This window comes from Malaclemys terrapin, chromosome 2 (assembly GCF_027887155.1).
Source record: "Malaclemys terrapin pileata isolate rMalTer1 chromosome 2, rMalTer1.hap1, whole genome shotgun sequence".
Lineage (NCBI taxonomy): Eukaryota > Metazoa > Chordata > Testudines > Emydidae > Malaclemys > Malaclemys terrapin.
In genome coordinates, this window is record NC_071506.1 from 5408805 (window position 1) to 5479111 (window position 70307).

Below are 70307 nucleotides of genomic sequence, written 5' to 3' on the forward strand. Positions count from 1 at the left end.
TGAGCCCCTCCCACACCCCAAACCCCTCATCCCCAGCCCCACCCCACAGCCCTGACCCCTCACCCCAACCCTCTGCCTGAGCCCCTCCCACACTCCAAACCCCTCTTCCGCAGCCCCACCCCACAGCCCTGACCCCTCACCCCAACCCTCTGCCTGAGCCCCTCCCACACTCCAAACCCCTCTTCCGCAGCCCCACCCCACAGCCCTGACCCCTCACCCCAACCCTCTGCCTGAGCCCCTCCCACACTGCAAACCCCTCATCCCCAGCCCCCAGCCCTCACCCCAACCCTCTGCCTGAGCCCCTCCCACACTCCAAACCCCTCTTCCGCAGCCCCACCCCACAGCCCTGACCCCTCACCCCAACCCTCTGCCTGAGCCCCTCCCACACTCCAAACCCCTCTTCCGCAGCCCCACCCCAGAGCTCTGACCCCTCACCCCAACCCTCTGCCTGAGCCCCTCCCACACTCCAAACCCCTCTTCCGCAGCCCCACCCCACAGCCCTGACCCCTCACCCCAACCCTCTGACTGAGCCCCTCCCACACCCCAAACCCCTCATCCCCAGCCCCACCCCAGAGCTCTGACCCCTCACCCCAACCCTCTGCCTGAGCCCCTCCCACACTCCAAACCCCTCTTCCGCAGCCCCACCCCACAGCCCTGACCCCTCACCCCAACCCTCTGCCTGAGCCCCTCCCACACCCCAAACCCCTCATCCCCAGCCCCACCCCAGAGCTCTGACCCCTCACCCCAACCCTCTGTCTGAGCCCCTCCCACACTCCAAACCCCTCTTCCGCAGCCCCACCCCACAGCCCTCACCCCTCACCCCAACCCTCTGCCTGAGCCCCTCCCACACCCCAAACCCCTCATCCCCAGCCCCACCCCAGAGCCCTCACATTTTTTAATTCTTTTTAAAAATATATATCGGCTTACAAGGCAGGTGTGGGGAGGTGGGACTTGGACCTGTTCTGGAAACCACCAAAAATGATACAAACCTGCCACCTCTGCTCACCAGTGCCAAAAAGAACAGGACAATTTCCTCCTCTGTCTTACATTCAATACATCCTGTTACTACACTCGAGAATGATATTAGCCGTTTTTTAAACCGCATCACATTGTTGACTCATATTCAATGTGTGATCAACTATAACCCTCAGCTCCTTTTCAGCAGTGCTTCCACCTAGCTAGTTGTTCCCTATTTTGTAGCTGTGCATTTGATTTTTCCTTCCGAACTGTAGTACTTTGCACTTAACGTCCTTGAATTTCACTTGGTGGATTTCAGACCAATTCTCGAATTTGTCTAGGTCATTTTGAATTCTAATCCTGCCCTCCAAAGTGCTTGCAACAACTCCCAGCTTGGCATCATTTGCAAATGTAATAAGCATACTCTCCACTCCATCACTCAAATTATTAATTAAAATATTGGACACTACCGGACCCAGTACTGGCCTCTGCAGGACCCCACAGGAATCACCTTCCCAGTTTGATACTGAACCACTGATAACAGTCTTGCAATCATTTGTGCACCCGCTTATAGGAATTTAATTTAGAACACCTGTCTTTACTTTGCTTATGGGAATGTCATATAGGACTGTGTCAAAACCAAACTATATCACACCTGCTCCCTTCCCCCTATCCACTAGGCTAGTTGTCAAAGAAGGAAATGAGGTGGGTTTGGCATGATGTTTCCTTGAGAAGTCCATGCTTATTTTCTCTTATAACCCTATTACTCTGTCGGTAACATTATTGCTTTGGAAAGGAACATGCTGAGAAATTATTTACAAATTGGTGTCACAGAAGCCATTGGGGGAACTTTTCAGAGGCATAAATAGCAGTTGGGTGCCCAGCAGCCATTTCTGCCTTTGAAAAATTCCTCCTCTGTGTTTTGGGTCCAATCCTGAAGTCCTTACTCAGTCGATGCACAGGGAAACCTATCACTGGCTTCAATGAGAATTTAGCCTGAAATAGCGGCAGAGAACATCAGGATATGGTGCACTTTGATGCTCATTAGCAGCAGGTGACAGGGTGGGGATTAGACTAATAGAATCATAGAAGATTAGGGTTGGAAGAGACCTCAGGAGGTCATCTAGGTTCTAGTCCAACCCCCTGCTCAAAGCAGGACCAATCCCCAACTAAATCATCCCAGCCAGGGCTTTGTCAAGCCGGGCCTTAAAAACCTCTAAGGAAGGAGATTCCACCACCTCCCTAGGGAACCCATTCCAGTGCTTCACCACCCTCCTAGTGAAATAATGTTTCCTAATATCCAACCTAGACCTCCCCCACTGCAACTTGAGACCATTGCTCCTTGTTCTGTCATCTGCCACCACTGAGAACAGTCTAGATCCATCCTCTTTGGAACCCCCCTTCAGGTAGTTGAAGGCTGCTATCAAATCCTCCTTCACTCTTCTCTTCTGCAGACTAAATAAGCCCAGTTCCCTCAACCGCTCCTTGTAAATCATGTGCCCCAGCCCCATAATCATTTTTGTTGCTCTCCACTGGACTCTCTCCTATTTGTCCACATCCCTTCTGTAGTGGAGGGACCAAAACTGGACGCAATACTTCAGGTGTGGCCTCACCAGTGCCGAATAGAGGGGAATAATCACTTCCCTTGATCTACTGGCAATGCTCCTACCTATACAGCTCATTATGACGTTAGCTTTCTTGGCAACAAAAGCACACTGTAAACCAGGAACAAATAACATATTCCTGCAAGCCTCTAACACGGGGTGTGTTTTCCTTTTGCAGCTCACTCACTGATGTGCTTCACCTGTAAGGATGCATCCTCCAACTGGGAGTGTCTGGGATCAACTATATGTCAAAGTGATGAAAACTACTGTGTGACCACGTATCTTGGTGCAGGAATTGGTAAGTTTGGGCATGTTCTGCTTATTGTCTTTGCCTAGCGCTTTCCCAGACGACGTGCTGCTCCTGTTCCAGATCACTGGGTTTTCCTTCCTCCTTCTACTGGGGTGGGACATTGCTGATGTGGAATTGGGGAATCACTCCTTGAAACCGAATGGCAGGAGAACTTTTCTGGGACGCGTTAAGCGGGCGGGAGCCCCTGTGCTCAGTAGTGAGGTTTGCACATGAGTGAATGAATGATAGGAGGGCGGTGCAGGCAATGTCAGGCTTCTAGTACACCAATGCAAGGGCTGTATATCTACCCCTTCAGTGTTAGCTGAAGTCCTGAAATGAGGCTCTTTATAGCCCAGTCCTGCAGCCGCTCCCCAGCCATACGATGGTTTAAGCACCAAACATCTCACGTGCTGGTGCAAGGTTCCACTATTGGCATGTGCAAGTGAGAGAATTTGCCCGTTCCAATCCCAGTGCCTGGCTGGTTGTGCATGCACAAAAGGAGGCCGGGTTGAAGCCTTTTGGGGTATATTGGTGTCTGCTGCTTAATGAGCTGTGCTGTGACCTAATTACTACCAGCTCGTTAAAGCTCTGAGGCTCAACAGCAGGAGACAGAACTCAGTCCCCTCTGTGCTGCATCCCTGCAGCCCCCCCTGAACTCCAAAAGCCCTGTCCCAGCATGCAGTGGGCAGAGTGTGACAATCTGGAATAGATTCTCAGGGTTCTCTTTGGCTGTTCCCACGTCCTGGCCAGGAATCTGAAGAGGATGTTCCCAAATGGTTACATACGGGTCTGTAGCTGCTAGGAAGAGACTAGTGCTGTTTTCATGGTATATAATAGCAGTAGTGACTTCTAAAGGCTGGGCATTCACTGGCAGAGCTAAGGCTGTGAGGCTCTTAACTGCTGAGAAATGGCCTCCTCTTCTCAGGATTGCTTAGCTACATCGGTACAATTATCTCCTTTGCAGAGCTCAGGAGCTCCTGTCCGAACTCTGGGCAACATTTTAATCTTGAGTCTCTTTCTCTTGTTTGTTTTTCTGGTTCAGGTGGACATTCCGGGCAGAGCATCAACAAGGGGTGTGCTTCAGTTTGTCCCAACAGTGGGATAAACATAGGGATAGCAGCCGCCTCTGTTTCCTGCTGCAGTTCTTCCTTGTGCAACACCAGTGGGGCCACCAGCGTGAAAGTCAGCTACTCGGTGCTGGCCATGGCGATCTTGGCCAGCTTTGTCTATCTCAGGGCTGGACTGTGATCGGGCCAGGAAAAAAACCTTGATGCCCTGAAGAACCTGCTCAGGCTTCTCCAACGAGACACCAAACCTCCCTCTGTGCAAAGCTATACTGGGGTTACCAATGGTGCCCTTTCTTCCAAACTCTCTCTCAGATCCCATTAGACAATACCTGCCCTCTTCCCATTCACAAGGAAATCCCGCTGGTGTCACTGGGTGCCCCTCTGTGCCTCTCAGCAGATCTGGATTGCTGCTCCCATGGTTTGGGTGCAGGAGGCCTGGGAAACTCAACTGAAGAGTGCAGCCCCACTGGGGAGATGCCCGCTTGCACTCTTGACCCATCAGGAAATGGTGGATAATGTTGGCAGGGTTTCTGCTTTTATACCCGTAGTCCCAGTTGATGGGGCTGATTAAAAAAAGGTCAGGGCTCACCAGAAAATGTTTATCCCAAACCACCTTCAAAGCGGAATACTTAAACACCCCTGCCTCTTGTTACCGCAGAGACATTTCCCATCCACGTCACGCTAGGGATCAGTGCCAGACTGACTGCTGGGAAGGCATGATCCAAAACCAAACCTCAGATACATTCACCCCCGGTTGGATTCTGATTTTTACATTGTTTTCTTTATTCTTTTCCTTGGCTGACTTTTCTTATGTAAAATGAATGCAGTGCTCACACGTGAGCATCACAGCTGAATAAATATGTTCCTGTTCTTGCCTGAGCCCAGATGTATTGTGTGTCTCTTTGCTTGCTGGAAAACAGGGTGTGTGAGGTGCCCTTAGCCGAAAGATCAACTCATGGGTGCAGCATAACTGCTCCTTGGGACAGCTGCTCTGTGGTTTTCAGCAGCGCCGTCTCTCTTGTCACTTTTCATCCTAACACAGACCTTTACCTCCCATGCCTGCCCCCATCCCCCTCCAGGATTGGCCCTGAGGAACGAACACTTGAGTTGATTATTCACCTGTTCTCCCAGCTGTGGTACCTGTAACATGTCCCACAGACCAGATTCTGCCTTATATTGTTTTACTCCCTAAAAGCCCTTTCGGATTCAGTCCATATGTCTGAGGTTGGACAGGATGAAGCGTGAGTCTGGTCTACCATAGACGTGTCATATGGGACTGGAGCAAACACTATGGGAGCAAAACCACTGCGGGGTCAGTCTGTACGTTAGATATTAGCGTCTCTCCGATTCCTGCCTTCCATCGTCAGTGAGTGGTGACGGAAAACCCTGCGGCTATATTTAAAAACAGCCATAATGAGCAATATCCTTTAACCCTTTGTTGTCATCCCAGAGTGCCCCCATGCGGGCAGGTGTGGTGTTGCAGGCGAGCCCTTACTTTGTTTTCCCCTCACCCAGGGTAGTGGCAAGTCCAAACAGCCTGTTAAATGCTAAAGAGCACCCCCCTAGTGGAGGGTCATTTATTAACAGAAAAGCCCATCAAAAAAACATTCACCCCAACATCCTGGCGGGTGACGTGTTCATCTTAGTCCATGTCCCCCAGCTGAGTCCCATGTTCCCATCTACCCAGGCTCTTCCCCTGGGGTTCCCTTGGTGCCAGTCTCTGCCCTGAGGTTGTGCCTCTTGCCCCTGCTGGAGTAACATCCTTCTCTGGAGCCTGTGGGGTCGGGGAAGTCCCTCCACTGTGACCCTTCTCCAGGGAAAGCAGGTAATCCATGTGAGGCCGGGCTTCCAGCCTGTGTCTGGGTGACCACTGGCTGAGACCGGGTCCTTTTGGGTGCCTGCAGACTGCAGTCCTCTATCTAGGAGTTGCCCATCTCCATGAGCTCCTCTTAGAGCAGTGGTTCCCAAACTGGCGTTCGTGAACCCCTGGGGGTTCGCAAAGTGTTATAGGGGGTTCTTGGGAAAAAATTCACTAATGGTGGACAGAGCTGTCCCTAGGGACCCCGGGTAGCATGGGGCCAGCAGCCTGGAGCCCCTGGATTTCCAAGAGCTAAGCAGATCAAAGCAAGCATATCTATCACACTGAGGAGATTTAAACTTCAAGACTCCTTAGAAAAAATGTAAAGGGAGGTGGATATTTTTTTGCTGTTTTTAAAATTAAATAGGCAGCTAGTATTGTTTTTAAAATTATTATGAAGAATAAGTTTAAGGTTTGTTGTAACGTAACGTGCATTGTTTGCCTGGACTGCTCAAGACCTGAATGCTTGTGTAGGAGGAACTCTTTGAGTTGGCTTCTTACATACCTTCATGCTGTTTCCCATCTGACACTCCTTGATGAAACATAGGAGCCTTGTCTTCTAACTGGCTTATTCAAAGTGATACAAGCTACGAAAGCGAGATCTTGGAAGAGTGTCGCCATTTTCATAATGTAATAAAAATACTTTAATGATAAATAATAATGAATAATAAATAGTGTGAAATAAGCATGTCATAAAAACAAATTTTATATCTCCAAGATCACTGCTTTTATAATTTATACTCAGGTAAAGGAGAAAATCCCTGGAAATATTCATTTTTAGAAGGGGGTTGGCGAGACCCAATGTCTGAGAGGTTCGCTGTCCCGATGGGTTCCCCAGAAAGCCCTGCTCAGCCTTCTGGCTCAGGTTTCTCCTGCGAGCTGCCTTCCGCTCCACAGGAGCCTCCCATCTCCCTTTGGTGCTACCGTCTAACTGCACATGGGTAACCTTTATTAATCAGCCACCCGGGACAGCCAATTACCTCCACTAGGGCTAGAAACTTACTTTTTCTTTAAGGATGTAGGCTGAAATCATCACATATCCACCTGACTCCAGGAGCTGGGGCTTTAAGGAAAACAATAATTATCATGAGACTCATGAGAGTTGGCAACGCTGAGTTCCTCAGGGAACTGATGGGCAGCATCCCCTGGGAGAATAACATGAGGGGGAAAGGAGTCCAGGAGAGCTGGCTGTATTTTAAAGAATCCTTATTGAGGTTGCAGGAAAAAAACATCCCAATGTGTAGAAAGAACAGTAAATATGGCAGGCGACCAGCTTGGCTTAACAGTGAAATCCTTGCTGACCTTAAACGCAAAAAAGAAGCTTACAAGAAGTGGAAGATTGGACAAATGACCAGGGAGGAGTATAAAAATATTGCTCATGCATGCAGGAGTGAAATCAGGAAGGCCAAATCACACTTGGAGTTGCAGCTAGCAAGCGATGTTAAGAATAACAAGAAGAGTTTCTTCAGGTGCGTTAGCAACAAGAAGAAAATCAAGGAAAGTGTGGGCCCCTTACTGAATGAGGGAGGCAACCTAGTGACAGAGGCTGTGGAAAAAGCTAATGGACTCCAGTGCCGTAACAAGGGCGAGGCCAGTGAGGCACTGGCCTGGGGCACACAAAGCCGGAGAGGGAGGGGGCGCAGAAAGCAGTGGAGGAAAAAAAACAAAAAAGGAGCAGAGAGTCCCTGTCTCTCCCCTGCAGCAACTGCTGCCGCAGGGTCCTAGCTCCCCCCATCTCAGCTGCCAGGGCAGACTGACTCTGAGCCTGCCCTTCCCCCTCAGACCCTTTCATTTTCCAAAGGGACCCTCCAGCAGCACAGGCCTCCCCCCGTCCGCAGTCACCGCTCCTGCCCATGCGGGGCAAGGAGGCAGCCTCATCCCTCACCCCCAGTGAGGCTACAGTCAGGGGCAAGAGCAGGGGAGGAGGTGCACGCAGCACCCCGCCGGCACCCACCACGGGGGAGACAAGGGAGATTCCTGGACGTGAGAGGGGCCCTAGGAGCACATGCAGTGACAGTGGTGGGGGTGAGTGTGCTGCTGGGGGTGGGGGTGGGAAAGGGGGGCTCCTCCCCCACAGCTCGCTGCTGCCGGCAGGGAAAGGGCTGGGGGGAGTCCTCCTCTCTGGCCCCTGTCCCGGAGCAGCCTGCCTGTACCCCAAACTCATCCCCAGCCCTGCCCCACCCCAGAGCCCACACCCCAGTCAGAGCTTTCACCCCCAACTGAACCCCACACCTCTGCCCCAGCCCTGAGCCCCTCCAGCACCCCAAACCTACCATTCCCTGCCCCACCCCAGAGCCCTCACCCCCACACCCCAACCCTCTGCCCCAGCCCTGAGCCCCTCCCACACCCCAAACCTACCATTCCCTGCCCCACCCCAGAGCTCTCATCCCCCACACTCCTACTCTCACCCTGAGCCCCTCCCACACTTCAAACCCCTCATCTGCAGCCACAACACACAGCCCTCACCTCTGCACCCCTCCTATCCCCAAACTCCCTCCAGAACCTGCACCCCCTCCCTCCACACCCCCTCCCTTTCCCAAACTCCCTCCCAGAGCCTGCACCCCAATCCCCTGCCCCAGCCTAGGATCTGCACCTCAGACCTCCTCCCTCACCCAAACTCCCTCCCAGAGCCTTGGGCGGGTGGAGGACGGAGTTTGGGCGGGGGCATGTTCTGGGCACCACCAAAATTTCTACAAACTTGCCACCCCTGATCCTGCCCTGCAAACCTGAACTCCCAGCATTCTCAGGACACATACTGATCCCTAGTGGCCACTCCTGATATCCAGCACCTCCCTCCTCTCTTAACCTGTGAGTCCCTCTCTGGATTGGAACTGGACTGGAACCAAAGACCATCTTGGAAGCAACATTACCATCCCAAGCAGTCAAAAATTATGAGTTAGACCCCCCAAAAGCACAGGCTCTATCGCTGCCGCTTCATTGGAGAGTCCCAAGGGTCGGTCCTGGGGCCGGTTTTGTTCAATATCTTCATTAATGATCTGGAGGATGGCGTGGACTGCACTCTCAGCAAGTTTGCAGATGACACAAAACTGGGAGGAGTGGTAGATACGCTGGAGGGTAGGGATAGGATACAGAGGGACCTAGACAAAATAGAGGGTTGGACCAAAAGAAACCTGATGAGGTTCAACAAGGACAAGTGCGGAGTCCTGCACTTAGGACGGAAGAATCCCATGCACAGTTACAGACTAGGGACTGAGTGGCTAGGCAGCAGTTCTGCAGAAAAGGACCTGGGGTTACAGTGGACAAGAAGCTGGATATGAGTCGACAGTGTGCCCTTGTTGTCAAGAAGGCTAACGGTACTTTGGGCTGTATAAGTAGGGGCATTGCCAGCAGATAGAGGGACGTGATCATTCCCCTCTATTCGACATTGGTGAGGCCTCATCTGGAGTACTGTGTCCAGTTTTGGGCCCCACACTACAATAAGGATGTGGAAAAATTGGAAAGAGTCCAGCGGAGAGCAACAAAAATGATTAGGGGGCTTGAGCACATGACTTATGAGGAGAGGCTGAGGGAACTAGGATTGTTTAGTCTGCAGAAGAGAAGAATGAGGGGGGATTTGATAGCTGCTTTCAACTACCTGAAAGTGGGTTCCAAAGAGGATGGATCTAGACTGTTCTCAGTGGTACCAGATGATAGAAGAAGGAGTAATGGTCTCAAGTTGCAATGGGGGAGGTTTAGGTTGGATATTAGGACACATTATTTCACCAGGAGGGTGGTGAAGCACTGGAATGGGTTTTTAAGGTCAGGCTTGACAAAGCCCTGGCTGGGATGATTTAGTTGGGGATTGGTCCTGCTTTGAGCAGGGGGTTGGACTAGATAACCTCCTGAGGTCCCGCCCAACCCTGATATTCTATGATTCATAGAATCCATGGCCCAAAAGGGACAGTCTGACCCCCCTCTATAACACAGGCCAGAGAACTCCCTGGAAAAAATTCCTAAGGATTATCTTTTAGAAAAACATCGAACCTTGATTTAAAAATGGCCAGTGATGGAGAATCCACTACGACCCTTGGTACGTTGTCCAAATGGTTAATTCCCTTCACTGTTAAATATTTACACCTTATCTCCAGTACAATGAAAGCCTTTAAATGTAACACTTTATATCTCAAATGCTTTAACTGTCCCTCCCCTCCACCTCTGTTTTTTCTGAGTTTAATAAAAGATTAAATAGCTGTGAATGATGGTTGTTACAATTGCAGTCAGCAGTGGTAGCTTGATGTGGACATTACAACGGTGCCTTGTGGAGGCACCTTAAAAACTGTCTGTAAGTAACTTGCCAAGAGTCACCCAGGAAATCTGTGGTGGAGAAGACAATCAAACGATGGTCTCCCAAGTTCCAGACCAGATTTCTAGCCACTGGCTCCCACCAAAGACTTTATTTGCCTAGCTGAAGAGGAAGGACTGAGGAGACAGCATGTACAAATAATGCATAATCCAAAGGGATAACCCTAGAGACTGACACGAAGATCAGTTATCTCTATACTTTCTTGCCCTCCAGAGGACTTTGGCTCGTAGTCACATTGCTTATTACCTTTCTTATTTACAGGACAGGGAGGCTAGTTGCAACTTTCCGTTCTAACTGCTCTAGTAAATGACAGCTTGTCTATTAATGGTGTGTGTGCGCCCATAGGGGTTGTTGTTTTTTCTTAAAGCCCCAGCTCCTGGAGTCATGAGATCATGTGAGAACTTCAGATTTCATTTATTTATTTTTAAAAATATTTTTAATCCCTCCTGGTTGCGGAAACAAGCTCATGATTTTTAAGCCAGACTCATGATTTTGAGGGGCTTGACGCATGGTTTTTGGATGCGTGGGGTTGGCCATACAGACTATTTAGACTCTATGGAATTATAGGTGCAAATTCCAGCAGGGACAACTCAGACCTTCCCCTTTCGCAGACAGATAAATGGTGTCCCAGGCACTTTACTGAGTGGGAGTAGTTTGGATGACACCTTAAAAAGGAGGTCGGGTCGGCTCTGTATGGACATTAGAGACTTTATCACACTTTTTATAAGAGAGGAATGATATCTTGAGCCAGAATTTCCCCTCTTCGGAGACGACTTTGAACTGGTTGCTGCCAGGGTGGTTGCCTGCTGGAAGGTCATTTTTTTGCAAAGTTTGGACAAAATCCCATCAGCAGTTGTTGAAATATTTTTTGGGAAAAAAACACTTTTCTGCGTGTAAAAAAAACCCTCTAATATTACCTTTATAGAACAGGACGGCAGCCAAAACAATTGTGGCTTGATAGTGCCATGGATGCCGTCTAGAAAGGATGAATGCTTTTGCTCCATTTTGATTTACCAAAGTTATGGAGAGCCTGGAGATGTTTTCCATTTCAAGGCTTTCTTTGCAACGAAAGGGGCTAGAAACATGCTAAATGAAACCTGAAGTTAACCTTGGTATTTCTAGCATCCCGTCCCCCCAAACCAGTGGCTGGAGCACAGCTATGGGCTTCAGCACAGATGATCAGCTGTGAGCTTAACTATAAATATGGCCCTACCAAATTCACGGACATGGAAATCACGTCACGGACCATGAAATCTGGTCTCACCCGCATGAAATCTGATCTTTTGTGTGCTTTTACCCTATGCTATACAGATTTCACAGGGGAGACCAGCATTTCTCAAAAAGGGGGTCCTGACCCAAAAGGGAGTTGCAGGGGGTTACAAGATTATTTTAGGGGGTTTGCAGTGTTCCCACCCTTGCTTCTGTGCTGCCTTCATAGCTGGGTGGCTGGAGAGTGGCGGCTGTTGGCCAGGGACCCAGTTCTGAGGGCAGCACCCCGCCAGCAGCAGTGCAGAAGTAAGGGTGGAAATACCATACCATGCCATCCTTACTTCTCCGCTGGTGCTGGTGGTGGCTCTAGAGCAGGGCTCCCAGCCAGCAGATACCACTCTCCAGCTGTCCAGCTCTGAAGGCAGCGTTGCCGCCAGCAGCAGTGCAGAATTAAGGGTTACAGCACCACAACTCCCCCTACAACAACCTTGCGACCTCCTCCCCACCCCACAAGTCCTTTGGGGGTCAGGACCCCTAGAATTACAACAATGTGAAATTTCCGATTTAAATAGCTGAAATCATCACATTTATTACTTTTAAAATCCTATGACCCAATTGACCAAAATGGACCATGAATATGGTAGGGCCCTAGCTATAAACTCTCACCAGACGTGAGCAAGCACACAGGGTCTCCTATCCAAGCCCTATGCAGCCCCACCCCTACTTAGCTTCTGAAAGCAGGCATGTTCAGGGTGGCACGGCCAGAGATAGAAAACAAGGTGGAAAATTATAAATCTTTATGTAGTTACAAGAATCCCTGAGAGAGGCCATCACGATGGGCTTTATTCACCATGGCCCTGCACAGTGTGCAATTATTCCTCCCTGTGCAAAGTGGGTGTCAAACGGTACCAAATAACAATGGTAGCATTTTACACTCACTTTGCACTTTAGCAAACAACTTCATAAGGTGCAAAGTCTGGAGCACAGGATCTGGTCCAAAACGTGACTATAGCTGGCCGCGTGGTAACAGTGATCATAATATAATTAAATTTAAGATCCCTGTGGCGGGGAAAACACCAGAGCAGCCCAACACTGTAGCATTTAAACCCCTATGAGGTTTTAACTTTTCATCCGGATTTGGGACAGAAAGATTTATCGCCAACTGGAACTTTTTCACAGGCTGGAGCTTCTCTGTCCTGGCCAGCTCCACTGGTGACCCCCCTCCCTCTCTCTGCACCTAGAAGGCAGGGAGCAGGGTCCCCACCCTCTTTGCTGCTGGAACCCGGTATGGAAAAGGTTAAGAATCACCGGATTAGACACTAAAGTAGGGATTTTCCACCATGGTGTCTGGCTTATGCAGTGTATTAACCATCTCCTTGTGCAAAAGCGTTTGGCACAGGAATGCTTTAGTCCTGCTTCTCCTCCTCCCTCCAGACTGCAGTGGGGAAATGAAACCAAACACAAAGACATTTCTTGGGGCACTGGATTCCGTTAAGACTCTGAGTCTTGTTGCCTCTGGCTGCTCTGGAACTAAGAAAAAACCCATGTGAGCAAACTCCCCTGCCTATTCCACACCCAGCCCAGCCATCAATCTTGTGTCTCCTCCCCACTAACACGCAGTCTTTGCATGCGCTGCCTTCACAGGCAACCACCAAGATCCTCATTTATAACCAGCCCCCCAAGAAGCAGCTGCCTTTCTGCCCAGGCTGTGACGGCAGGCCGAAGATGAAGGCTTTTCTTCTCACCCTGCTGGCGGCGGTTCTGTGTGCGGAGCAAGGTGAGATGCTGCTAATGATTCCTCTGTGCCTGAGAGAGAGCCAGGGAAGCAGCTAGAAATGGGGGGGCAGAGGGGGATTTTTGCACCACCGTTGGCAAAGATTCTACCTTGAAGTGGGAGCTGGCACTTCTGCAAACCTCCCTTTGCAGCCAGCCGCTTGGTAGTGCGAACAACGGCTGGTGCGGTGGCTGTCTTTTCAGCATTAGCTTGTGTGGATGTAATAAAAATAGGTCAATGCAGGCATAGCAAGTTATCTCCGTTTCATGATGTTTAGGGGGATGCAGTGCTCTGGGTGCAAGAGGGAGCACACTTCTGTGGAGCTGAGCTCCTTCCAACAGCAGCATGTCTTGAGAGGCCTAGAGGGAGATATGGGGGGGGGGGGGGTGACTAGCCCTAGAGACCTGTCTAGTCATCTCTTAAAGAAATCTTTTAGACGGTTATCCTCTGAGCCAGGCTCTTTTACTCAGGGCGATCAGGGCTCCTCAGCATTGCTTTCTTGCAACCATAATTTTGCAAGTCCTTCTCGTGTAATCAGCTAAAAACATAAGGGTCTGATTGATCCCAGATACAGTGGAGTAAATCAGGAGTCACTGCACTGAATTCAGTTAAGCTGGCGCAGTGGAGCATCGGCACAAGTGAGATCAGACTCAGGCCCTGCGTTCTTACAATGCTGCAGTGGAATCCCAGTAATACTGGACGGGGGTCACAGCCGTAGGTTCTGGTGGGAAGAGCCACTGGTTGATTCTTAATGGAGGATAATTTTACTCCTCCAACTCTTCCTGATTCATCTGGTTTTACAAATAAGGAGGTCTGGGGCAGTTTGATACTTGGATGGGAGACCTCCAGGGATAAAAGGTGTTTGTGGAATGGGCTTTTATTTGTTTTGTTTTTTTGTCACAAAACCTAGGAAGAACCGGCTCAGTTATTAACCAATGAATGTTCACTTGTTCAAAGATTTCCCCATTTATAGTCTCCCAGATGCTGTTGTTTTTTGATCGTCTGTACAAACATATTAACCCCCTCTCTTATTGTTTACTCACATTAACATACATAAATAAGTCACCCTAAGACCCAAGATGCCAGGATAAACTGCAGCCACAGCCCAAGGACTGTCTCCAGCCACCTGGGTTTCTGGTTCTGTGGGGTCCATAGTGAGAAACAACTAGTTGGTTTCTCGCTGCTCTTAAGAGGGCAACTACAGTGATCTTAGCTGCCCCCTCTAGATACTCACTCCAGATCCCACACTGCAGTAGCTAAGCCCATCGTGATGTCAACAAAGTGGGTACAAAGAGTGTGTTATTTTCCCAGATCAAATTAAGCCCAGAGCATGAGAGAAATCTGCTGGCCCCTGTGCCTGGACAGTAGACACCCTTCACCAGGCAAATGTTGTTGAAGGAGAGCAGTGGCTGCGCGGATAACGCAGACAGCCGGTGTGGGCGGTAATGGCTTGATTCAAAGCCCAGTGATGTCAGCGGGAGTCTTTCCACTGACTGCACTGGGCTTTGGGTCGGGGTTTGAAAGCCTTGGCCGAGCTCTGCTCTTTGCAAGGTCAGATTGCACAGGTCTTATCTGAGGCATTTCATTAGGGCTGTGTTGTAACTCACGAGTTCTTCTCTAGTCGCTGAGCACCGAAAGCTTAAAATACTGGCACTAGAAAAGGTTCAGAAAAGGGCAACTAAAATGATTAGGGGTTTGGAATGGGTCCCATATGAGGAGAGATTAAAGAGGCTAGGACTCTTCAGCTTGGAAAAGAGGAGACTAAGGGGGGATATGATAGAGGTATATAAAATCATGAGTGATGTGGAGAAAGTGGATAAGGAAAAGTTATTTACTTATTCCCATAATACAAGAACTAGGGGTCACCAAATGAAATTAATAGGCAGCAGGTTTAAAACAAATAAAAGGAAGTTGTTCTTCACGTAGCACACAGTCAACCTGTGGAACTCCTTGCCTGAGGAGGTTGTGAAGGCTAGGACCATAACAGCGTTTAAAAGAGAACTGGATAAATTCATGGTGGTTAAGTCCATTAATGGCTATTAGCCAGGATGGGTAAGGAATGGTGTCCCTAGCCTCTGTTTGTCAGAGGGTGGAGATGGATGGCAGGAGAGAGATCACTTGATTATTGCCTGTTAGATTCACTCGCTCTGGGGCACCTGGCATTGGCCACTGGTACTGGGCTAGATGGACCTTTGGTCTGACCGGTACGGCCGTTCTTATGTTCTTATGTTTATGTTCTAAGATTCTTCCCCTGGCAAACTCTTCCGTTATCTGATTGGTGGCAAGTGGTTTTTCCTCTTGCATTGCTTAGTCACAGCCGCTTAAATAATTCCTCCCTCTTCATTACGTTTTCTATTTTTAGACATTTTTCATGAGCCCGTTGGTTCTGATTTTCCTCTGTAATGTACTTATTAGTACTGGCATTTGACTTGGTGCCGTGTGACATTTTGATGTAAAACTAGAATGACAGAACGTGAGCCTGGCACACATTGACTACGGCCACGTCTACCCTAGCGTGCTTACAGCATCACAGCTCTACCGATGCCGCTGCCCCTCTGTAAGATCTCTCCTGTAGCTGCTGTCTGCCGACCGGATAGAGCTCTCCCCTTGACAGAATTAAACCACCCACAATGAGTGGTTGTAGCTGTGTGGGCGGGTGAGCGACATAGCGCTGTCCACACTAGCGGTTAGGTCAGTGTAACGTATGTCTGTCGGGGGAGGGGGGGCGGTGTTTTTTCACAGCCGTGAGCAGCGTAAATTTTGCTGACATAAGTGGTAGTGTAGACCTGGCCTAAAAGCTGGCTCACTGATAGGTATCACAATGTAATTATGAATGGGGAATGGTCAATGAGTGGGTGTGTCTCTAGTGGGGTCCTGCAGGGATCAGTTCTTGGTCCTACGCTATTGAACATTTTTATCAATGACCTGGAAGAAAACAACATCATCACTGATAAACTTAGAGGTGACAGAAAAACTAGGGGAGTGGTAAATAATGAAGAGCTCAGGTCACTGATAGAGAGCAATCTGGATCGCTTGGTAAGCTGGGCGCAAGCAAACAAGATGCACTTTAATACGGCTAAATGTAAAGGTCTACATCTAGGGACAAAGAATGTCGGCCATATTTACTAGAGGGGGGGACTCTACCCTGGGAAGCAGTGACTCTGAAAAAACTTTGGGGGGCCATGGGGGATAATCTGCTGAACATGAGCTCCCAGTGTGACCCTGTAGCCAAAAGGGCTAATGTGATTCTTGGATGTATAAGGGAATTTTGAGTAGGAGTACAGAGGTTATTTTACCTCTATATTTGGCACTGGTGCGAGCGCTGCTGGAATCCTGTGTCCAGTTCCAATGTCCACAGTTCAAGAAGAATGTTGGTAAATTGCAGAGGGTTCAAAGAACAGCCATGAGAATGTTTAGGATTAGAAAAGGGGCTCTATCTATTTAGCGTAACAAAGAGAAGGTTAAGGGGTGGTTTGATCACAGTCTGTAAATGCCTGCACAGAGAACGAATACTCAGGGGCGGCTCTAGCTTTTTTGCCGCCCCAAGCACGGCAGGCAGGCAGTCTTCAGCGGCATGCCTACGGGAGGTCCCCAGTCCCGCAGATTCAGCGGCATGCCTACGGGAGGTCCCCAGTCCCGCGGATTCAGCGGCTTGCCTGCGGGAGGTCCCCGGTTCTGTGGATTCGGCGGCATGCCAGCGGGAGGTCCGCCGGTCCCACGGCTTCGGCATACCTGCCACCAAATTGCTGCCGAATCCGCGGGACCGGCGGACCTCCCGCAGGCATGCCGCCGAAGGCTGCCTGACTGCCGCCCTCACAGGGATCGGCAGGGCGCCACCCACGGCTTGCTGCCACAGGCATGCGCTTGGAGCGCTGGTGCCTGGAGCCGCCACTGCAAATACTTAATAATGGGCTCTTCACTCTAGCAGAGAAAGCAATATCAATATCCAATAACTGGAAGTTGAAGCTGGGCAAATTCAGACTGGAAATAAGACATAAATTTGTAACAGCGAGAGTAATTAACCATTGGAACAATTTACCAAGTGTCATGGTGGATTCTCCATCACTGGCAAATTTTAAATCAAAATTGGCTGTATTTTTAAAAGTTCTGCTCTAGGAATTGTTCTGGGGGCAGTTCTCTGGCCTGTGTTTTATAGGAGATCAGCCGAGATGTTGACAATGATCTTATGAATCTGTGACTCTAGTACAGACATTGTTTATTGTACATGTTACAGGAGTAGGCAGAAGCACAGTTATGATTCAGGGCCCATTTTGCCGGCTTACAAGCACATGAAAAAGCAGTCTCTGCCCTGGACAGTTTACAGTCTAAAGTAAGACACAGTGTAATAAGTGGGTTGAACACACGATTGGATGGGGGCTGGGTTAGGGTTTCTGTGTTAGGAACGCAGATTAGCCACAGAGCAATTGGACAGTTTCAAATCAAGGACATTTTAAAAATGCACCTATAAATATATCAGAAATATTGAGATCAGTAATTGCTATGGGCAGGAATACAACAATGTTGTAAATTGCACCTAGCTACTCAATATGAGTATTTGGAATTATGATAAAGAATTCATTTTCACTCCTCTTTAACCATGTTTGCCAGCGTAGCTCTGGGAGAGAGAGTGGAGCTGGATTTTATCCTGGCTCACACATCCTCAGAATTGTTTAAATGTGATCATAAAATGGTTATTAGTGAGAGGAAGGATGATCCGGTAGATCGGGCCCTAGAGTAGGACTTGGGAGACCTAGGTTTAAATTCCTGTTCTGCTACAAACTTCCTGCATGTCCTTGGGCAAGTTACTTAGCCTCGCTGTGTTTCAATTTCCCTATATGTAAATACGGAGGTGTTGTGAGGGTAAATACATTAAAGATTCTGAGGTGCTCAGATGGTATGGTGGGGGGGGGGGCTGTATAAGAATCCCTGTTAAGAGCTAAGTTACTGGTGATGAGTAAACTGGAGTGATCCAGGTTAAATTTGTGGCACTGATGGTTAAAAATGCAAACTGAACAAAGACCATCTGCCTTAGAGTCACCGAGGGACAATCAATGTGGAATCTCTGTGATGCCATTTGTACTGACTCAGAATTGAACCATCAAATTAATTCACTGATTCATGGGCTCCTTGGAGGACCGTGCCGTCTGAGGCTGTGTCAATGGGAGGCTTTTCTCTGGCTTCCATGGGATTTGAATCAGACCTGTGGCTCTGAAATCCTGCCAGGTAGCTGCAGTTTAAACTGCTCCGCAGACTTGCTAGGAAACCAGCCCCTTCCTTCAGGATCAGGCAGTGACATTTTGACCTGACGATGCAATGCATGTAACTATATATTCTTGTGAGGAAGTGATGGGGGTGGAGCTGTTTGAAAACTGGTCTCGGCTTGTTCTAGCTGCATTCTCCAGACCTCCCACTCATGCCGTTCAATTAGTCTCTCTTAATAAAGCATCTGTTGATTTTTCTGGTTTGACCCTGGACTCCTAGTAGCCTTAGTCATGAACCAGGACTGCATTACGCCAGGTGCTGTATAAACACAGCACAAAGAGCTTACACTCTGGGTGCTCAGTAATAATAAACAGTGACCCCCAAAGTGCACGTAGCCGTTCGAGTGCACCAGGCCAATAAGCCAATCATCACAGTGTCTGTATTAAAAAAATGACGGAACCATCAAGAAGCACCCATGCCTGTGTTCAGCCGCTGATCAGAGCCCAGCTCTCCTGCCTTCGCTCACTTTACTGAGGAGCATTTCAAAATCTTGCCCTTCTTTTCATCAGACAGACAAGAAGCAGAATAGAAGGTGCTGGCTTCATGGAGGGTCCGGGAGCCGTCGTGCTGCTGGAGGGGGTGACAGGTTCCCCCTCAGGTGCCACCTGGGACTGGGGTACCATTTGTGACAGTGTACCCCATAAGGCTTTATGCGGGGGTGCTCATAAATGTATGTAAGATATAATTGGAATAGGGTTTTGCTACATATGCCATGTAACATATCTATGTAAAGGTTATGATCTACTGGTTATGTTCATCCTAGTTGTATGCAGGCACCATCTGGGTGTTCAAAGTTATGAACATTGGCTGTATAATTGCTTGATTTCTAAGTAGCCTTGGTTAGAACATTTGGTCACTTCTTGGGAAAGGAATATGCAAATTAAGTGCTCAGTCAGGAAGCGCTTAACAGACAAAAGAGCTTGGAAGACTCCAATCCACATAAGAAGTCTACCTGAGGATGTTCAAAGTAGTATGTGGGTAATGGCTGCTACCTGCAAGGCTGAGTCATGCATGGGCATGTGACTTGCCCATGTGATTCCGAATCTCCATTTTGTGACTGGATTCTACACAGGGTGAGGAGGGGGTCTCCACCCACAAGAGAAAGTCTATTTAAACCCTTGGGAGACCCCTCCATTTTGTCTTCAGCTGGCTAAAGAAGGAGCCTCTCAACCCCCCAGGATACTTGAAGGAAACTGGAACAAAGGACAGTAACTAGAGGGGGTGTGAGTGATTGCTGGACCCAGGCTAAAAGGAGATTAGTCTGTAAAAGGGAGCATGCTGGAACTGGTGAGGATCTTATCTGTATTCAGTTTGATTAGACATAGATTTGCACATTTTATTTTATTTTGCTTGGTGACTTACTTTGTTTTGTCTGTTAATACTTGGAACCACTTAAATCCTACTTTCTGTATTTAATAAAATCACTTTTTAAATTAATTATCCCATCTCCTAGAACTGGAAGGGATCCTGAAAGGTCATTGAGTCCAGCCCCCTGCCTTCACTAGCAGGACCAAGTACTAATTTTGCCCTAGATCCCTAAGTGGCCCCCACAAGGATTGAACTCATAACCCTGGGTTTAATAGGCCAAGGCGCAAACCACTGAGCTATCTCTTCCCCCACTTTTGACTTATTAATTAACCCAGAATATGTATTAATACCCAGGGGAGCAAACAACTGTGCATATCGCTCTGTCAGTGTTATAGAGGGTGAACAATTTATGAGTTTACCCTGCATAAGCTTTATACAGGGTAAAACGGATTTATCTGGGTTTAGACCCCATTGGGAATTGGGCATCTGAGTGCTAAAGACAAGCAGACTACTGTGAGCTGTTTTCAGGTAATCCTGCAGCTTTGGGGCAAGTAATTCAGACCCTGGGTCTGTGTTGGAGCAGACGGGAGTGTCTGGCTCAGCAAGACAGGGTGCTGGAGTCCTGAGCTGGCAGGGAAAATAGGGATAGAAGTAATCTTGGCACATCGGGTGGCAGCTCCCAAGGGGGTTTCTGTGATCCAGCCTGTCACACCATTGACCACTGACCTGCCAGCCTGGGCTCCCTTTACACTGTACTGCTGTGACCAGCCTGCCAAGCCCTCTCCTAGGCTCCAGTCTGCACATTCTCCAGCACAGACACAGGTGGGGACACACCCAGCTGCAGTTACATGCAGACACTGTGATCAACTCTGCATGGGAAGGCTCCAAGTAAGGAACTGCCCAGATACTCAGGCAGGCAACCACCTCTGGAGTGTAAACTGAAAATTATTCCGTCTTGTGCTGCACAGGGAACTGTACAGCATTATCTCATGAAATTCACCCCCTCCCTCAATGCGGAGAGGAGTATACAACAACTTTCTGTCGCAAGTTATGACTCCTTCACACTGTTTTTAGACAAAGCAAAAACAAGTTTATTAACTACAAAGGATAGATTTTAAGTGATTATAAGGTATAGCAAATGGATCAAAGTAGATTACCTAGCAAATAAACAAAAATGCAATCTAAGCTTAATATACTAAATATGAACAGCAGATCCTCACCCTAAGAGATGATACAAGCAGGCTGAAGATTCTTAAGGGACAAGCTGCACTTGCTTACAGCTTAGAATCCCCAGGTGTTCCATTCATAGGCTAAAAATCCCTTTAGCCTGGGTCCAGCACTTCCCCCAGTTCAGTCTTTGTTCCTCAGGTATTTCCAGGAGTCTCTTTGGGTGTGGAGTCAGTGAAGAACCTCAGTGATGTCACTCCCCTGCCTTAAATAGCTTTTGCATATGGCGGGAACCCTTTGTCTGAAAGCTTGGTTCCCACGCCAGTCTGTGGAAAAACACTGATATCTGTTATGAATTATACCTTTAAGACACATACAGTTCGTTCTAGGCCGAGGCACGTAACACAAACTTACCACTGCGGAGTATTACACAGCCAAGCCAAAGTTTATTACGCCCGGGTGTGGTACCGTCCTACTAGTTAGGAGGGACCCCATACATTGTTTACAGCCAAGCTATATACAAAACGAAAGGCATGCAAGCCTTGTGCAATGTAAGTTTTAGCCAATGTACAAACATATTTTTTATTTACCACCTATTCCCGCTGGACACTCTCCCCGTGCTGACCAGTGTAGCAATGAGCTAGGAATTTCTTCCCTCAGGAGGGCCTTAGGTCTGCAACTTACAACAGAAGGCAATTCTTGGCATTCCTTATATCTTTGTTTCCAGATGTCTCCCTTCTTTCCCCTCCCTGGCTCCTGGTACATGCTGTATCTACTTTTAACTGATAATAGCCTTAAACCATAAGAAGCAGTTGCTTACGCTAATTTTCCTTAACATATTCCAAGATGGAGTCCAGCATCAGGTGACTTGGTCACATGTCCCTGTGGTGTCATAGCAGCCATGAGTGGGAGGCTGTCTGCAGCGTCCTCAGGAAGGCCTCCAGGTGGGAGATGAGCCTCTTCTAAGACCTATTGTTTTCTCTAAAGGCCCTTCCCCACCCAGCTGTTCTAGTGGGCGTTCCCCAGGCATAAACACATTTGTAATACAGATACATAATCAATATTCCTAACTTAAGATACAAAAATGATAAATGCATACAAATAGGATAATCATATTCAGTAAATTATAACCTTTCCAATGATATCTCACATGACTTATCTTGCACAAAATATATCATAATTATGCCATAATCATATCATATCTCTATGAAGAATATGGGGTGCAGCGTCACAGAGAGCAGGCTAGATCAAGGTGACTGGTGGGGGAGAGCCCGGTGTTCACCGTCTATGGCATGTATGCTGTGGGGCCAGTGGCGTAATCGTGCCCCCGCTCTCACTGGAACTGTGGGGTGTTAGTGGGTGTTGTTGCCAAAGCCAAGATCGGAGTGTGCCCTGCCCACTGCTAGGTGGTTGTGCTGGGAGAATTGGAGAAGAGTTTCTCTGCTCCCCACCTTTGCTAGGTTAGCTGCTAACTTTAAAAAATGATGAGCAGTTGAAAGAGCACTTGACTCCCCACCTGGCCCCACTTGAGTCGTGTGAGTAAGGCACGCCCCAGTGTAAGTGGAGTAAGTGCTTGTAAAATGAGTTGCATCCTCTTCTAGTGTCTGGGCCGCAGAGGATAACAGCCCACTACTGCTTCTAATTGGAGTTATTCCTTTCCTACCAGTGGTCAAGGTCTGTATTGTGTTGCTGAAAGGCCTGGGTTCAAACTCTGCTGGTGACCCATGGAGGTGGAGGGATTGTTGCATAAAAGTGGCGAAATCAAGCCGTGGGATGAACTTAATGCTTTAGATCTTGTTTTTCCTTAACCCATCCCCTCCTTCTCTTTGTCACCCTCACGCATCACTTCCTGTCCAATTTGCACTATAAATTCTCTAGGACAGTGGTGGGCAACCCACGGCCAGTCAGGGTAATCCACTGGCGGGCCACCAGACAATTTGTTTACATTTGCATGGCTGCCTGCAGGTCCCAGTGGCTGCAGTTCGCCGTTCCCAGCCAATGGGAGCTGCAAGAAGCGGTGGCCAGCACATCCCTGCAGCCCGCGCTGCTTTCCGCAGCTCCCATTGGCTGGGAACGGTGAACCACAGCCACTGGGAACTGCGGGCAGCCGTGCAAATGTAAAGAAACTGTCTGATGCCCCACTAGCAGATTACCGTGACGGGCCGCGTGCTGCCCGTGAGCCGCATGTTGCCCACCACTGCTCTAGGAAATGCACCTTGCCTCTCTATTTGTTTCTATGAAGCATCTAGCATGCTTCTGACACTGTAATAATAATAACCAAGCTTCTTTGGCAAGTCAGAATGAATTCTCTGGTCTTCCATGTGATACCCATCTATAAATAACACATCATGTCATTCCCACTTCATTTGTCAGAGCCAGCGTGAGCTCATATCTCGAGTGCCACCCACTATCCATTGGCACCTGTCTCTTTGCAAATTAGTCCTTATAAAATATTGGACCAGCTCGAGCCAGGAAGGAGTTGTTTCCCCCATGCATATTAGCCCTGGTGCCCTGTGGATTTTTGTGCCTTCCTATGAAGCATCAGACAATGATTACTGCAGAAGGGAGGATGCTGAACAACTGGAACATATGGTCTGATCTGGGATGGCACGTCTTCTGTATGTAACAGTGACTACGTAATACAGACATGGTAATCAGAGGGGACTGAACATAGGGTCTTGAACTCCAAACTGTAGGCCTGTATCACTCAAACTAAAGGACAATACTTGTAGCTGTAAGAAGGAGGTTGTTGAAATTGTTTGGACCAACCTGTAGAGGGAGGCATGCTCGCTCCCTTAGCTAGTGTCATAGAATCACAGAAATGTCATGTTGATGAGAGCTCAAGAGGTCATCAAGTCCAGCGCTCTATGCTGAAGCAGGACCAAGTAAACCTAGACCATCCCTGACAGGTGTTTGTCCAACTTGTTCTTAAAAACCTCCAATGACTGGGATTCCACAACTTCCCTTGGAAGCCTCACAGTTCAGGTTTTCTAAACTTTTTGTTGCTCTCCTCTGGACTCTCTCCAATTTGTCCACCTCTTTTGGTGACCAGAACTGGACACAGTACTCCAGCTGAGGCCTCACCAGTGCCAAATAGAACAGGACAATTTCCTCCTCTGTCTTACATACACCACTCCTGTTACTAACTCGAGAATGATATTAGGCTTTTTGAAACTGTATCACATTGTTGACTCATATGCAATCTGTGATCTACTATAACCCTCAGCTCTTTTTCAGCAGTACTAGCACCTATTGTTCCCTATTTTGTAGCTGTGCATTTGATTTTTCCTTCTGAACTGTAGTACTTTGCACTTAACTTCCTTGAATTTCACTTTGTGAATTTCAGACCAATTGTGTAATTTGTCAAGGTCATTTTGAATTCTAATCCTGCCCTCCTAAGTGCTTGCAACTCCTCCCAGTTTGGCATCATCTGCAAATGTAATAAGCATACTCTCCACTCCATCACTCAAATTATTAATGAAGATCTTGGACAAAATCGGACCCAGTACTGGCTCCTGTGGGACCCCACAGGATTTGCCTTCCCAGTTTGACACTGAACCATTGATAACAGTCTTGCAATCAATTGTGCAACTGCCTTATAGTAATTTAATTTAGAACACCTGTCTTTACTTTGCTTATGAGAATGTCATATGGGACTGTGTCAAAATCAAACTATATCACACCTACTCCCTTCCCCCTATCAACTAGGCTAGTTATCAAAAAAGGAAAGTAGGTTGGTTTGGCATGATGTTTTCTTGAGAAGTCCATGGTTTTTTTTTCTTTTTTTTTATAACCCTATTACTCTGTCTGTAACATTATGGCTGTGGAAAGGAACATGCTGAGAAATTATTTACAAATTGGTGTCATAGAGGGTGTTGGGGGAACTTTTCAGAGGCATAAATAGCAGTTGGATGCCCAGCAGCCATTTCTGCCTTCGAAAATTTGCTCCTCTGTGTTTTGGATCCAATCTGGCTTTAACGAGAGTTTGGCCTGAAATACCAGCTGAGAACATCAGAATATGGTCCATTTTGATATTCATTTGCAGCAGGTGACAGAGATGGAGATTAGAATCATAGAAGATTAGGGTTGGAAGAGACCTCAGGAGGTCATCTAGTCCAACCCGCTGCTCAAAGCAGGACCAACACCAACTAAATCATCCCAGCCAGGGCTTTGTCAAGCCAGGCCTTAAAAACCTCTAAGGATGGAGATTTCACCACCTCCCTAGGTAACCCATTCCAGTGCTTCACCACCCTCCTAGTGAAATAATGTTTCCTAATATCCAACATAGACCTTCCTTACTGCAACTTGAGACCATTGCTCCTTGTTCTGTCATCTGCCACCACTGAGAACAGCCGAGCTCCATCCTCTTTGGAACCCCCCTTCAGGTAGTTGAAGGCTTCTATCAAATCCTCCCTCACCCTTCTCTTCTGCAGACTAAATAACTCCAGTTCCCTCAGCCTATCCTCGTAAGTCATGTGTCCCAGCCCCCTAATCATTTTCGTTGCCCTCCGCTGGACTCTTCCAATTTGTCCACATCCCTTCTGTAGTGGAGGGACCAAAACTGGACGCAATACTCCAGATGTGGCCTCAAAAGTGCCAAATAGTGTGGTATAATCACTTCCCTCGATCTGCTGGCAGTGCTCCTATTAATGCAGCCCAATATGACGATGGCCTTCTTGGCAACAAAGGCACATTGTAAACCAGGAACAAATAACATATTCCTGCAAGCCTCTAACACGGGGTGTGTTTTCCTTTTGCAGCTCACTCACTGGTGTGCTTTACCTGTAAGGATGCATCCTCCAACTGGGAGTGTCTGGGATCAACTATATGTCAAAGTGACGAAAACTACTGTGTGACCACGTATGTTGGTGCAGGAATTGGTAAGTTTGGGCATGTTCTGCTTATTGTCTTTCCATAGCACTTTCCCAGATGACGTGCTGCTCCCGTTCCAGATCACTGGGTTTTCCTTCCTCCTTCTGCTGGAAGGATGAGACATGGCTGATGTGGAATTGGGGAATCACTCCTTGAAACCGAATGGCAGGAGACTTTTGCTGGGACACGCCAAGGTAGTGGGAGCCCCCTTGCTCATTTGTGAGGTTTGCACAGGAGTGAATGACTGATAGGAGGACGGTGCAGGCAATGTCAGGCTTCTTGTATCAGGGGGTAGCCGTGTTAGTCTGTATCTACAAAAACAACAAGGAGTCTGGTGGCACCTTAAAGGCTAACAGATTTATTTGGGCATGAGCTTTTGTGGGTAAAAACCTCACTTCTTCGGATGCACCGAAGGCTTCTTGTACATGAATGGGGGGCTCTATATCTACCCCTCCAGTGTTGTCTGAAGTCCTCAAATGAGTTTCTTTATAGCCCAGTCCTGCAGCTGCTCTCCAGCCATGCAATGGTTTAAGCACCAAACGTCTGATGTGCTGGTGCAAGGTTCCACTATTGGCATGTGCAAGTGAGAGAATTCACACGCTCCAATCCCAGTGCCTGGCTGGTTGTGCCTGCAGAAAAGGAGGCCGGGTTGAAGCCTTTTGGGGTATATTGGTGTCTGCTGCTTAATGAGCTGTGCTGTGACCTGACTACTACCAGCTCTTTCAAGCTCTGAGGCTCAATAGCAGGAGACAGGAGTCAGTCACCTCTCGGCTGCATCCCCACAGCCCCCCCTGAACTCCCAAAGCCCTGTCCAGCATGCAATGGGCAGAGTGTGACAATCTGGAATGGATTCTCAGGGTTCTCTTTGGCTGTTCCCACTTCCTGGCCAGGAATCTGAAGAGAATGTTCCCAGATGGTTACATACGGGTCTGTAACTGCTAGGAAGACACTGTTTTCATGGTATATAATAGCAGTAGTGACTTCTAAAGGCTGGGTATTCACTGGCAGAGCTAAGGCTGTGAGGCTATTAACTGCTGAGAAATAGCCTCCTCCTCTCAGGATTGCTTAGCTACATCAGTACAATTATCTCCTTTGCAGAGCTAAGGATCTCCTGTCCGAACTCTGGGCAACATTTTAATCTTGAGTCTCTTTCTCTTGTTTGTTTTTCTGGTTCAGGTGGACATTCCGGGCAGAGCATCAACAAGGGGTGTGCTTCAGTTTGCCCCAGCGGTGGGATAAACATAGGGATAGCAGCTGCCTCTGTTTCCTGCTGCAGTTCTTTCTTGTGCAACACCAGTGGGGCCACCAGCGTGAAAGTCAGCTACTCGGTGCTGGCCATGGCGATGTTGGCCAGCTTTGTCTATATCAAGGCTGGACTGTGATCGGGCCAGGAAAAAAACCCATGATGCCCTGAAGAACCTGCTCAAGCTTCTCCAATGAGACACCAAACCTCCCTCTGTGCAAAGCTATACTGGGGTTACCAATGGTGCCCTTTCTTCCAAACTCTCTCTCAGAGCCCATTAGACAATACCTGCCCTCTTCCCGTTCACAAGGAAATCCCGCTGCTGTCACTGGGTGCCCCTCTGTGCCTCTCAGCAGATCTGGATTGCTGCTCCCATGGTTTGGGTGCAGGAGGCCTGGGAAGCTCAACTGAAGAGTGCAGCCCCACTGGGGAGATGCCCGCTTGCACTCTTGACCCATCAGGAAATGGTGGATAATGTTGGCAGGGTTTCTGCTTTTATACCCGTAGTCCCAGTTGATGGGGCTGATTAAAAAAAGGTCAGGACTCACCAGAAAATGTTTATCCCAAACCACCTTCAAAGTGGAATACATAAACACCCCTGCCTCTTGCTACCGCAGAGACATTTCCCATACACGTCACGCTAGGGATCAGTGCCAGACTGACTGCTGGGAAGGCATGATCCAAAACCAAACCTCAGATACATTCACCCCCGGTTGGATTCTGTTTTTTACATTGTTTTCTTTATTCTGCTCCTTGTCTCACTTTTCTTATGTAAAATGAATGCAGTGCTCGCACTGTGAGCATCAAAGCTGAATAAATACGTTCCTGTTCTTGCCTGAGCCCAGATGTATTGTGTGTCTCTTTGCTTGCTGGAAAAACAGGGTGTATGAGGTGCCCTTAGCCGAAAGATCAGCTCATGGGTGCAGCATAACTGCTCCTTGGGACAGCTGCTCTGTGGTTCTCAGCAGCGCCATCTCTCTTGTCACTTTTCATCCTAACACAGACCTTTACCTCCCATGCCTGCCCCCATCGCCCCTCCACTATGGGCCCTGAGGAATGAACACTTGAGTTGATTATTCACCTGTTCTCCCAGCTGTGGTAGCTGTAAGTTGTCCCACAGACCAGACGCTGCCTTGTATTGTTTTACTCCCTAAAAGCTCTTTCAGATTCAGTCTGTTTGACTGAGGCTGGACAGGATGAAGCGTGAGTCTGGTCTACCATAGACGTGTAATATGGGACTGGAGCAAACACTATGGGAGCAAAACCACTGCGGGGTCAGTCTGTATGTTAGATATTAGCGTCTCTCCGATTCCTGCCTTCCATCGTCAGTGAGTGGTGACGGAAAACCCTGCGGCTATATTTAAAAACAGCCATAATGAGCAAGCTCCTTTAACCCCTTGTTGTCATCCCAGAGTGCCCCCATGCGGGCAGGTGTGGTGTTGCAGGCGAGCCCTTACTTTGTTTTCCCCTCACCCAGGGTAGTGGCAAGTCCAAACAGCCTGTTAAATGCTAAAGAGCACCCCCTAGTGGAGGGTGTCATTTATTAACAGAAAAGCCCAGGCAGAACATCAACAAATTTTCACCCCAACATCCCGGCAGGTGAGTAGGTCATCTTAGTCCATGTCCCTCACCTAAATCCCATGTTTTCCTCTACCCAGGATTTTTCCCCAGGGTTCCAGTCTGCCCTGGGGTTCTGCCTGTTGCTCCTGCTGGAGTAACATCCTTCTCTGGAGCCAGTGGGTCAGGGAAGTCTGTCTGCTGTGACTCTTCCCCAGGGAAAGCAGATGATCCATGTGAGGTCGGGGCTTTCAGCCTGTGTCTGGGTGACCACCAGCTGAGACCAGGTCCTTTAGGGTGCCTGCAGACTGCCGTCCTCTACCTAGAAGGTGCCCGTCTCCATGAGCTCCTCTGAGAGGCTCGCTGTCCCGATAGGTCCCCAGAGAGCCCTGCTCAGCCCTCTGCCTCAGGTTTCTCCTGTGAGCTGCCCTCTGCTCCAGAGGAGCCTCCCATCTCCCATTGGAGCTGCCCTCTAACTGCGCATGGGGAACCTTTATTAATCAGCCACCAGGGGCAGCCAATCATCCCCTAGTGGGGCTTTTATCAGGCAGTCGGGAAGACTGGGCCTTGGTTCCCCATAAAGAGCAGCTAACCCCATGACACCCTTTGATCCAATTCCCCTTGCATCTTACAATGTAGCGGGCCTCGAGTGAGTCAGGGTCTTCAGGATCGGGCCCTGGCTGGGAAAGGAACAAAGAAGGTATAAATGGAAATTGATATCAGACAGTTTGTGCACTGCTGTCGTTTCAGACTTTGGGGTTTCTGGAAGTTGGCCACTGAGGCACCCCCAGAATACAGGATATCCCCTTGGTTGCATGGGCCCATCCCCACCAGTGTGACCCTGTCCCTGCTGCCGTGACCTCATATGCTCAGGGAATGCAAAGTCATGCTGCATAGAGGATTCCATTTTGCAGGGTGCGCCACCCCTCCTCCATTGGCGTGACTTCACACATACAGTGCATGCAAGGTCATGTCACATGGAAGATGACATTTTACAGAGTGATACTGGTGTGACCTCAGAAACGCGGTGTCTCTGAGGTCATACTGGTGTGGAGAGAACAGCACACTCTGTGAAGAGCCTCTTCTGTGCATCATAGAATCATAGAATATCATGGTTGGAAGGCACCTCAGGAGTTCATCTAGTCCAACCCCCTGCTCAAAGCAGGACCAATCCCCAACTAAATCATCCCAGCCAGGGCTTTGTCAAGTCTGAACTTAAAAATCTCTGAGGAAGGCGATTCCACCGCCTCCTTAGGTAACCCATTCCCGTGCTTCATGATTATATTGGACAAAAAGGACATGGGGTTTTATATCAGTAATAGAGAGGGACAAACCTTTCAGAAACAAGACTGTCCAGCTTCAAAGTGGCTGAATGGCTTGCCTTGGTTTCTGTTACATTTAATATAAATTAATTTCCTGAGTTTCTAATATTTGGGTTTTTTTTAATATCTACAAAATTGTAGCAATAGTTTTTAACCCTTAAGTTACTGAGATGCACTTTCAACCTTAACTCCAGCTTAATGAAGATAGCTGCATGGAAATTCTAACTCACCCCGGCTTTCCTGAATACTCAGAAACAATGGTATAAGGCAGAGGGTCTTCCAGGCAGAGGCTCAGTTGGGAGGAGTAAGGATAATTTTGTGGTTAAATCACTGGCGTGGAACTCAGAAAATCTGGGTTTAGTTCCTGGCTCTGCCCCAGAGTCCTTGTGTGACCTTGGACAAGTCATTTAACCTCTACGTGCCTCAGTTTCCCCATACAGATGATGATAGTTGCTGAGCAGAGGCCTGTTCTCTAAATTGTTCAAGGTAACACAAGTCCAGCTCACCTGGTTATGTAAAATTGTTTAGAAAGGCAGTAAAGACTGGTACAATTGGATCATTTTGAGTTACAAGTTCGGGGGAGGGGGAAGTCACTACATGAGAGGAGTGGGATGGGTGGACTGGGAAGAGTGAACGTCACCTTCAAGGAGGCCACCTCCACCATCTCGTGATCCTCCGGGACCCACCAAGCTTCCTGATCAGACCGAGCCAGAGAGCCATCATCATCTCCACCAGCTTCAGCTAATTCCTGAACAACACTAGGGATGTGAGACTCAAGCTCCTGCTGTCACCTTCCCCCTCCAGGGTTATTTTCCTGACACTCCTTCTCTCTTCTGTTTTTTATTCCGTGCTTTCTGCCTGCTGGCTGAGCTGGCCAAATCTACGCCACCTTTTGCAACACTGCTGCAAGCCTGTGGCCATTAAGACAAGCTGAAAGCAATGCAACCCCGCCCCCCGAAACCTAAATCAGACTCTGATAGCATCAGTAGCTCCAGACCATCTACACTTACTGTTACTCTTTTCCCCAAGAAGAACAGCTGTCACCCCCCCCCCCAAACGACTTCCAAACAGAGGCCTCTCTCTGTATAAAAGGCTCCATATTGCTAAAGGAAAAGGGAATAAGGGTTATTGGTTGTTCCCAGGAGTGCCAACCCCAAATGTTCAAAAATCATAAGTGAGGCTCACCAAAAATCATGAGCCTGGCTTTAAAATCATGGGATTATGTAAATATAACAGATTTGGGGTTCTTTTTATTTGCCTTCCACTTTTGGAGCCTTTAGGGTGCACTGGGGTCACATTTTGAAGCTTTCTCCACGGCCACTAGGGCTAGAAACTTACTTTTTCTTTAAGGATGTAGGCTGAAATCATCACATATCCACCTGACTCCAGGAGCTGGGACTTTAAGGAAAACAATAATTATCATGAGACTCATGAGAGTTGGCAATGCTGAGTTTCATAGAGTCCAAGGCCAAAAAGGGACAGTATGAATCCCTCTCTATAACCCACGCCAGAGAACTCCCTGGAAAAAATTTCTAAGGATTATCTTTTAGAAAAACATTGAACCTTGATTTAAAAATGGCCAGTGATGGAGAATCCACTACGACTCTTGGTACATTGTCCCAATGGTTAATTCCCTTCCCTGTTAAATATTTATACCGTATCTCTAGTACAATGAAAGCCTTTACATGTAACATTTTATATCTCAAATGCTTTAACTGTCTCCCCCATCCTCTCCCATTTTTTCTGTCTTTAAGAAAAGGTTGACTAGATCTGAATGACGGTTGTTACAATCGCAGCCAGCGGTGGTAGCTTGATGTGCATATTCCAACGGTGCCTTCTGGAGGCACCTTAAAAAAACTGGCTGTAAGTAACATCAGAACAGCCCAACACTGTAGCATTTAAACCCCCATGACTTTTTAACTTTTCATCCGGATTTGGGACCAAAAGATTTATCACCACCTGGAACTTTTTCACAGGATGGAGCTTCTCTGTCCTGACGAGCTCCACTGGTGACTCCCTCCCTCTCTCTACACCTAGAAGGCAGGGAGCAGGGTCCGCACCCTCTTTGCTGTTGGAACCCGGTATGGAAAAGGTTAAGAATCACCAGATTAGACAATAAAGTAGGAATTTTCCACCGTGGTGTCTGGCTTATGCAGTGTATTAACCATCTCCTTGTGCAAAAGCGTTTGGCACAGGAATGCTTTAGTCCTTGTTAGGTATAAATAAGGAAGGAATGTTGGTACCGTTTAATGTGTTCAATTAGCTGTTTTAATAATGTATTTATGAGGTAATGTTATGTGAATCACTGGCTTTAATGAAATCCAACATGGAGTATTTGAACTGTGACCGTTGGACTCCATCTTTATAAGCTGACTTGTTTACAGTTAAGATGCTGGAGTCCCCTGGCTCAAACCGGACAGAACCAGCTTTTCCCGCCAGAACCAGCCCCCAACATTCCGTTCCCTCAGAACTCCCCCCGCCCTAGAGACTATATAAGGCCTTGCTCAGCGCCGGTGTGGGGCTGTCCGTTCCAGTGGCGGTGCCTGTGCGGTTGGGTCTCCCCACCGCTCCAGAGCCAGTGAAAAGAACCCCACCCATACCATAGCGAGATTGAGGAAGGAGAGGCCTACCCTCGCCACCCCCACACTATGGCAAATCCACCTTCCCTGTGAAGGGTCCTGCTGCTTCCCTGGTAGTCAGCCTCCCAGAGTTTCTCCCCGCCCGCGACGGAGTCCATCCGTCGTTGGGACTCCCCAGTGGTCCTCCTCAAAGGCTCCCAATCAGCCGGAGAGTAGAAGGTCCTGGGCCTCGCATCCATATATCGTGTCCACTGCACCTAGAAATAGTAGGGAGAGGTTTCTGTATTGGGGCATCGTTTGTTGTTTTCTCGAACACCAAGGGAGGTTTTGTGGGTCTGAGCTTCAAGCTCCTAAACCAGTCACTGGTTCACTGTTTATGCTTCTGTTTCTCCCCCAGTTTCTGTACCTTTACCCTTACACTTACCTTTGTTTGTACCACATCACCTCCTCTTCTCTTTATTTTCACTGCACCACTTAGGGCGGGAGGGACGCATCTATTGTCAGCTAATCTAACCGGTGACAGGCGTGGAAGAGAGTCGACTCTGCCCTTCTGAGAAAAGGGGCTTTCCTTTTCTATTTCTGCCCCCCCACCCATTTCTAGAGTTTTCCCTTTGGAAGCGTTACCTTCTTCCCCTTGAGGTAACATCCTGCATTTCCTCCTCCCTCCAGACTGCAGCGGGGAAACCAAACCAAACCAAACCAAACACAAAGACATTTCCTGGAGCACTGGATTCCGTTAAGACTCTGAGTCTTGTTGCCTCTGGTTGGTCTGGAACTAAGAAAAAAAAACATGTGAGCAAACTCCCCTGCCTATTCCACACCCAGCCCAGCCATCAATCTCCTGTCCCCTCCCCACTAACTCACAGTCTTTGCATGCGCTGCCTTCACAGGTAAACACCAAGATCCTCATTTATAACCAGCCCCCCAAGAAGCAGCTGCCTTTCTGCCCAGGCTGTGACGGCAGGCCGAAGATGAAGGCTTTTCTTCTCACCCTGCTGGTGGCGGTTCTGTGTGTGGAGCAAGGTGAGATGCTGCTAATGATTCCTCTGTGCAAGACAAAGAGCCAGGGAAGCAGCTAGAAATGGGGGGGGGGGGGGGCAGAAGGGGATTTTTGCAGCACCGTTGGCAAAGATTCTACCTTGAAGTAGGGTTACCATATTTTGTGCCTCCAAAAGGAGGACACTCCACGGGGCCCCGGCCCCGCCCCCAGCCCCGCCCACGCCCACGCCCCAACTCCGCCCCTTCCCCAAAGTCTCCGCCCCCTCCCCTGCTTCCCGCGAAAATGTGATTCGCGGGAAGCCTGAAGCAGGTAAGGGGGGGTGTGGGGGGGGAGGAGGCGCGGCCCAGGCTGGCCCCCCCAGCGGCTCCAGCCTGGGTCGGCTCCGGCCCTGGGGTGCCGGCCCTGGCCGACCACCCCCGGCCCGCCCAGAACTGCCGGCCCCTGGGCCCCCCGCCGAGCACCCCCGGCCTGGCCCCTGGGTCCCCGGCCCAGCAGCCCTGGCCCGCCCAGCAGCCCCAGGCCCCTGGCCCACCCAGCACCGCCGGTCCCCGGCGGCCCGGCACCGCTGGCCCCCGGTGGCCCGGCGCACTCCCCGGCCACCCAGCACCCCCGGCGGCCCGGCGCACCCCCCGGCCGCCCAGCACCGCCGGCCCGGCGCACCCCCTGGCACCGCCGGTCCCCGGCGGCCCAGCACACCCCCCGGCGGCCCGGCGCACTCCCCGGCCGCCCGGCACCGCCGGCCCCCGGCGGCCCGGTGCACCCCCCGGCCACCCAGCACTGGCGGCCCGGCGCACTCCCCAGCCACCCGGCACCAGCGGTCCCCGGTGGCCCGGCGCACCCCACACTCCCCGGCCGCCCGGCGCACCCCCCCGGCCGCCCGGCACCGCCGGCTCGGCGCACCCGCCGGCCCCGGGCGAGCCCCTGGCCCAGGATTTTCCCGGACATGTTCGGCTTTTGGGGATTTCCCCCCGGACGGGGATTTGAGTCCCAAAAAGCCGGACATGTCCGGGAAAATCCGGACGTATGGTAACCCTACTTGAAGTGGGAGCTGGCACTTCTGCAAACTTCCCTTTGCAGCCAGGGCCGGCTCTAGGATTTTTGCCGCCCAGAGCAAAAAAGAATTTTGGCCTCCCCCCCCAACTTCTTTAATTACCCCACCCCCAGCCCCGCCTCAACTCTGCCCCTTCCCCAAATCCCCAGCCCTGCCTCCTCCCCCCAGGCTCTCAAGCCTAGGAGGGAGGGGGAGAAGCGGCGCCCGCGCCGCGGCCACTCAGAGTCTCCCCGTCCCTCCCAGGCTCTCAAGCCTGGGACGGAGGTGGAGCAGCGGCGCGCGAAACGGCCACTCAGAATCTCCCCCTCCCTCCCAGGTTTGAGAGCCTGGGAGGGAGGGGGAGACCCCGAGCCGCTGCGGCGCGCGAAACAGCTGATTCGCGCGCCGCTGCTCCCCCTCCCTTCCAGGTTTGAGAGCCTGGGAGGGAGGGCAAATAGTGGCGCGTGAATCAGCTGTTTCGCGCGCCATGACAGCAGCAGCGGAGGTGAGCTAGGGCGGCCGGGGCACATTTTTAGGGGCGGCATTCTGGCGCCGGCCATGCCGCCCCTAAAAATGTGTGGCCCCAAGCACCAGTTTGTTTTGCTGGTGCCTAGAGCCGGCCCTGTTTGCAGCCAGCCGCTTGGTAGTCTGAAGCAAAGGTTGGTGCGTTGGCTGTCTTTTGAGCACTAGCTTGTGTGGATGTAATAAAAATAGGTCAATGCAGGCACAGCAAGTTATCTCTGTTTCATGATGCTTAGGGGGATGCAGTGCTCTGGATGCAAGAGGGAGCACACTTCTGTGGATCTGGATTTGTGCTCGTTCCAAAGCAGCATGTCTTGAGAGGCCTAGAGGGGGCTCGGGGGGGTGACTAGCCCTAGAGACCTGTCTAGTCATCTCTTAAAGAAATCTTTTAGACGGTTATCCTCTGAGCCAGGCTCTTTTACTCAGGGCGATCAGGGCTCCTCAGCATTAGGGTTACCATATTCTGTACCTCCAAATGGAGGACACTCCACGGCCCCCGCCCCCGCCCCCAGCCCCGCCCATACCCCCTCCCCAACCCCGCCCCCTCCCCAAAGTCTCCGCCCCCTCCCCTGCTTCCCGCGAACATTTGATTCGCGGGAAGCCTGAAGCAGGTAAGGAGGGTGTGGGGGGGAGGAGGCGCAGCCCAGGCTAGCCCCCCCGGCGGCTCCAGCCTGGGTCGGCTCGGGCCCTGGGGTGCCGGCCCCGGCCCACCACCCCCGGCCCGCCCAGCACTGCCGGACCCCGGCTCCCCGGCGGCCCGGCTCCCCGCGGGCCCGGCCGACCCGGCTCCCCGCGGGCCCGGCCCCCCGCCGGCCCGGCCGACCCGGCTCCCCGCCGGCCCGGCTCCCCGCGGGCCCGGCCGACCCGGCTCCCCGCCGGCCCGGCTCCCCGCGGTCCCGGCCGACCCGGCTCCCCGCCGGCCCGGCTCCCCGCGGGCCTGGCCGACCCAGCCCCCCGCCGGCCCGGCCGGCCCGGCTCCCCGCCGGCCCGGCCCCCCGCCGGCCCCGCCGGCCCGGCTCCCCGCCGGCCCGGCCCCCCGCCGGCCCGGCCGGCCCGGCTCCCCGCCGGCCCGGCCCCCCGCCGGCCCGGCCGGCCCGGCTCCCCGCCGGCCCGGCTCCCCGCCGGCCCGGCCGACCCGGCTCCCAGCCCGGACCCCGGCCCGGCACCATGCCCCCGGCCCCGCACCGCCGGCCCCGGCCGAGCACCACCCAGCCCTCCCGATTTTCCCGGACATGCCCGGCTTTTGGGGATTTCCCCCCGGACGGGGATTTGAGCCCCCAAAAGCCGGACATGTCCGGGAAAATCCAGACGTATGGTAACCCTACTCAGCATTGCTTTCTTGCAACCATAAATTTGCAAGTTCTTCTACTGTAATCAGCTAAAAACATATCGGTCTGATTGATCCCAGATACAGTGGAGTAAATCAGGAGTCACTGCACTGAATTCAGTTAAGCTGGCGCAGTGGGGCATCGGCACAAGCGAGATCAGACTCAGGCCCTGCGTTCTTACAATGCTGCAGTGGAATCCCAGTAATATTGGATGGGGGTCACAGCCGTAGGTTCTGGTTGGAGGAGCCACTATTTGATTCTTAATGGAGGATAATTTTACTCCTCCAACTCTTCCTGATTCATCTGGTTTTAAAAATAGAGGTCTGAGGCAGTTTGATATTTGGATGGGAGACCTCCAGGGAAAAAAGGTGTTTGTGGAACAGGTTTTTATTTAAACAACAAGGAGTCTGGTGGCACCTTAAAGACTAACAGATTTATTTGGGCATGAGCTTTCGTGAGCTTTCATGCCCAAATAAATCTGTTAGTCTTTAAGGTGCCACCAGACTCCTTGTTGTTTTTGTAGATACAGACTAACACGGCTACCCCCTGATACTTGACAGGTTTTTATTTATTTATTTATTTATTTAGCCACTAAACCTAGGAAGAACCGGCTCAGTTATTAACCAATGAATGTTCACTTGTTCGAAGATTTCCCCATTTATAGTCTCCCAGGAGCTGTTGTTTTTTGATCGTTCATACAAATGTATTAACCCCCTCTCTTACTGTTTACTCACATTAACATACATAAATAAATCACCCCAAGACCTGCACCAGTGCCAAAATAAACTACAGCCTGAGCCCAAGGAAATTGACCAGCTCCAGCCACCTGGGTTTCTGGCTCAGAAATCAAGAACACTTCCAATTCCATGGGGTCCATAGTGAGAAACAACTAGTTTCTCACTGCTCTTAAGATGAACTTAGCTGCCCCCTCTAGATACTCACTCCGGATCCCACGCCACAGTGTCTAAGCCCATTGTGATGTCAACAAAGTGGGTACAGAGAGTGTGTTATTTTCCCAGTCCCAGTCTGTATGTGATCAAATTAAGCCCAGAGCATGAGAGAAATCTGCCGGCCCCTGTGCCTGGACAGTAGACACCCTTCACCAGGCAAATGGGGTTATTGCAGGTAGCTGTGTCCCCAGAGCAACAGGAATATTCCTTTTGCCATGCAAGGAGCCTGTCCTGAGGAACTCCCTTTGCTTTAGCTGGCTACTCACTAACCTGCCGTGAAGACACAATGTGATGTTTAAGTGCCAAGTACTGGGCTGTTAAAGGAGAGCAGTGGCTGCGCGGAGAACACAGACAGAGCTGGCGTGGGCAGTAACGGCTTGATTCAAAGCCCAGTGATGTCAGCAGGAGTCTTTCCGCTGACTGCATTGGGCATTGGGTCGGGGTTTGAAAGCCTTGGCCGAGCTCTGCTCTTTGCAAGGTCAGATTGCACAGGTCTTATCTGAGGCATTTCATTAGGGTTGTGTTGTATCTCACGAGTTCTTCAGCATCTCTAGTCGCTGAGCACCGAAAGCTTCTTCCCCTGGCAAATTGTCCCATTATCAGATTGGTGGCAATTGGTTTTTCCTCTTGCATTGCTTAGGTTCTTTGTTCTGTAGCTTCAGTCACTAACTCCTGAAATAATTCCTCCCTCTTCATTACGTTTTCTATTTTTAGACATTTTTCATGAGCCCGTTGTTTCTGTTTTTCCTCTGTAATGTACTTATTAGTACTGGCATTTGACTTGGTGCCGTGTGACATTTTGATGTAAAACTAGAATGATAGAACGTGAGCCTGGCACACATTGACTACGGCCACGTCTGCCCTAGCGTGCTTACAGCGTCACAGCTCTACCGATGCCGCTGCACCTCTGTAAGATCTCTCCTGTAGCTGCTGTCTGCCGACCGGATAGAGCTCTCCCCTTGACAGAATTAAACCACCCACAATGAGTGGTTGTAGCTGTGTTGGTGGGTGAGCGAGTGTCCACACTAGCAGTTAGATCAGTGTAACTTATGTCACTCAGGGGTGTGTTTTTTCACACCCGTGAGCGGCGTAAATTTTGCTGACATAAGTGGTAGTGTAGACCTGGCCTAAAAGCTGGCTAACTGATAGGTATCACAATGTAATTATGAATGGGGAATGGTCAATGAGTGGGTGTGTCTCTAGTGGGGTCCTGCAGGGATCAGTTCTTGGTCCTACGCTATTATTTTTATCAATGACCTGGAAGAAAACAACATCATCGCTGATAAATTTAGAGGTGACAGAAAAACTAGGGGAGTGGTAAATAATGAAGAGCTCAGGTCACTGATAGAGAGCAATCTGGATCGCTTGGTAAGCTGGGTGCAAGCAAACAATACGCATTTTAATACGGCTAAATGTAAAGGTCTACATCTAGGGACAAAGAATGTCTGCCATATTTTCTGGAGGGGGGGACTCTACCCTGGGAAGCAGTGACTCTGAAAAAACTTTGGGGGGCCATGGGGGATAATCTGCTGAACATGAGCTCCCAGTGTGACCCTGTAGCCAAAAAGGCTAATGTGATTCTTGGATGTATAACGGGAATTTTGAGTAGGAGTACAGAGGTTATTTTACCTCTATATTTGGCACTGGTGCCACCACTGCTGGAATCCTGTGTCCAGTTCTGATGTCCACAATTCAAGAAGGATGTTGGTAAATTGCAGAGAGTTCAGAGAAGATCCATGAGAAGGATTAGAAAACCGGCCTTATAGCAGTAGACTCAAGGACCTCAATGTATTTAGCGTAACAAAGAGGGGGTTAAGGGGTGATTTGATCACAGTCTATATCTGCCTATGTAACACTGACAGATCCCAGTCCTTGGCGGGTGGGATCGAATCTGGGACCTCTGGAGCTTAGTGCTTGAGCCTCTACAAAATGAGCTAAAAGCCCCAGTTGCCTGTTAGCTAAGGCTGTAAATCAGACTCATTGTATCTCTCTTTTTAAGTGGTATCGGTGCCACTAGGTGAGGCAGAACACCACACCCAGGAGCTGTGTGGGTTACATCTAAACAGAGAACAAATACTCAATAATAGGCTCTTCAAACTTCAAAAGAAACCAAAAACTAGATCCATTGTCTGGAAGTTGAAGCAGGACAAATTCAGACTGGAAATAAGACATAAATTTGTAACAATGAGGATCATTAACCACTGGAACAATTTACCAAGGGTCATGGTGGAGTCTCCATCACTGGCCATTTTTAAATCAAAATTGGCTGTTTTTCTAAAGGCTCTGCTCTAGGAATTGTTCTGGGGGCAGTTCTCTGGCCTGTGTTTTATAGGAGATCAGCCGAGATGTTGACAATGATCTTATGAATCTGTGACTCTAGTACAGACATTGTTTATTGTACGTGTTACAGGAAGAGGTAGAAGCCACAGTTATGATTCAGGGCCCAGTTTGCCAGCTTAGAAACACATTAAAAAGCAGTCCCTGCCCTGGAGAGTTTACAGTCTAAAGTAAGACACAGTGTAATAAGTGGGTTGAACACATGATTGGATGGGGGCTGGATTAGGGTTGCTGTGTTAGGAATGCAGATTAGCCACAGAGCATTTGGACAGTTTCAAATCAAAGGACATTTTAAAAATGCACCTATAAATATATCAGAAATATTGAGATCAGTAATTGCTATGGACAGAAACACAACAACATTGTAAATTGCACCTAACTACTCAACATGAGTATTTGGAATTATGGATTATGAATTATGGATTCAGCAGGTGAGAGGAATGGGGATTAGAATATTAGGGTTGGAAGAGACCTCAGGAGGTCATCTAGGTTCTAGTTCAATCCCCTGCTCAAAGCAGGACCAACACCAACTAAATCATCCCAGCCAGGGCTTTGTCAAGCCAGGCCTTAAAAACCTCTAATGATGGAGATTCCACCATCTCCCTAGGTAACCCATTCCAGTGCTTCACCACCCTCCTAGTGAAATAGTGTTTCCTAATATCCAAACTAGACCTCCCCCACTGCAACTTGAGACCATTGCTCCTTGTTCTGTCATCTGCCACCACTGAGAACAGCTGAGCTCCATCCTCTTTGGAACCCCCCTTCAGGTAGTTGAAGGCTTCTATCAAATCCTCCCTCACCCTTCTCTTCTGCAGACTAAATAACTCCAGTTCCCTCAGCCTATCCTCGTAAGTCATGTGTCCCAGCCCCCTAATCATTTTCGTTGCCATCCGTTTGACTCTCTCCAATGTGTTCACATCCCTTCTGTAGTGGAGGGACCAAAACTGGACGCAATACTCCAGGTGTGGCCTCACTAGTGCCGAATAGCGGAGAATAATCACTTCCCTCGATCTGCTGGCAATGCCCCTACTAATACAGCCCAATATGCCATTGGCCTTCTTGGCAACAAAAGCACACTGTAAACCAGGAACAAATAACATATTCCTGCAAGCCTCTAACATGGGGTGTGTTTTCCTTTTGCAGCTCACTCACTGGTGTGCTTTACCTGTAAGGATGCATCCTCCAACTGGGAGTGTCTGGGATCAACTATATGTCCAAGTGATGAAAACTACTGTGTGACCACGTATCTTGGTGCAGGAATTGGTAAGTTTGGGCATGTTCTGCTTATTGTCTTTCCATAGCACTTTCCCAGATGACATCCTGCCCCAGCTCCAGATCACTGGGTTTTCCTTCCTCCTTCTACTGGAAGGATGGGACATTGCTGATGTGGAATTGGGGAATCACTCCTTGAAACCGAATGGCAGGAGACCTTTCCTCGGATGCACTAAGGTGGCGGGAGTTGTATTGAACTTGCTTTGATCCACCGGAGTGCGCAGCCCCACCCTACCGGAGCACTGCTTTACCGCATTATATCCAAATTCATGTTATATCGGGTTGCGTTATATCGAGGTAGCAGTGTATCTCCTTTGCAGAGCTAAGGAGCTCCTGTCCGAAATCTGGGAAACATTTTAATCTTGAGTCTTTCTCTTGTTTCTTTTTCCGATTCAGGTGGACATTCCAAGCAGAGCATCTCCAAGGGGTGTGCTTCAATTTGCCCCAGCGGTGGGATAAACATAGGGATAGCAGCCGCCTCTGTTTCCTGCTGTAGTTCTTTCTTGTGCAACATCAGCGGGGCCACCAGCGTGAAAGTCAGCTACTCGGTGCTGGCCATGGCGATCTTGGCCAGCTTTGTCTATATCAGGGCTGGACTGTGATCGGTCCAGGAAAAAAGAACTTGATGCTCTGAAGAACTTGCTCAAGCTTCTCCAATGAGATACGAAACCCCCCTCTGTACAAAGCTATACTGGGGTTACCAATGGTGCCCTTTCTTCCAAACTCTCTCTCAGATCCCATTAGACAAGACCTGCCCACTTGCTGTTCACAAGGAAATCCCGCTGCTGTCACTGGGTGCCCCTCTGTGCCTCTCAGCAGATCTGGATTGCTGCTCCCATGGTTTGGATGCAGGAGGCCTGGGAAGCTCAACTGAAGAGTGCAGCCCCACTGGGGAGATGCCCGCTTGCACTCTTGACCCATCAGGAAATGGTGGATAATGTTGGCAGGGTTTCTGCTTTTATCCCTGTAGTCCCAGTTGATGGGGCTGATTAAAAAAAAGTCAGGGCTCACCAGGAAATGTTTATCCCAAACCACCTTCAAAGCGGAATACTTAAACACCCCTGCCTCTTGCTACCACAGAGACATTTCCCATCCACGTCACGCTAGGGATCAGCGCCAGACTGACTGCTGGGAAGGCATGATCCAAAACCAAACCTCAGATACATTCACCCCCAGTTGGATTCTGTTTTTTTACATTGTTTTCTTTATTCTTCTCCTTGTCTCACTTTTCTTATGTAAAATGAATGCAGTGCTCGCACGTGAGCATCACACCTGAATAAACACCTTCCTGTTCTTGCCTGAGCCCAGATATATTGTGTGTCTCTTTGCTTTCTGGAAAACAGGGTGTGTGAGGTGCCCTGAGCCGAACATCAACTCATTGGTGCAGCACAACTGCTCCTTGAGACAGCTGCTCTGTGGTTCTCAGCAGCGCTGTCTCTCTTGTCACTTTTCATCCTAACACAGACCTTTACCTCGCATACCTGCCCCCACCCCCCTCCAGGATGGGCTCTGAGGAATGAACACTTGAGTTGATTATTCACATCTTCTTCCCAGCTGTGGTAGCTGTAACTCTTACCACAGACCAGATGCTGCCTTGTATTGTTTTACTCCCTAAAAGCCCTTTCGGATTCAGTCCCTGTGACTGAAGCTGGACAGGATGAAGTGTGAGTCTGGTCTACCATAGACGTGTCATATGGGACTGGAGCAAACACCATGGGAGCAAAACCACTGTGGGGTCAGTCTGTATGTTAGATATTAGCGTCTCTCCGATTCCTGCCTTCCATCCTCAGTGAGTGGTGACGGAAAATCCTGCGGCTATATTTAAAAACAGCCATAATGAGCAATCTCCTTTAACCCCTTGTTCTCATCCCGGAGCGCCCCCATGCTGGCAGGTGTGGTGTTGCAGGCGAGCCCTTACTTTATTTTCCCCTTACCCAGGGTAGTGGCAAGTCCAAACAGCCTGTTAAATGCTAAAGAGCACCCCCTAGTGAAGGGTGTCATTTATTAACAGAAAAGCCCAGGCAGAACATCAACAAAACTTTCACCCCAACATCCTGGCGGGTGACGAGGTCATCTCAGTCCATGTCCCCAAAATGAGTCCCATGTTCTCCTCTACCCCGGGGTTCCCTTGGTGACAGTCTCTACCCTGGGGTTGTGCTTCTTACTCCTGATGGAACAACATCCTCTGGAGCCAGGGGGTCGGGGAAGTCCGTCCTCTGTGACCCTTCTCCAGGGAAAGCAGATGACCCTTGTGAGGCCGGGCTTCCAGCCTGTGTCTGGGTGACCACTGGATGAGACCAGGTCCCTTTGGGTGCCTGCAGACTGCCATCCTCTATCTAGGAGGTGCCCGTCTCCATGAGCTCCTCTGAGAGGCTGGCTGTCCCGATAGGTCCCCAGAGAGCCCTGCTCAGCCCTCTGCCTCAGGTTTCTCCTGCGAGCTGCCCTCCGCTCCACAGGAGCCTCCCATCTCCCATCGGAGCTGCCCTCTAACTGCGCATGGGGAACCTTTATTAATCAGCCACCCAGGGCAGCCAATTACCCCCCGGTGGGGCCTTCATCAGGCAGTCAGGGGCAGACTGGGCCCTGGTTCCCCATAAAGAGCAGCTAACCCCGTGACATCCCTTGAGCCAATTCCCCTTGCATCTTACAATGTAGCGGGCCTGATTCTTCCTTGAATGAGTCAGGGTCTTCAGGATCGGGCTCGGGGAGAAAAGGAACAAAGAAGGGATAAATGGAGGCTGGTGTCAGGCAGTCTGCAATGCTATAATTTCAGACTTTGGGGTTTCTGGAAGATGGGTACTGAGGCACCCCCAGAATACAGGACATCCCCTGCCGGTGTGACCCTGTCCCTGCTACCGTGACCTCACATGCACAAGGCATGCAAGGTCATGCTGCATAGAGGATGCCATTTTGCAGGGCGCGCCACCCTGCCTCCATTGGCGTGTCTTCGCACACATGGTGCATGCAAGGTCATGTCACATGGAAGATGCCATTTTGCAGAGTGATGCCGGTGTGACCTCACAAACGCAGTGTCTCTGAGGTCTCTGATGCTGGTGGGGACAGACCAGCACACTCTGCGAACAGCCTCTTTTGTGCATCCATGATGATACTGGACTAAAAGGACATGGGGTTTTATATCAGTACTAGAGAGGGACAAACCTTACAGATACAAGACTGTCCAGCTTCAAACTGGCAGAATGGCTTGCTTAGGTTTCTGTTAAAATTAATATAAATGAATTTCCTGAGTTTGTAATATTTGGTGGGGGGAGGTTTATAACTACAAAAATGTAGCAATATTTTTTAACCCTTAAGTTACTGAGATGCATTTTCAACCTTAACTCCAGCTTAATTGGGTTCCAGTTGCCTGGAAATTTTGTCTCACCCCTGGCTTTCCTGACTCCTTGGAAACAATGGTATAAGGCAGAGGGTCTTCCAGGGCGGAGGCGCAGATTGGAGGAGTAAGGATAATTTTGTGGTTAAATCACTGGCATGGGACTCAGAAGATCTGGGTTTAGTTCCTGGCTCTGCCCCAGACTCCCTGTGTTACTTTAGGCAAGTCATTTAACCTCTCCATGCCTCAGTTTCCCCATACAGATGATGATACTTGTTGAGCAGAGGCCTGTTCTCTAAGTTGTTCAAGGTAACAAAAGTCCAACTCAACCGGTTATGTAAAATTGTTTAGAAAAGTCAGTAAAAGTTGGAGACTGACTGGTACAAATTGGATCGTTTTGAGTTACACGTTGGGAGGCGGAGTCACTACATGAGAGGAGTGGGAGGGGTGGACTGGAAAGAGTGAACGTCACCTTCAAGGCGGCCACCCCCACCATCTTGTGATGCTCCAGAACCCACCAAGACACCGTTGGACCTTCGTCATCCTGATCCTGAACGGCCTCCTGATCAGACCGAGCCAGAGAGCCATCACCATCTCCACCAGCTTCAGCTAATTCCCAAACAACACCAGGGACGTGAGACTCAAGCCCCTGCTGTCACCTTCCCCCTCCAGGGTTATTTTCCTGACGCTCCTTCTCTCTTCTGTTTTTTATACTGTGCTTTCTGCCTGCTGGCTGAGGTGGCCAAATCTACGCCAACCTTTGCAACACTGCTGCAAGCCTGTGACCATTAAGGCAAGCTGAAAGCAATGTATCTCCCTCCCCTAAACCAAACTCAGACTCTGACAGCAACAGTAGCTCCAGACCATCTAAACTAACCTTTCCCCCAGGAAGAACAGCTACCACCACCTCTAAACGACTTCCAAGCAGAGGCCTCTCTCTGTATACAAGGCTGCATTTAGCAGGGATATTGGTTGTTCCCAGTATTGCCAACCCCAAATGCTCAAAAATCATGAGTCAGGCTCACCAAAAATCACGAGACTGGCTTTAAAATCATGAGATTATGTAAATGTAACAGATTTGGGGTTCTTTTTATTTGCCTTCCACTTTTGGAGCCTTTAGGGTGCACTGGGGTCACGTATTGAAGCTTTCTCCACAGCCACTAGGGCTAGAAACTTGCCTTTTCTTTAACGATGTAGGCTGAAATCATCACATATCCACCTGAATCCAGGAGCTGGGACTTTAATTTAAAAACAATAATTATCATGAGAATCATGAGAGTTGGCAATGCTGAGTTTCATAGAGTCCAAGGCCAAAAAGGGACCATCTTGATCATCTAATCTAACAAAAACCAGAGAAAAAATTCCTAAGGATTATCCTTTAGAAAAACATCCAATCTTGATTTTAAAATGGCCAGTGATGGAGAATCCACTACGACCCTTGGTACGTTGTCCCAAAGGTTAGTTTCCTTTACTATTAAATATTTACACCTTATCTCCAGTACAGTGAAAGCCTTTACATGTAACACTTTATATCTCAAATGCTTTAACTGTCTCCCCCATCCCATTTTTTCTGTCTTTAATAAAAGGTTGAATAGATCTGAATGACAGTTGTTACAATCGCAGTCAGCGGTGGTAGCTTGATGTGGACATTACAACGGTGTCTTGTGGAGGCACCGTAAAAAACTGGCTGTAAGTAACTTGCCAAGAGTCACCCAGGAAATCTGTGGTGGAGAAGACAATCAAACGATGGTCTCCCAAGTTCCAGACCAGCATTCTAGCCACTGGCTCCCACCAAAGACTTTATTTGCCTAGCTGTAGAGGAAGGACCGAGGAGGCAGCATGTACAAATAATGCATAATCCAAAGGGATAGCCCTAGAGACTGACATGAAGATCAGTTATCTCTATACTCTCTTGCCCTCCAGAGGACTTTGGCTAGTAGTCACATTGCTTATCACTTTTCTTATAGGAAAGGGAGGCTAGTTGCTACCTTTCCATTCTAACTGCCCTAGTAAATGACTGCTTCTCTATTAATAGCTTTCTTTGCAATGAAAGGGGCTAGAAACATGCTAAATGAAACCTGTAGTTAGCCTTGGGCATTTCTAGCCCCCCATCCCTCAAATCAGTGGCTGGAGCACAGCTATGGGCTTCAGAACACATGATCAGCTGTGAGCTTTAGCTATAAATATGCCCCTACCAAATTCATGGCCATGAGAAACATGTCACGGACCGTGAAAATGGTCTCACCCGCACGAAGACTGGTCTTTTGTGTGCTTTTACCCTACACTATACAGATTTCACAGGAGAGACCAGTATTTCTCAAATAGGGGTTCCTAACCCAAAAGGGAGTTGCAGGGGGGTCACAAGATTATTTTAGGGGGGTTGCGGTATTGCCACCCGTGATTCTGTGCTGCCTTCAGAGCTGGGTGGCTGGAGAGTGACGGCTGTTGGCCAGGCACCCCTCTCTGAAGGCAGCACCTCCCTAGTAGCAGTGCAGAAATAAGGGTGTAAATATCATACTATTCCATCCTTACTTCTGTGCTGGTGCTGACGGTGGCTCTGCCTTCAGAGCTGGGCTCCCGGCCAGCAGATGCCGCTCTCCAGCTGCCCAGTCTGAAGGCAGCGCTGCTGCCAGCAGCCGTGCAGAAGTAAGGGTAGTAGAACCACAACCCCCCCTACAATAACCTTGTGATCCCCCCGTACTCCTTATGGGGTCATGACCCCTACAATTACAACACGGTAAATTTTCAGATTTAAATAGCTGAAATCATGAAATTTATTGCTTTTAAAATCTTCTGACTGTGAAATTGACCGAAATGGATTGTGAATTTGGTAGGGCCCTAGCTATAAACTCTCACCAGACATCAGCAAGCAAAGAAGATCTCCCATCCAAGCCCTAAGCAGCCCCAATCCTACTTAGCTTCTGAACGCAGGCATATTCAGAGTGGCGTGGCCACAGATAGAAACTAAGGTGAAAAATTACAAACCTTTATGTAGTTACAAGAATCCCGGAGAGAGGCCTACACAGTGTGCAATCATTCTTCCCTGTGCAAAGTGGGTGACAAAGGGTACCAAATATCAATGGTAGCATTGTACACACACTTTGCATTTTAGCAAACAACTTCATAAGGTGCAAAGTCCTAAGAGGAGCACAGGATCTGGTCCAAGAGGTGACTATAGCTGGATCGCTTGGTAATAGTGACCGTAATATAATTAAATTTAACATCCCCGTGGTAGGGAAAACACCAGAGCAACCCAATACTGTGGCATTTCATTTCAGAAAGGGGAACTACACAAAAATGAGGAAGTTAGTTAAACAGAAATTAAAAGGTAGAGCACAAAAAGTGAAATCCCTGCCAGCTGCCTGGAAACTTTTTAAAAACACCATAATAAAGGCTCAACTTAAATGTATACCCCAAAGTAAAAAACACAGTAAGAGAACCAAATAAGTGCCACCGTGGCTAAACAACGAAGTAAAAGAAGTAGTGAGAGACAAAAAGGCATCCTTTAAAAAGTGGAAGTTAAATCTTAGTGAGGAAAATAGAAAGGAACATAAACCCTGGCAAATGAAGTGGAAAAATATAATTGGAAAGGCCAAAAAAGAATTTGAAGAACAGTTAGCCAAAGACTCAAAAAGTAATACCAATTTATTTTTTAAATATATCCGAAGTAGGAAGCCTGCTAAACAATCAGTGGGGCTACTGGACGATCGAGATGCTAAAGGAGCACTCAAGGACGATAAGGCCATTGCGGAAAAACTAAATGAATTCTTTGCATCGTCTTCATGGCTGAGGATGTCAGGGAGATTCCCACACCTGAGCCATTCTTTTTAGGTGACAAATCTGAGGAACTGTTCCAGATTGAAGTGTCATTAGAGGAGGTTTTGGAACAAATGGTAAACTAAAAACTACTAAGTCACAAGGACCAGATGGGATACACGCAAGAGTTCTAAAGGAACTCAAATGTGAAATTGCAGAACTACTAACTGTAGTCTGTAATCTATCATTTAAATCAACTTCTGTACCAACTGACTGGAGGATAGTTAATGTGATGCCAGTTTTTAAAAAGGGATCGAGAGGTGACCCAGCAATTATAGGCCGGTAAGCCTGACTTCGGTACTGGGCAAACTAGTTGAAATGATAGTAAAGAAAAAGATTCTCAAACACACAGATGAACATAATTTGTTGGGGAAGAGTCAACATGGTTTTTGTAAAGGGAAATCATGCCTCACCAATCTACTAGAATTCGTTGAGGGCTTCAGCAAACATGTGGACAAGGGGGACCCAGTGAATATAGTGTACTTAGATTTTCAGAGAGCCTTTGAAGGTCCCTCACTAAAGGCTCTTAAGCAAAGTAAGCTGTCATGGAATAAGAGGGAAGGTTCTCTCATGGATTGGTAACTGATTAAAAGATAGGAAACAAAGGATAGGAATAAATGGTTAGTTTTCAGAATGGAGAGAGGTAAATAGTGGTGTCCCCCAGGGGTCTGTACTGGGACCAGTCTTATTCAACATATTCATAAATGATCTGGAAAAAGGGGTACACAGTGAGGTGGCAAAATTTGCAGATGATACAGAACTACTCAATACAGTTAAGTCCCAGGCAGACTGCGAAGAGCTACAAATGGATCTCACAAAACTGGGTGACTGGGCAACAAAATGGCAGATGAAATTCAATGTTGATAAATGCAAAGTAATGCACATTGGAAAACATAATCCCAAGTATACCTATAAAATGTTGGGGTCTAAATTAGCTGTTACCACTCAAGAAAGAGATCTTGGAGTTATTGTGGATGGTTCTCTGAAAACATCCACTCAATGTGCAGCGGCAGTCAAAAAAGTGAACAGAATGTTGGGAATCATTAAGAAAGGGATAGATAATAAGACAAAAAATATTCTATTCCCTCGATATAAATCTATGGTACGCTCACATCTTGAAATCTGCGTGCAGATGTGGTCACCTCAACTCAAAAAAGATATACTGGAATTGGAAAAGGTTCAGAAAAGGGCAACAAAAATGATTAGGGGTATGGAGCGGCTTCCCGTTGAGGAGAGATTAATAAGACTGGGCCTTTTCAGCTTGGAAAAGAGACGACTGTGGGGGGATATGATAGAGGTCTATAAAATCATGACTGGTGAGGAGAAAGTAAATAAGGAAATGTTATTTACTCCTTCTCATAACACAAGAACTTGGAGTCACCAAATGAAATTAATAGACAGCAGGTTTAAAACAAACAAAAGGAAGTATTTTTTTCACACAACGCGCCATCATTCTGCAGAACTCTTTGGCAGAGGATGTTGTGAAGGCCAAGACTATAACAGGCTTCAAAAAAGAACTAGATAAGTTAATGGAGGATAGGTCCATCAATGGCTATTAGCCAGGATGGTCAGGGATGGTGTCCCTAGCCTGTTTGCCAGAAGCTGGGAATGGATGTCAGGGGATGGATGACTTGATGATTACCTGTTCTGTTCATCCCTCTGGGACACCTGGCATTGGCCACTGTCAGAAGACAAGCTACTGGGCTAGACGGACCTTTGGTCTGACCCAGTGTGGCTGTTTTTATGTTCTTATGAGGAAATTTCTCTCCCCTCCCTGCCCTGAATAACATGAGTCACCATGTCAAAAAGAAAAAGAGAGAGAAACAAAACTTTTAAAAACACCTATAAACTTTAAATCCCTGCTATGACTATACAAGGACATGTGATCAGACCACATGTCTCTGGACTCCATCTTGGGATGTCAGTATTTTTCCACAGACTGATCTGGGAACCAAGCTTTGAAACAAATGGTACCTGCCATATGCAAAAGGTATATAAGGCAGGGAGTGACATCATCGAGTGTTCTTCACTCCCCACACAAGAAGACTCCTGGAAATACCTGAGGAACAAAGACAACTGGGGGAGTGCTGGACCCAGGCTAAAGGGATTTCTAGCCTGTGAATTATCAGAGGAGTAGCCGTGTTAGTCTGGATCTGTAAAAAGCAACAGAGAGTGCTGTGATACCTTTAAGACTAACAGATGTATTGGAGCATAAGCTTTTGTGGGTGAATACCCACTTCGTCAGACACATGTGACCATCATGCGTCTGACGAAGTGGGTATTCACCCAGGAAAGCTTATGTTCCAATACATCTATTAGTCTTAAAGATGCCACAGGACTCTCTGTTGCTTTTAGCCTGTGAATGGAACACCTGGGGATTCCAAGCTGTAAAGCAAGTGCAGCTTGTCCCTTAAGAATCTGCAGCCTGCTTGTATCATCTCTTAGGCTGAGAATTTGCTAATTCATATCCAATTTGTTTAGTATATTAAGCCTAGCTTGTGGTTTTTGGTTATCTGCTAGGTAATCTGCTTTGATCTGTTTGCTTTCGCTTATAATCACTTAAAATCTATCTTGGTAATTAATAAACTTGTTTTTGCTTTATCTAAATCTGTGAGGCTGCAGCATCTCCACCTTCCAGACCCACTGCTGCCACAGCACCTACAATACCCTAGCCAGCTTGCGATGGCTTGGCTGAGAGGTGGCTGGCAGCTCCGGCAGAGAGAACAGCTCTCGATCCCCAAGCCTGCCCATGTGTGACCCCAAGCCAACATCACTTGTGACCAGCAACCGAAATGTGGGACATCTGGTTTTTGTTGCATGTTGTGCTGTGATTGATCAGGATGGTTATTAACTATGAACCCTGTTGATAGGGATGTTTACTCACTCTGTCAAACAAATAGGTCAGCAGGAGTCATGCCCAATGGTGAAATCAGGAGTCAGGACCAAGACTTACAGCAGGAGTCAGTAGCCAGGAATTGGAGCCAAGGGTCAAAGACCAGTTATATGGAGTGAGACAAAGAAGGAAGGAGAAGCTGCTGGGCTTAATAGCCAGTCTGCTGACTCTTCCCTCCAGTGGGGCGGGGTAGCCAATCAGGCAGCCTACTACAAGCCAGCTTATGTGGTCATTAAGTTGCCCAGAGACTGGTCCTGCTGCAGGCCCTGAGTCAGTCAGTTACAGAAAAGAGGAAGGGACTGATGGGAGTTGTAGTCCCCTGGCTTAGCAGGTTCATCACACCTAACTTTCCTGTGCTTGACTTTGCAAACTAAATAAAGGAAAGGTCACAGGAACCCATTTTCCTGGACAAGCCTTAGGCAACAGAAATACAGAGGCCAGTACCACCGGCCCCAATAATTCAGCACAAAATAATAATAAATGATGAGAGAATTGTGGAAACTTCATATTCTGGGACATTTTAAACCAGACTGGAGAGAGCCGAGAGAAGTATGCCGTGTCTTGGGAAGGAAATGGGTTTAATTAGGGGTTCTTGCCCGGGCTGGAGTTTGACAATATCAGAATGTTCTGCGGGAACATGTCGATTTGGCCGAAACTTCTGAGAGAAACCGGCCTGACTTCCTGCCAGCTCACCTTCCTGCCTCCTCCACTCCTCAGCAGCCCGCCTGGAGGAAGTGTGGGAACTGGGATTCCCCAAATCCCCAGGCAGCCATCTCCCCAGGCTGCCTGCTCCCCCGTCCCCCAGGCAGCTGGCTGGCTCCATGGTTCACCTGACTCCCTACCTGGTGGGCTGCTCTCCTCCCTGGAGCCCCATGCTAGATGGCTCCCTATGTGCTGCCTGGGGAATTGCCAGGCTGCCTGACTCTCCTCACAGATGACTCCCCAGATAGCCATCTGGGCCAATGGGGAGTCGGGCAGCTGGAGGCATCAAGGAGTAGGGTGACCAGATGTCCCGATTTTACTGGGTCCCGATTTTTGGACCTTTTTCTTATATCGGCTCCTATTACCCCCCCACCCCGGTCCCGATTTTTCACATTTGCTGTCTGGTCACCTATCAAGGAGCCAGGGCAGCCCAGCAGCCTGCCAGGCCGGGAGGTAGACAGCCCAGGGTGCTGGGAGATCAGGGTGCTGAAGAGCGGGTTACCCAGGCATTCTGGGGACGTGTTTTGTTTTAAAAAAAAGTTTTTAAAAGTCTGAAACACGTTCGACTTTTCAGTCCCTTCCCCTTGCCACCCCCATGAGTTTTTAATTTTTCATCCGGATTTGGGACAGAAAGATTTATCGCCAACTGGAACTTTTTCACAGGCTGGAGCTTCTCTGTCCTGGCCAGCTCCACTGGTGACCCCCCTCCCTCTCTCTGCGCCTAGAAGGCAGGGAGCAGGGTCCCCACCCTCTTTGCTGTTGGAACCTGGTATGGAAAAGGTTAAGAATCACCGGATTAGACACTAAAGTAGGGATTTTCCACCCTGGTGTCTGGTTTATGCAGTGTATTAACCATCTCCTTGTGCAAAAGCGTTTGGCACAGGAATGCTTTAGTCCTGATTTTCCTCCTCCCTCCAGACTGCAGCGGGAAAATGAAACCAAACACAATGAAATTTACTGGAGCACTGGATTCTGTTAAGACTCTGAGCCTTGTTGCCTCTGGCTGCTCTTGAACTAAGAAAAAACCCATGTGAGCAAAGCAAACTCCCCTGCACTTTCCACACCCTGCCATCAATCTTGTGTCTCCTCCCCACTAACACGCAGTCTTTGCATGCGCTGCCTTCACAGGCAACCACCAAGATCCTCATTTATAACCAGCCCCCCAAGAAGCAGCTGCCTTTCTGCCCAGGCTGTGACGGCAGGCCAAAGATGAAGGCTTTTCTTCTCACCCTGCTGGCGGTGGTTCTGTGTGCGGAGCAAGGTGAGATGCTGCTAATGATTCCCCTGTGCCTGAGAGAGAGCTAGGGAAGGAGCTAGAAATGGGGGCGGGGGAGATTTTTACAGCATCGATGGCAAAGATTCTACCTTGAAGTGGGAGCTGGCACTTCTGCAATCCTCCCTTTGCAGCCAGCTGCTCGGTAGTGCGAAGCAATGTCTGGTGCTCTGGGTGCAAGAGGGAGCACACTTCTGTGGATCTGAGCTCCTTCCAACAGCAGCATGTCTTGAGAGGCTTAGAGGGGGCTCAGGGTGGGTGACTAGCCCTAGAGACCTGTCTAGTCATCTCTTAAAGAAATCTTTTAGACGGTTATCCTCTGAGCCAGGCTCTTTTACTCAGGGCGATCAGGGCTCCTCAGCATTGCTTTCTTGCAACCATAACTTTTGCAAGTTCTTCTGCTGTAATCAGCTAAAAACATAAGGGTCTGATTGATCCCAGATACAGCGGAGTAAATCAGGAGTCACTGCACTCAATTCAATTAAGCTGGAGCAGTGGACAGGGCCGGCTCTACCATTTTTGCCGCCCCAAGCGAAAAAAAAAAAAAAAAGCCACTCAGACTGCTGTCCGAACTCCCAAAGCAAAAAAAGAAAAAACAAAGCCGCCCAGACTGTGCCGCCCCAAGAGTGGACGGAACGCCGCCCCTTAGCATGTGCCACTCCAGGTACCTGCTTCCTCTGCCGGTGCCTGGAGCCGGCCCTCGCAGTGGAGCACCGGCACAAGTGAGATCAGACTCAGGCCCTGCGTTCTTACAATGCTGCAGTGGAATCCCAGTAATATTGGACGGGGGTCACAGCTGTAGGTTCTGGTGGGAAGAGCCACTGGTTGATTCTTAATGGAGGATAATTTTACTCCTCCAACTCTTCCTGTAGAAGAGAAGGTGCTGGCTTCCTGGAGGGTCCTGGAGCCGCTTGCGGGTAGGGCTAGATCAGTGGTTCCCAAACTGGGATTTGTGAACCCCTGGACGTTCGTGAAATGTTATAGGGGGTCTTGGGAAAAAATTCCCTAATGGTGGACAGAGCTGTCCCTAGGGACCCGGGGCCCGCAGCCTGGAGCCCCTGGACTTCCAAGAGCTAAGCAGATCAAAGCAAGCATATCTATCACACTGAGGAGATTTAAACTTCAAGACTCCTCATAAGAAATGGAAAGGGAGGTGGATATTTGTTGCTGTTTTTAAAATTAAATAGGCAGCTAGTATTGTTTTTAAAATGACGATGAAGAACAAATTTAAGCTTTGTTGTAACATGTGTTGTTTGCCTGGACTGCTCAAGACCTGAATGCTTGTGTAGGAGGAATGCTTTGAGTTGGCTTCTTACATACCTTCCTGCTGTTTCACATGTGATACTCCTTGATGAAACATAGGAGCCTTGTCTTATAACTGGCTTATTCAAAGTGATACAAGCTACAAAAGCGAGATCTTGGAAGAGTGTCGCCGTTTTGATAATGTAATAAAAATACTGTAATGATAAATAATAATTAACAATAAATAATGTGTAATAAGCATGTCATAAAAACACATTTTATATTTCCAAGATCACTGCTTTTATAGTTTATACTCAGGTAAAGTAGAAAATCCCTGGACATATTCATTTTTAGGAGGGGGTTGGCAAGACTTGACATTTTAGTAAAAGGGGTTCACAGGATGTTAAATTTGGGACCCAATGGGCTCGATCAGGGTGATTGGTGGGGGAGAGCCCAGTATTCACCACCTATGACATGTATGCTGTGGGGCCAGTGACCTAATCGTGCCCCCGCTCTCACTGGAACTGTGGGGTGTGAGTGGGTGTTGTAGCCAAGGTCAAGATTGGAGTGTGCCCTGCCCACTGCTAGGTGCTTGTGCTGGGAGAGCTGGAGAAGAGGTTCTCTGCTCCCCACCTTTGCTAGGCTAGCTGTCAACTTTAAAAAACAATGAGCAGTCACAAAGATCACTTGACTCCCCGCCTGGCCCCACTGGAGTCGTGTGAGTAAGACACTCCCCAGTGTAACTGGAGCATGTGCTTGTAAAATCAGTGTTGCATCCTCTTCTAGTATCTAGGCCGCAGAGGATAACAGCCCACTACTGCTTCTAGTTGGAGTTATTCCTTCCCTGTCAGTGATCAAGATCTGTGAAAGGCCTGGGTTCAAACTCTGCTGGTGACCCATGGAGGTGGAGGGATTGTTACATAAAGGTGGCAGAATCAAGCCCTGGGATGAACTTAATGCTTTAGATCTTGTTCTTCCTTAACCCATCCCCTCCTTCTCTTTGTCACCCTCACGCATCACTTCCTGTCCAATTTGCACTATAAACTCTCTAGGAAATGCACCGTACTTCTCTGTTTGTTTCTATAAAGCATTTCACATGCTTCTGACACTGTAATAATAATAACCAAGCTTGTCTGGCAAGTCGGAATGAATTCTCTGGTCTTCCATGTGATACCCATCTATAAATAACACATCATGTCATTCCCACTTCATTTGTCAGAGCCAGTGTGAGCTCATATCTTGATTGCCGCCCACCATCCATTGGCACCTGTCTCTTTGCAAATTAGTCCTTATAAAATATTGGACCAGCTCTAGCCAGGAAGGAGTTGTTTCCCCCATGCATATTAGCCCAGGTGCACTGGTGATTTTTGTGCCTTCCTATGAAGCATCAGGCAATGATCACTGCAGAAGGTAGGATGCTGAACAACTGGAACATATGGTCTGATCTGGGATGGCACGTCTTCTGTATGTAACAGTGACTACATAATACAGACATGGTAATCAGAGGGAACTGAATCTAGGGTCTTGAGCCCCAAACTGTAGGCCTGTGTCGGAGAAAAACTGAGTTCTCACTATTTTGTTAGGTACCGCAAGTCAGATGTTTTATTAACTCTCACATGTGCAGAGGGAGAGAGCTAAACAGGTCTCTCTCTGGTAACTAATTACAGCAAGCATTTATACCTTTCATTACAGAAATAATGAGGGACAGCTGCATTTTGTTTATACATAGGCCATCTTGATATCTCATTTCCTTACTTGTTTTGACTCTTGCCTACATACAATTAGTTTCTATACCTTATCTACACAAGGTCTTCTACACCTTATCTATACTGAGGTCACAATGACTTCTTACACAGCTCTTTCTCACCCGTCTCACACAATCCTCACACAATCCTGGCTTCTACAAATCTCGCGTTATCAGGGTTATCAGGGTCACAGCTAGCTTGACTCTTGCTAACAAAGACTGTCTCTTGCTAACGAAGCCTGACTCTTGCTAACAACCATCATGCATTGCAGTTCCCTTCTACGAAGCCTGACTCTTGCTAACAACCATCATGCATTGCAGTTCCCTTCTGTCAGTTCTTTTCTCTGCTTCCACAACCCCCCCCTTTTGTACTTCTAGTACAACAAACATTCTCAAATCTCTATTTGCATCAAGTCCTGGACTTCAGATTCTAAATTAGATGCTTCAACCTTTGGGGTTTTGATTGGATGCAATGATAATGCATGATTAGCATGAACATGAAAGGTATTACTATTATTACGTCTTTTACAACAACAATAACATAATCCTAAACTAACTAATAACAATACAAGCAATAACATTCCCATAGCAATACTATAATGGGGTTGTTGTACAGCCTTTGTCATAAAGCACAATACATCATATTTAGTACATAAGGTAGATACTCTATAAGCAGTGTGAAAGGCATACTTTTCTACTTGATATACATTTTGAAGCATGTGAATTTGCCCTTGTACCTCAGAGATTTTCTGAATCTCAGGTAACAATGAAAGCAAATTTTGAAATCTATCAGATAGTAAGCTAGTCCAATTAAAGGGTATCTGGAACCTAAGGGCTACTTGAAAAACTCTATCTGCAGGCCAGTAAATGATATGATTGTCTGCAGTGGTAGTGAGATTAAAATGTATGTCTTGTGATATGGTGTCATTAACATACACACAGCTATCATTAGCTTGGAAGAGTAAGTGTCCTGTCAGGGTAGTTCCTTGTCCCCTACCCTCCCAGCAAACGTAGTCATAGACAGTGACAACTTCTCCTGGCTTCAGTTTACGTGTACACTGAAGCTGTGGGGGTTCTAATGGCCAGAATATCCATAGGCTACCTAACCCCATCCAAATGTCAGGTGTAATCCTAGGAGCACTGACTAAAAATCGATTGGGCATACCAGGTGGTCTAATTTCCCAGATGTCTCGATGAATTACCCAATCCCATATGCATCCTCCCCATGGACCCGGCAGGATACGGTATGTGGGAGCCCACACCCCCTGTACCGGTCCATATGCTTGGAAGGAGCACTGAGAACGTCCACACTTCCACCCAGAAAGTTTCCAAGTATGTCTCCATGGCCACAGGTCAGATGGCACTCCTGACGTGTCTGTAAGGGCAGTGGGCCAAGCCTGGTGCTCTAGATCATTCCGAATGGCCATTAGCTGGTCATTCAAGAAATCCTGAATCTCTGAGCATGCTAGATCCCACTGCAATGCCTTCCCAGCCTCAGTGATATTCAATACCATCTCTGTCAGTAACTTCTGGGTCATAGAACTAAGGGCGGAGATAACATGTAACTCACCAACTCCAGCCTGTACCTGGGTTAGTTGTGCTCCAGAAACAAGGCCTATGGCCTTCTCTAGTTGGCCCAATTTCTCATCATGTTCCTGATTCTTAAAAATATTCCAAACTGCTGCTGCACTATTGGCCCCATCCCACAGGGATCCGGTCAAGTCTCTTCTCTTTCTAGAAGAAATAACCCAAGCCCTCTGTTGTGCTAATCTAATGGCAGCCCCTTGTGAACAGTTCGGGTATGTAGAGGTAATCTGGAAACTGGATAAGGGCAATGAAAATTTAACAGTTCCCAGTGTGGTGTTAATCACAGTCCATCGATATCCTACTACATCTCTCTTTGGTGTAGTACTATACCACATCTGTTGGTCAAACACCTTTATGTATTTCCGGGAGGCATTAACATTAATGGTATAAGATGGAGTGTATTGCAGTAAGGTACAAGTCACATTATCAGTCACTGGAATCATTTCTATGCAGGTAAAATTTCCAGTGGCAGAACAAACTCTTTGAGTGCTTGTTCGATTGTTCACTAATTGGGTGATCAAATAACAATAAGGGCCTCTTTCATTTAACACAGTACAAATTCCAGGAACAATCATCATATCTACTTCACTATAGAACCCATCAATTGCAGTTATTAATTCTTGGGGTTCACTAGTAGTGATATCATGTATTTTTATCTCTACTGATCCATTTGTTCTCCATTCAATTGTTTGCTCATATACATTGTCTTGAACTTTAAAGAATAATTTCTCTGAGCAAAATTTCAGTAAATCACTGAGATGTGAATGTCTTGGCCAATGAGTTTCATTGGAATGTGTAGTACTGTTTGTATCTGGATAAGTTACAGTGGTGGTGGCAAGGGTCAAGGGACTAGTGGTGGTGGGTGTAGTCTTTGTAGTGGCAAGGCGTTTTTGATATTCATCATCTGAAAGCCAATTAGGGAGGGCAGTGCATCCTGAAGGTACCTGTCCATAAGCACAAAGCCCTGATCCTGGAAAGAATCCACCCCACCACTGGACCCCACATTCCCAGGAACGTTCCCCACAGTTCCCTCCTTGCCAATAAACAATGCTTCGTTTCTTCCACCAGGGCCAGTTCTTAATGTCTTTTGTAGTTAGAAAGTTCTGGACTTTGGTGGTTTCAGCAGAGCGAGTGTTTCTTCTTTTCTTCTTCAAAAACAGTTGTGATTCACCATAATACAGGGGAGAGGTTACTAGCACTTCACCCTGTACTGGTGTGATTCCTGTAAAAGAATTCAAAGGCACAGTAGATCTGTCAGTGGACAAGGGAGAGGTTACTAGCACTTCACCTTGTCCTCTTTCCCTGCTGTCCAGGAGGCACAGCAGAGCTAGCAGGAGAAACAGGCTGATCAGCAGCTGGAGAATCCTCTCCAGGCGGAGGGGTCTTTTTGCAGTGCGAAGCATGGGTCCAGGTGGGCAGTCCTTGGCACTTCACAGCAGTGTTAGTGGTTAACAGGACTTGGAAAGGGCCTTTCCAGCGTGGAGCCAAGGCAGTCTTTCGCTGATGGACCTTTATGTAGACCCAGTCTCCTGGTTCCAGCGAGTGGCAGGGCTGCACAGGATCCTTGGGTAGTGCTTCTTTCACCTGTGTATAGAAAGACTTAACACATTTCATTAGTGCCTGACAATACTTAAGCATTGTGTCATCCATTAAATGAATGTCCATCTGAGCTAGGGTCAGTGGGGGCGCAGTTGGTAGTCTCATCGGGCGCCCTGTCAGAATCTCATGAGGGCTGAGTCCAGTCTTTCGATTGGGAGTGGCCCTCATACTCATTAGTGCCAGAGGAAGGGCATCTGGCCACTTCAAGTTTGTTTCAGCACAAATCTTGGCCAGTTTATTTTTCAGAATTCCATTCTGGCGTTCCACTGTCCCAGCAGACTGCGGATGGTGGGGACAGTGAAGGTTGTGTTGAGTCTGCAAAGCTGCACATAACTCCTTTACAATCTGTCCAGTAAAATGAGTTCCACGGTCACTGTTGATACTCACAGGGATGCCAAATCGTGGTACAAAATCTTTAAGCAGAAGTTTCACAACAGTCCTGGCATCTGCTTTCCTGCAGGGAAAAGCTTCAACCCAATTTGAAAATACATCCACCAAAACCAATACATATTCATAGCCACAACATTTAGACAGTTGAATAAAATCAATCTGAATATTTACAAAAGGTCCCCAAGGGGGAGGGTGAGCTGCCTGCCTAACTTTAACAGCTTTACCAATGTTATGCTGCTGACAAATCACACATTGTTGACAGTAGTGATGTGCAATGACTGGGAACCCGAATGCACACCAATCTCGGTTAACTGCAGCAACCATCCCCCCTTTGCTCACGTGAGCCATTCCGTGGTATACACGAGCAAGATAGGGCATTAGCATCTTCGGTGCAACCAGGCGACCAGCTGGGGCACGCCAAAGATGATCAGGGTGTAGAATACAGCCATTAGCACTCCATAAACGTTTCTCAGCTGCCGGTGCAGCTTCCTGGATCTTGGCCAGATCCTCAAGGGAGGCTAGTGGAGGCTGTTCAATCAAAGCACAAGTATATTGAGCCTGAGGTGCAGAAAGGGCCGCTGCTTTGGCTGCAGAGTCTGCCAAAGCATTTCCACGGGTAACTTCATCATGAGGGGTCTGGTGAGCTGTACATTTCACGACAGCTATAGCTTTGGGCAATAAAAGGGCATCTAAAAGAGCAGAGACATACAGACTGTTCTTAATAGGAGAACCAGTGGATGTAAGAAAACCTCTATACTTCCAGAGCAACCCATAATCATGTACCACTCCAAAAGCATAACGAGAGTCTGTATAGATTGTAACTGCTTGATCCTGAGCGAGAATGCAGGCTCGAGTTAAAGCCACAAGTTCGGCCACTTGAGCAGAAAACACAGAAGGAAGGAAAGCACTTTCAATAACAGCATGTGCAGAACACACAGCATAACCAGCAACCAATTTGCCCTTAGAATCTCGCAAGCACGAACCATCTACAAAGTAAATAAGATCAGGATTTTGCAAAGGCACATCTAGTAAATCATCTCTTGGACGAGAGAGAACCGATGTCACAGACACACAGTCATGTGGGTCTCCGTCTTTGGGCGCAGGCAACAAGGAGGCAGGATTTAGAACAGGGCAACGAGCCAAAGTAATATGAGATGAAGACAACAAGACAAGCTCATATTTTGTAAGACGAGAAGTGGATAGATGCTGTGTCTTAGATTTTAACAAGAGAGCAGCCACAGCATGAGGGACAGCAACAATCAAAGGAGATCTTAAGACAATAGATTCAGATACCTGTACAGCAAGAGCTGCTGCAGCTACAGCACGCAGGCAAGGGGGAAATCCAGCTGCCACAGCATCTAGGGCAGTACTGTAATAAGCAATGGGACGGTGTTTGTCTCCGTGCCTTTGCGTTAATACAGCCAAAGCAAACCCATTACGCTCATGACAGAAAAGAGTGAAGGGTTTAGCATAATCAGGAAGTCCCAGGGCTGGTGCACTGGACAGACTTTGCTTGATAGCAACAAAAGCTTGTTCAGCCTCTGGAGACCAAGGAAGAGGCTCAGGGGTACCTGACTTAGTCAGATCCTGTAAGGGTTTAATCATTGTTGCATAGCCTAAAATCCATTGTCTACAGTACCCAGTCATGCCAAGAAAAGTACGCATTTGAGAAATAGTTCCAGGCCTCTTAAAGGAACCTGGAGTGCATGTGCCACACTTCTAGTAAGATAACGGGTACTTTCCTCAGAGGGATTAGAATCAGGGGAGCTACTGGGAGGCTCAGAATCACCTCTTTGTGGTGAAGAGGAGGCTTCTCTCCCAGGGGAAGAGAGAACAATGTGTGCAGTTGATACATGCGGTGGTGAAACTGGCACTGCCGGGTGAGATTCGTTAGCAGACCCAGGCTGTGCAGGGGGAGGAGGCAGCACGGGCTGCTGCTGCTGAATGTTACTGAAGAAATCTAAAATATCCTCAGCAGTTTCCTCCTCACTGTCAGACCTAACTAATTGGGGATAAAGGGGAGCAGAAGGAATTGCTTGAACGGGATTAGGATACACAGGAGCAGAAGGAATCGCTCTAGGGGTTAAACAGCTGGATGCCTTGCATTTAAGCTGTAAATGTTGCACTTGGGCTTTTAACTTTTCCTGGGAGTCCTTTAGACTCCGCACTCGAGACTCGTGGAGTCTCTTTGTTGCTTCCTCCCACCAACAGACAAATTGCTCCCACTGTGTCTCAGAGGCTTTTGGTGAAGCCAGAGTTTCTTTAAGGTATTTAAGTTTGTCTAAATCAAAGGTACCTTCTAGTGGACATTGTTTAGATGGATTTGCACGCGTGTAAAGATTCCAATTATCTAAATACCTGCAGGTTTTCGGGCCATAATGTACGTACATGAAATAAGCTGGGGTACCCTTAGGGGGTGAAAGGGAAGACTTAGACTGTCCCCCACCCATTTTCCAATCACACACTCAAAGGGGAAGGATGCCCTGTCCGCGCTAGCGGCTCATAAACTAAGGATCTCTCCCTACAGGGTATTCACACAGGAGTGACTAACGAGGATAGCCATGACCCCCTACACCTCCCTTCAGCAAAGAGCGTCGGCTAATCTCAGAGAGACAGCGCCGCTTACTCTGTTGCATCCAGTGAGATGGTCAGACTGTCAGTGGCTCACACGGAGAGGAAAAGGGGAGGAAAGATGGGTGCACACACTCCTAGACCCAGGTAGCCTCCTCGCCGGACGATGCCAGGCCGAGTCAACCTACATGGGTCGGATCTCCTAAAGATCCTCTAGTTACCGGGCTTGCGTTAGAGTAGTTCTGGTCACGAGCCAAAAGACTTCGCAGAGTACTCTGGGCGTCTTCCGGTAACACTCAATTCACACTGTGTACACACACACACACACACACACACACACACACACACACATACACACACAGACTACACACACCAACATACCAAGGCCTTATACCAGGTACTACTCCTGAGTACCTCCAGGTACTATTCCCAAGTACCTTGATGCATCACTTGAGGCGGTAAAAACCCCTCTTGAGGCAGTAACAACTCCTCAATACAGGTGCAAACCCTATGCACCTAGCATATGCTTACAGGGGGCGGCAAACAATTCCCCTATTACGCCGCTCAGCATCTGACCTTGCTGCACAGTCAATAAGTTCGGATGGCGTGAGCCCAACAGGGGCAGACGGCCCCACGGACAGTCCTCCTCCGACACCCCAATAGAGATTTCAAAAGGTCTCTTACCTCTATTGTGGCGCCATGGGGTTCGAAGGGGAACGATCTGTAGCAGCTGCCGTTGCCTCAGTGGGTGTTGCCATCCCGGACGAGCCCCCAAATTGTCGGAGAAAAACTGAGTTCTCACTATTTTGTTAGGTACCGCAAGTCAGATGTTTTATTAACTCTCACATGTGCAGAGGGAGAGAGCTAAACAGGTCTCTCTCTGGTAACTAATTACAGCAAGCATTTATACCTTTCATTACAGAAATAATGAGGGACAGCTGCATTTTGTTTATACATAGGCCATCTTGATATCTCATTTCCTTACTTGTTTTGACTCTTGCCTACATACAATTAGTTTCTATACCTTATCTACACAAGGTCTTCTACACCTTATCTATACTGAGGTCACAATGACTTCTTACACAGCTCTTTCTCACCCGTCTCACACAATCCTCACACAATCCTGGCTTCTACAAATCTCGCGTTATCAGGGTTATCAGGGTCACAGCTAGCTTGACTCTTGCTAACAAAGACTGTCTCTTGCTAACGAAGCCTGACTCTTGCTAACAACCATCATGCATTGCAGTTCCCTTCTACGAAGCCTGACTCTTGCTAACAACCATCATGCATTGCAGTTCCCTTCTGTCAGTTCTTTTCTCTGCTTCCACACCTGTATCACTCAAACTAAAGGAGAACACTTGTAGCTATAAGTAGGAAGTTGTTGAAATTACTTGGACCAACCCATAGAGGGAGGAATGCTCACTCTCTTAGCCAGTGTCATAGAATCATAGACATGTCGGGCTGGATGAGACCTCAAGTGGTCATCAAGTCCAGCCCCCTGCACGGGAGCAGGAACAAGTAAACATAGACCATCCCTGACAGGAATAATCTCTTCTTAAAAACCTCCCATAATGGGGATTCCACAAACTCCCTTGGAAGCCTGTTCCAGAGCTTAACTACCCTTGTAGTTAGAAAGTTTTTCCTAATATCTAACCTAAATCTCCCTTGCTGCAGTTTAAGCCCATTACTTCCTGACCTACTTTCAGCGGATGCTAAACCCAGGGTTGTGAATTCAATCCTTGAGGGGGCCACTTAGGGATCTGGGGCAAGGGATCTTGGTCCTGCTAGTGAAGGCAGGGAGCTGGACTTGATGACCTTTCTGGGTCCCTTCCAGTTCTAGGAGATAGGTATATGGAGAACAATTGATCACTGTCTTCTTTTTAGCAGATCTTAACATGAAGCCTGTGATCCCTCCCCCCTCAGTCTTCTTTTCTCAAGCCTAAACCTGCCCAGTTTTGTAAAAGTTTCCTTGCAGGTCAGGTTTTCTAAACCTTTTATCATTTTTGCTGCACTCCTCTGGGCTCTCTCCAATTTGTCCACGTCGTTTGGTGCCCAGAATTGAACAGAGTACAGCGTCTGAGGCCTCACCAGTGCCAAGTACAATGGGACAATTACCTCCTCTGTCTTATATACAATCGTCCTGCTAATCCACCCCAGAATGATGGCAGCCTTTTTTAGAACCGAATCACATGGCTGACTCATATTCAATGTGTGATCCACCTTAACCCCCAGCTCCTTTTCAGCAGTGCTTCCACCCAGCCAGTTGTTCCCCATTGTGTTTCTGTGCCTTTGATTTTTCCTTCCGCGCTGTAGTACGTTGCACTTCAGTTCATTGAATTTCACTTTGTGGATTTCAGACCAATTCTTGAATTTGTCAAGGTTGTTTTGAATTCTAATCCTGCCCTTCAAAGTGCTTGCAACCCCTCCCAGCTTGGCATCATCTGCAAATGCAATAAGCATACTCTGCTCTTCATTATCCAAATCATTAATGAATATTGGACAATACCAGACCCAGTACTGGCCTCTGCGGGATCCCACAAAATTTGCCTTCCCACTTTGACAGTGAATCATTGATAACAGTCTTTCAACCACTTGTGCACATGCATTACAGTAAATTCATCTAGAGCACCTTTCTCTACTTTCATTATGAGAATGTCATATAGGACTGTGTCAAAATCAAGATATATCACACCTATTGCTTTCCCCTTATCCACTCGGCTGGTAACCTTGTCAAAGAAGGAAATTAGGTTGGTTTGGCATGATTTGTTCTTGAGAAGTCCATGCTGGTTTTTCCTTATGATCCTGTGTGTAACATGGTTTTGGAAAGGAACGTGCTGAGAAAGTATTTACAAATCGGTATCACGGAGGGCATTGGGGGAACTTTTCAGAGGCATAAATAGCAGTTGGGTGCCCAGCTGCCATTTCTGCCTTTGAAAATACCCCCCTCTGTGTTTGGGTCTAATCCTGAATCTTTAATCGATGCACAGGAAAAACTATCACTGGCTTCAATGAGAGTTTGGCCTGAAATAGCGGCTGAGAACATCAGGATATGGTCCATTTTGATGCTCACTAGCAGTAGGTGACAGGGATGGGGACTGTAGACCAGGAACAAATAACCTATTCCTGCAAGCCTCTAACACAGGGTGTGTTTTCCTTTTGTAGCTCACTCACTGGTGTGCTTCACCTGTAAGGATGCGTCCTCCAACTGGGGTTGTCTGGCACCAACTATATGTCAAAGTGGTGAAAACTACTGTTTGACCACGTATCTTGGTGCAGGAATTGGTAAGTTTGGGCATGTTCTGCCTATTCTCTTTCCCTAGCGCTTTCCCAGACGACATGCTGCTCCTGTTCCAGATCACTGGGTTTTCCTTCCTCCGTCTGCTGGAAGGATGGGGCATTGCTGATGTGGAATTGGGGAATCACTCCTTGAAACCGAATGGCAGGAGAACTTTGCTGGGACGCGATAAGGGGGCGGGAGCCCCTGTACTCAGTGGTGAGGTTTGCAGCCGAGTGAGTGACTGAGGAGGGCAGGGCAGGCAATGTCAGGCTTCCTCTACGCCAATTGGGGGCTCCGTATCTACCCCTCCAGCATTGGCTGAAGTCCTGAAATGAGGCTCTTTATAGCCCAGTCCTGCAGCTGCCCCCCAGCAGTGGGTGCTGCTACTGCTGAGGTGCGCGAGGGCTGGGACTGAGTTCCCACCCGCTCCTCAGCGGCTCTGCCATGGGCGTGAAAGGGAAGGAGGCTGCCTGCCCGAGTGGCTGCCGGCCTTGAACGCAGCGAGGGAGCAGTTAGAAAGGGCTCAGTGGATCCTCTGCTTCTCAGCAGTGGTTCTCAGGGAAGCAGCCTCCTCTGCTCTGCTGCATTCTTGTGTCATCGAGCCCACGCCCCTTTCCCTCCGGTTTGGTGGGGGGAAAAGATGGCTGCCTTTGTCCCTGGACCGCAGGGGAGAGGACGTCTCCCGCATGTGTCCGATTGCACCCAGCAGCCATTATACTGCAAGTGTAAATGTCGTTGCCAACCTCTGCATTTTGACAGACTGTAAGTAGCTAGTTCACGGGGAGACGCACTGATATTACTTGCGATGTGGTTCAGTTAACAAAAGTAGTGCCAGCCTAGTGAGTAGTGCAGGGATATCACCCAGGGGACGAGGCCAGTTGGATTGCAGGCCGTTGTAACTGCCCTGCATAAGTGACATTGTGGGCCTTGCTTCCCAGTCTGGCCGCCTTTCGCACCTGGGGAAGCCATGTGATGGTTTAAGCATCAAACATCTCATCTGCTGGTGCAAGGTTCCACTATTGGCATGTGCAAGTGAGAGAATTCACACGCTCCAATCCCAGTGCCTGGCTGGTTGTGCCTGCACAAAAGGAGGCCGGGTTGAAGCCTTTTGGGGTATATTGGTGTCTGCTGCTTAATGAGCTGTGCTGTGATCTGACTACTACCAGCTCTTTCAAGCTCTGAGGCTCAATAGCAGGAGACAGGACCCAGTCCCCTCTGTGCTGCATCCCCGCAGCCCTTCCTGAACTCCCAAAGCCCTGTCCCAGCATGCAGTGGGCAGAGTGTGACAATCTGGAATGGATTCCCAGGGTTCTCTTTGGCTGTTCCCACGTCCTGGCCAGGAATCTGAAGGGAATATTCCCAGATTGTCACTGCTAGGAAGAGACTAGTGCTGTTTTCATGGTATATAACACCAGTAGTGACTTCTAATGGCTGGGCATTCACTGGCAGAGCTAAGGCTGTGAGGCTATTAACTGCTGAGAAATAGCCTCCTCCTCTCAGGATTGCTTAGCTACATCGGTACAATTATCTCCTTTGCAGAGCTAAGGAGCTCCTGTCTGAACTCTGGGAAACATTTTAATCTTGAGTCTCTTTCTCTTGTTTGTGTTTCCGGTTCAGGTGGACATTCCGGGCAGAGCATCTCCAAGGGATGTGCTTCAGTTTGCCCCAGAGGTGGGATAAACATAGGAATACTAGCCGCCTCTGTTTCCTGCTGCAGTTCTTTCTTGTGCAACATCAGCGGGGCCAGCAGCGTGAAAGTCAGCTACTCAGTGCTGGTCATGGCGATCTTGGCCAGCTTTGTCTATATCAGGGCCGGACTGTGATCGGACCAGGAAAAAAATCTTGATGCCCTGAAGAACCTGCTCAGGCTTCTCCAATGAGACACCAAACCCCCCTCCGTGCAAAGCTATACTGAGGTTACCAATGGTGTCCTTTCTTAAAAAGTCTCTCTCAGATCCCATTAGACAAGACCTGCCCTCTTGCCGTTCACAAGGAAATTCTGCTGCTGTCACTGGGTGCCTCTCTGTACCTCTCAGCAGATCTGGATTTGGTTTTGGGTGCAGGAGGCCTGGGAAGCTCAACTGAAGAGTGCAGCCTCACTGGGGAGATGCCCGCTTGCACTCTTAACCCATCAGGAAATGGTGGATAATGTTGGCAGGGTTTCTGCTTTTATACCCGTAGTCCCAGTTGATGGGGCTGATAAAAAAAACGGTCAGGGCTCACCAGGAAATGTTTATCCCAAACCACCTCCAAAGCGGAATACTTAAACACCCCTGCCTCTTGCTACCACAGAGACATTTCCCATCCACGTCACGCTAGGGATCAGTGCCAGACTGACTGCTGGGAAGGCATGATCCAAAACCAAACCTCAGATACATTCACCCCCAGTTGGATTCTGTTTTTTTACATTGTTTTTTTTATTCTGCTCCTTGTCTCACTTTTCTTATGTAAAATGAATGCAGTGCTCGCACTGTGAGCATCACAGCTGAATAAACACCTTCCTGTTCTTTCCTGAGCCCAGATATATTGCGTGTCTCTTTGCTTGCTGGAAAAACAGGGTGTGTGAGGTGCCCTTAGCCGAAAGATCAAGTCATGGGTGCAGCACAACTGCTCCTTGGGACAGCTGCTCTGTGGTTCTCAGCAGCGCCGTCTCTCTTGTCACTTTTCATCCTAACACAGACCTTTACCTCGCATACCTGCCCCCATCCCCCCTCCAGGATGGGCCCTGAGGAACGAACACTTGAGTTGATTATTCACCTGTTCTCCCAGCTGTGGTACCTGTAACATGTCCCACAGACCAGATGCTGCCTTGTATTGTTTTACTCCCAAAAAGCCTTTTCGGACTCAGTCTGTTTGACTGAGGCTGGACAGGATGAAGTGTGAGTCTGGTCTACCATAGACGTGTCATATGGGACTGGAGCAAACACTATGGGAGCAAAACCACTGCGGGGTCAGTCTGTACGTTAGATATTAGCATCTCTCCGATTCCTGCCTTCCATCGTCAGTGAGTGGTGACGGAAAACCCTGCGGCTATATTTAAAAACAGCCATAATGAGCAATCTCCTTTAACCCCTTGTCGTCATTCCAGATCGCCCCCATGCTGGCAGGTGTGGTGTTGCAGGCGAGCCCTTACTTTGTTTTCCCCTCACCCAGGGTAGTGGCAAGTCCAAACAGCCTGTTAAATGCTAAAGAGCACCCCCTGGTGGAGGGTGTCATTTATTAACAGAAAAGCCCAGGCAGAACATCAACAAAACTTTCACCCCAACATCCCAGTGAGTGACAAGGTCATCTCAGTCCATCCACTGTGACCTTTCTCCAGGGAAAGCAGTCCTCTACCTAGGAGGTGCCCGTCTCCATGAGCTCCTCTGAGAGGCTGGCTGTCCCGATAGGTCCCCAGAGAGCCCTGCTCAGCCCTCTGCCTCAGGTTTCTCCTGTGAGCTGCCCTCTGCTCCACAGGAGCCTCCCATCTCCCATTGGAGCTGCCCTCTAACTGTGCATGGGGAACCTTTATTAATCAGCCACCTGGGGCAGCCAATTACCCCCCGGTGTGGCCTTCATCAGGTAGTCAGGGCAGACTGGGCCCTGGTTACCCATAAAGAGCAGCTAACCCCGTGACACCCCTTGAGCCAATTCCGCTTGCATCTTACAATGTAATGGGCCTGAGCCTTCCTTGAACGAGTCAGGGTCTTCAGGATCGGGCCCTGGGTAGGAAAGGAACAAAGAAGGGATAAAGGGAGGCTGGTGTCAGGCAGTTTGTGCACTGCTGTCATTTCAGACTTTGGGGTTTCTGGAAGTTGGCCACCGAGGCACCCCCAGAATACAGGACATCCCCTTGGTTGCATGGGCCCACCCTAGCCGGTGTGACCCTGTCCCTACTGCTGTGACCTCACATGCACAGGGCATGCAAGGTCATGCTGCATAGAGGACGCCATTTTGGAGGGCGCGCCACCCTGCCTCCATTGGTGTGACTTTGCACACACAGTGCATGTGAGGTCATGTCACATGGAAGATGACATTTTACAGAGTGATACTGATGTGACCTCACAAACGCAGTGTCTGAGGTCTCTGATGCTGGTGGGGACAGAACAGGACACTCTGCAAACAGCCTCTTCTGTGCATCCATGATGATACTGGACAAAAGCACATTTGGTTTTATATCAGTATTAAAGAGGGAGAAATCTTACAGAAACAAGACTGTCCAACTTCAAACTGGCTGAATGGCTTGCTTAGGTTTCTGTTAAAATTAATATAAATGAAGTTCCTGAGTTTCTAATATTTGTTTTTTTTAAAATAACTACAAAATTGTAGGCATGTTTTATGATAAACCCTTAAATTACTGAGATGCACTTTCAACCTTAACTCCAGCTTGATGAAGATAGTTGCCTGGAAATCCTAATTCACCCCTGGCTTTCCTGACTCCTTGGAAACAAGAGGGTCTTTCAGGGCAGAGGCTCAAATGGGAGGAGTAAGGATAATTTAGTGGTTAAATCTCTGGTGTGGGGTTCAGAAGATCTGGGTTTAGTTCCTGGCTCTGCCCCAGACTCCTTGTGTGACCTTGGGCAAGTCATTAAACCTGTTTGTGCCTCAGTTTCCCCATAATAGATGATGATGATACTGGTTGAGCAGAGGCCTGTTCTCTAAGTTGTTTAAGGTAACACAAGTGCAGCTCTACCAGTTATATAGAATTGTTTAGGAAATTCAGTAAAGACTGGTACAAATTGGATTGTTTTGCGTTATAAGTTGCGGGGGTGGAGTCACTACATGAGAGGAGTGGGATGGGTGGACTGGCCACCCCCACCATCTCGTGATGCTCCAGGATCCACCAAGACACCGTTGGACCTTCGTCATCCTGATCCTGAACGGCCTCCTGATCAGACCGAGCCAGAGAGCCATCACCATCTCCACCAGCTTCAGCTAATTCCCAAACAACACCAGGGACGTGAGACTCAAGCCCCTGCTGTCACCTTCCCCGTCCAGGGTTATTTTCCTGACGCTCCTTCTCTCTTCTGTTTTTTATTCCGTGCTTTTTGCCTGCTGGCTGAGGTGGCCAAATCTCTGCCACCTTTTGCAAC

General features: G+C 48.6%; 4 protein-coding genes across 4 annotated transcripts in view; all 4 read left to right on the plus strand.

Moving 5' to 3' along the window:
• LOC128831551 (lymphocyte antigen 6E-like) overlaps positions 1-4796 on the plus strand; it is an 8852-nt gene extending 4056 nt beyond the window's left edge. Inside the window, exons 2-3 of the mRNA XM_054018068.1 lie at positions 2740-2859; positions 3893-4796. Coding sequence (XP_053874043.1) covers positions 2740-2859; positions 3893-4098 — 326 coding nt within the window. The 3' untranslated portion in view covers positions 4099-4796. The remainder of the gene's footprint in view (positions 1-2739; positions 2860-3892) is intronic.
• Positions 4797-12881: 8085 nt separating this feature from the next.
• LOC128831567 (lymphocyte antigen 6E-like) lies at positions 12882-27752 on the plus strand. The gene is made up of 3 exons (XM_054018105.1): positions 12882-13064; positions 25559-25678; positions 26847-27752. Exons 1-3 carry the CDS (start codon positions 13013-13015, stop codon positions 27050-27052), a joined length of 378 nt encoding a protein of 125 aa, XP_053874080.1. The 5' UTR covers positions 12882-13012; the 3' UTR covers positions 27053-27752.
• Positions 27753-33201: 5449 nt separating this feature from the next.
• LOC128832203 (lymphocyte antigen 6E-like) lies at positions 33202-42072 on the plus strand. The gene is made up of 3 exons (XM_054019341.1): positions 33202-33394; positions 40682-40801; positions 41207-42072. The coding sequence occupies exons 1-3, from the start codon at positions 33343-33345 to the stop codon at positions 41410-41412; spliced, it is 378 nt and encodes a 125-aa protein (XP_053875316.1). The 5' UTR covers positions 33202-33342; the 3' UTR covers positions 41413-42072.
• A 10554-nt stretch (positions 42073-52626) lies between these two features.
• Positions 52627-67750, plus strand: LOC128832204 (lymphocyte antigen 6E-like). The gene is made up of 3 exons (XM_054019342.1): positions 52627-52813; positions 65121-65240; positions 66853-67750. Exons 1-3 carry the CDS (start codon positions 52762-52764, stop codon positions 67056-67058), a joined length of 378 nt encoding a protein of 125 aa, XP_053875317.1. The 5' UTR covers positions 52627-52761; the 3' UTR covers positions 67059-67750.
• Positions 67751-70307: the final 2557 nt, after the last annotated feature.

Bases quoted from the DNA above. Each gene is read 5' to 3' on its own strand.
- LOC128831567 (XM_054018105.1), top strand. From the start codon at position 13,013: ATGAAGGCTTTTCTTCTCACCCTGCTGGCGGCGGTTCTGTGTGCGGAG. The intron at 13,065-25,558 runs GTGAGATGCTGC...TTCCTTTTGCAG, and splicing joins GGTTCTGTGTGCGGAGCAAG to CTCACTCACTGGTGTGCTTT. The intron at 25,679-26,846 runs GTAAGTTTGGGC...TTTCTGGTTCAG, and splicing joins GTATGTTGGTGCAGGAATTG to GTGGACATTCCGGGCAGAGC.
- LOC128832203 (XM_054019341.1), top strand. From the start codon at position 33,343: ATGAAGGCTTTTCTTCTCACCCTGCTGGTGGCGGTTCTGTGTGTGGAG. The intron at 33,395-40,681 runs GTGAGATGCTGC...TTCCTTTTGCAG, and splicing joins GGTTCTGTGTGTGGAGCAAG to CTCACTCACTGGTGTGCTTT. The intron at 40,802-41,206 runs GTAAGTTTGGGC...TTTCCGATTCAG, and splicing joins GTATCTTGGTGCAGGAATTG to GTGGACATTCCAAGCAGAGC.
- LOC128832204 (XM_054019342.1), top strand. From the start codon at position 52,762: ATGAAGGCTTTTCTTCTCACCCTGCTGGCGGTGGTTCTGTGTGCGGAG. The intron at 52,814-65,120 runs GTGAGATGCTGC...TTCCTTTTGTAG, and splicing joins GGTTCTGTGTGCGGAGCAAG to CTCACTCACTGGTGTGCTTC. The intron at 65,241-66,852 runs GTAAGTTTGGGC...TTTCCGGTTCAG, and splicing joins GTATCTTGGTGCAGGAATTG to GTGGACATTCCGGGCAGAGC.